The sequence below is a fragment of the Pinus tabuliformis genome, chromosome X (genome assembly GCF_031772625.1).
Source record: "Pinus tabuliformis cultivar Carrire ecotype Pingquan chromosome X, CPIR1, whole genome shotgun sequence".
Taxonomy (NCBI): domain Eukaryota; kingdom Viridiplantae; phylum Streptophyta; class Pinopsida; order Pinales; family Pinaceae; genus Pinus; species Pinus tabuliformis.
In genome coordinates this window covers 1,682,089,725-1,682,161,813 of record NC_142308.1, presented here as the reverse complement: position 1 = coordinate 1,682,161,813, position 72,089 = coordinate 1,682,089,725, and the positions used below count along the sequence as shown (strand labels likewise).

Sequence of the window (72,089 nt, the reverse complement as noted above, 5' to 3'; positions counted from 1 at the left end):
ACCCTATTTCTCACTTGTGTTGTAGTTGTCAATGTCAAGCACATCTGAGATCCGTCATCCTGAATGGGAAACAAAATACACTTGTCGCTCCCAATCACGTTCGCATTTTTGTCGAAGTGGAAATTTATAGTTGGAAGGTTGACCTAGCTAGAGCCAGACAGGTCGTAGCAAGTTCCCAGGAGCGAATCTGTGTCCAGGTCTGCGCTTGGAAGATGCTAGGTCTTGCTCTGGAATGAAGTATTCAAGGCATCATATGCGTCTGGGTCAAGCCGAGTTATGAAAGTTCCAAAGGCGACAAATGTGCCTCATCCTCCAAGAGAAGCATGCGAACTCGAGAGCCTCTCACCTCCAACGCTTATGCCATTCAATTCCATGAAATAGAAGCTAGCATAATTCGAATTTGAGGTGAGAGGGGTGAAAGTGGCAGTGGCAACAATAGAACTCTAGCCAACGTTGAGTGACCCTGTTGTTGTGGAGGATAGGAAATCCAGAAGACAGTATGAGAATTGGCTGCTATATTTGCTTTTTGTGAAGAAATGAAAGGCAAAGGCAATTTGCCCCAATCCTAAAAGCTCAATCAAGCCTTTAAAGCCCCCTATATTGGAATGCCCGCATTCAAAGGCGAAGCCTTGGAAAGAATAAGAACCTAGAGTGAAGGTCTCCTGGCTAAAATATCCCTGGGTTCTTGATCCATCCCTATAGTTGACTTCATAAGCACAACCCCAACACTGTAGGGTTCCAATTGCCTTTTGAGGTGGTCATTTCAATACAAGCAGCTAATGAAATGGTAAATGTTTATAAGAAGATGTCTGTTGAAGATTGAATATGGGATCTACCTACGAATAACAGTGTGAACAAGGCTTGCATTATATCCATGTCACATTGTTGCTCGTGTAAATTACCAGCAACAAATTCTTAGCTTGTGTCCCAAACCCTGCTATTACAACGTAGTTTATTGGAATAAGAACCCAAAGTGTAGGTCTCCTGGCTAAAATCTCCATGGGTTCTTAATCCATCCCTATAGCTGACTTCATAAACATAGCCCCAACACCGTAGGGTTTTTCTTACCTTTTAAAGTGGTCAATTTAGTATAGGTAGCCGATTTAAAGGGTAAATGTTTATAAGAAGATGATTGTTAAGGATCAAATATGGGATCTACATGCGAATAACAGTCTGAACAAGGCCAACATTGTATCCATGTCACATTGCTGCCTGTGTAATTTACTAGCAACAAATTCTTAGCTTATGTACCAAACCCCGTTGTTACAACATAGTTTATTGTATCGACTCTTCTTCCAGGTTGAGGAGGAATATTTCTTACTAGAGAATAAGTGTCGTTGTTTCTGGACCTTATTGTAATCAAACAATCATTATCTCATTCGAAATTTTGATAGGCCAAGTCTATCCATGAGCTCAAGTTGATGGGTCTAAGAGGTGAGCAAACCCCATGAATATGATCCAGTCTTATCTTCACTCCTTGATTTAGCACTCCCTAACCTGCACACGCAAATTTTGATTGATTTTTTTGGTAGAGCACAAAAATATTACAAATATAAAGCATTCTAAGTTTTGGTTTGACCAAGCAAGAAAAAATTCAAGTAGCCATGTGATCCAATTCTTATTAATATAAACCAAACATAAAAATCTTAACATGAAAGTAACTGGGTGGTTGGATTTGTATTTCCATAACGTTCAACAAACAATAAATATATGGAAATGATATCAAGTGACTCAACAGTTCATCCAAAATGTTAGTATCACTAAACATAAAGATAAGTGGTAGTGTCTAAAAACATCCTTGTTAGGATCTCAATTGTCAAAACCATGAATTCTCATCCCGCCCATCAAAACCAAGAGTTCTCATAAACCTAAAACTTGAAAACTGATCCAGTGAAATTTACTAGAATCACCCTAACACAAAAAATATTGAAAATGCATTTCCTCTCTGTAACCTGCAAACAAAGATGAACACTTGGAAAATTCCCGGGAATTTCTTCATTTGAAGTTTGAGGATGAGATAATGTGGTAATCCTAGTGGTCTGGGGTTGTTGAATTACACATGAGCCAAATAACGACCACTATTAAACATAAAATTAGAGAATGTGTTATTTGGATATCTATTGAGATGAACTGAGTAGATAGGAAAGGAAGTTGGGATGAGATGACGTGCAAGTATTAAGTTACTAAGACACCTCAACCAAAGGAATTCACCCCCACCAAAAAAAAAAATCTAGAATCATTTGGAAAATCCCTACATATGAATTGGGATAATATGGTGATTCTCATGATATTGAGTTGCTTAACTGCCTATGAGCTAGCAAAAGCATATCAATGGCTTATCTTTAAACAAAAAATGAGAGAGCTACATTGTTTGGATATCCATCCTGGCGAACTCAGTAAGTATAAATTCGCCTACTTCTATATTGTCGACATTCATTCGATCAACTTCCCTACATATCATGTTGGGTATTTGGGAAATCCTTATGTGTCTTTCCATTAGAAGTTTTCAACTATGATAGGGTGGTAATTCTCATGGGGTTTTTGAGCTACACATGCACCCTCATTGAAGCAGAACAAAATGAAATGAAGTTAGTCATAGAAATCAAAGTAGATATGAAAGTAAGCTAGTCATGGATGAGGTCAAATGCAAGTTCTAGGTGATTTATGCATCTTTCCCAAAGAATTATCTAAGTACTATGAAAAATTAAAACAAAAAAAGTTTATGTCACCTATGAATGAAGGTAGGCATTTGGAAAACCCCTGTGACTCTTTCCATTTGAAGTTTTCAACCGAGATAGTTTTGTAATTCTCATGATCTAGGGTTGCTGCACTGTACATTTGTCAACATTGAAGCATTAAAACGACAACCACCCTTATACAAAAGACCACAAAATATGTTGTTCAATTACCCATTGAGATAGAGTGAAGGGTTATGAAAGGAGGATAGAATAACAACGACTATTAATTACGTTGTTAGGCATTTCCTCTGCAAGGTTCAGGTGGGAAAAACTAGTTCACCCAACCAATCTGAGAGCTTCATTTTCTTCGTTCAAGCTTATTACAGTCTGGCATGTGGAACCCATTTTAGGAAATTTCTCAAGTTGAGTTTTCACTGAGGACTCGTTTCATGAATGGATTCAACACGAATCATGAGTCTTGGGCGGTCTCTGTAATCCATCGCCGTGTTGCTCTGGCTAGCCATTGATGGGAATCTGGGCAGATCTTGTCTTCATCTCTTTCAAGCAACTCACCAAGTGTTAATTGATAGTGCTTATGGAGGAATCTCCCCACCAGGATTCGCCAACAATGTCATAAAAAAAGTTGCTTATGTTGCTATTGTGTTCATGGGCAAGTTTTCCAGAGTCTTGGGCAAGAACAAGTCTCATGTTGAGTTTGGATGTGACTTTGTGTAGACCTGGAAAATGATGCTTTCATATTGCAGATTTCATTTCTAATGTATGTGTTCATACTCAAGAATAATTGTTTAAGGAAGACCTTTTTCCAAACCAATTGGATGTAAGTTTCACTAATAGAATGAAACTCTCTCTCATGAAATTGATAAAAACTAGCTAATAACATTTCCCATGGCCTTCAAAGAACTTTGCACCCAAATATGCATGGACATGTTTGTACTTTTCCAAGAATTGGAATGGTTGGCAACTCCAAAAATGTAGGATGAAAGTCTTCAATTTAGGGCTTTGTGATGTTGTATGGTGCATTTCCCAAAACGACAATCTAACTTCAAGGATCTTACCTCTTTAGGTTGAGACCCCCACCTAAGGCATGTTTCCAATGGTGAGGATATAGGTTGCAGGTTCAAATCTGATTGAGTCCCTTCGCACCTGACTAGAATTAATGACCATGATGACATTCATTGAACAACAACCTCCTTGTGGGGGTGCACAGACCCCAACCCCACCCACTTTCTTGGTAAATGTACAGATGATGTAACAGGGTTTGAACCCTAATGGGTGTTATAGTTGTGTCGTACTTTCAATGACTCAACTCACCTCGTGTGGCCAAAATTGTACTTTGTTATTAAAGTAGTAGGTTGCCTACATTTTGAAGATGTGTGACTATTTATTTTTCCATTCCCATTGTTTTGGAACATTTATGTTAGTGCTACTTTCTTCTTAAATTTAACCACCTGATACATTCTGCAAAAGAGATTTAGAAACTCAACTTCTGCTTGTATTTTATTGTTCATATATTTCATTTCGTTATTACCTTCTACATTCCCTACTCCCCTTTCTGGGTTCCTTTGCACCTCTCGATACACTTGTTAATTATTTACCTATGCCCAAATCTTCTTCAACAATACACCACCTATGCCCAAGTCTTCTTCAGGTGTGGGGATAAAATTATTTAAAATAGATTATCTCTCTCTCTCTCTCTCTCTCTCTCTCTCTCTATATATATATATATATATATATATATATATATATATATGTATGTATGTATGTATATATATGCCACAATATGAATGGATTGAATTCACACCACCAACTTCCGTGCATATCTAAATCGCATGATTAAACCTTGTTTAAATTAATATTTTACAAAGCTCCATTAAAAATTTACCGTGCCATTTGTTAATTGACACCTATGAGGATTAACCATAATGGAAGACTACAAAATGTAACACGCACCTTACACATACACTTGGCATAGTGGTGGAAAGGTGTATTTCCGAATCAGTTTCAAACCATAGGTAAAGTGTGTCCAATTCTAAATAACAGGTGTCGGTAATTTAAAAACTAACTTGGGAAGATAAAGGGTGTTTTCTCTTAACAACATGTTTAACACTTCTTTAAACTTCTTTGTAAAATAACCTACTATACATTTAGTTAGAAAGGAGAAATTTTCCTTAATCTCTTTCTTATTAAGCTAGAAAACATATGTTATCATTTAATCTTTAATTTTTTCCCACCAATTTACTTTGTGAATGTAACTATATTCACATTCTTTTAGGATGAAAATTTATAGTGCCAATTAATTTGTATTTTTTTTTAAGAAGGATTATTCCCAGCATGCATGACTTTTTTTTGGCATTCACTCATTTTAAGGATTTTCCTCATTTCAATTGACATTTAATAATTTCTTTTGTGTTGACTTATATTTTTCATTGTACCAACTATTACAAGCCATCTTATTGTATATTTTTGTACCTATCTTGAAAGCATTCTTTCTTTATCCACACATAGATAAAGTTCACTATTTTCATTATTTACACATAGGTAGATTTCACTATTTTCTCATAATTTACTTTACAATAAAATGATTTGTAGCATATAAATTATGTAATTATAAGATTACTTCGAATATAATATAAAATATAATTAGATATTGAGATAAACTAATGATAAACTAATTACTTCTCTTATGTTTTAAATTTTGAGATAGAGTTTATTTCAAAAATATATTCAATCTAAGTAGTAGGGTTAGTAAGGTTAATTTGTATAGTAATAAAATTAAAGATCAAAAATATTTAAATACAAAAGAATTAGGTTAAAATATATTACTTAGTTTAAGAAGTAAAGTTTTGGTTTGGAAAACAGTGGAAATTCTTATATAATTTTGATAAAATCTCTTAATTTTTTAAGAAATTTAGGTTACCATTGTGAAGTTTTAGAATTTTGGATACTTTCTAATTTTTGATAAACAACTTAAAATATATTTTATAACCAACTATTTAAATGTAAAATTTAAGCTTCAGAATTTTAGGTACCTTTGGGATTTTTGATAGACAACCAAAAATATACTCTATAACCAACTATTTAAATGTAAAATTCTCTTCTTCCTTTTTTTTCCGAAGAAAAAGCGAACTTTTTATTGAAGAAATAAAAAGTTAAATTGCATATGCTTCAGCATCTCTGTTTGGACTGTAAGACTGCTTTTGCTGTCCAACAAAAACGTCCTACCTTTGTGATGACCCCGGAGAATGTAAATATTGGAATTTTACTGTGGTAAAAGACAGGATTTGGAAGACTGTTTTAAAAACTTTAATAGTATTTTTCTTTATTTGTGAATTAAAATATATATTAAAAAAAATATACTTCTTGAAATGCTGGCAACTTTTGAAAGGAAGTTGGAAAAGGAAATCAGTTGTGAAAACTGCACTAAAACTACCTTCCCTAACTGGAAAGGCTTCCAGGGAAAAAGGGAAGGGAGAGGCAAAATTCTGGGCGGTAAGGATAGGCAGAAAGAAAAAAAAGAAAAAGAAATTGGTTAAGTCTGGTAAGGACCAGATAACTAGGCACAAGTTGCATGCATCTTGTTGAGGGTTGTGGGCCTGCAAGATAGCTCGGGGGGAGATCCCAGTCCTGGCGACGGATCTCATGGTTGGGTGGTCAAGAGTAAACAAAGGATACAGGTGAACTTCTGTAGCGCATCCAAAAAATCAGGCGGACCAGGTAAGTAGAAGCTTCTGGTGAAACTATTCTCAATAGTGAATATATTTCCATGATATTATTGTCAACTGAAAATTACAGTAGCCAAAAATACAGTAGAATAACAGTGAAGTTATTTGAAAATATACATTTCTTCTTATCGTTATTATGCATGCTGTGATGCTATCTGCTTAAAAACAAATATTACAGAGGTGCCAATAAATGACTGTTAAGAAGGGCCTAATTCTGTTACAGTTCTTGGTACTTCAAAAACAAAACAGAGATCAATCATCACTGTATAGAATACTAAAGAGTTAATTTACACATATAAAGAAAACAAATAAGCAAGTTTCGATGAAGATGAGACTGTTAACTATAGCAAAGGGTAAGGTAGCGGGTCCCGAGCCGGGATTACCCAAAATTGGTAGAAAAACTCATCGGGACTGATAACCTTAACGGCCACAGAGTGGATGTTCATTAAAAAGAGATCGGGAGACCATACGAAATTCTTACCATGTATGGGAGTATACACGAAAAAAGCAAACTGTAGAGCGGATATATAACATAAACAAAAAATACATACCGCTAGACAGAGGTAACTGGTAGACAGCGAAGGGATGAGCAATCCTAAGGGGGAGGTTCGAAAAAACAATGAACCAGACCCTAACTGTATCATTATATAATTAAACATCGAAGTTGCAAACTGTATGTTACCACCATAATCACAGTAGCAAAATGCGACAGCAGTATGGAAATCTACCATTCGAAATCAACTGAACATCTATTTTCCATGATAAACATAACCATTTCATCATAACTATTACATCTCAATAGTAAGGAACCCTAGCAGTTCGAAGAAGAACATTAAGTCGAAAACAGAACAGAAATGCCTACGTTTTTAAAGACAATGGCAGTTCCGCCGTAATATAGAGCTATGAGAATATAAACGACTGTAATGATATTATATACACATAAATTACTTGCAGAAAGTCGAGTTCACAAAGTTCCGGAGCCAAGGCTCTCAAGAGCGAAGATTAATCTGCTATTAAACTTTCCTGAAGAACCCAAGAAATAAATTTACATATACAGAGTTAAGTAATCATTTCCAAGGAGCTGCGAATCCGAAATAAACAATAACATTCATTGGAAAAAACAGAGAGGTCCCATAATCCTCGACCCGGTCCAAGCTAGTAGTCTTTACTACTCTAATTCTTAAATGATTACAATTAGATAAATGGTATATGAAACGCAGAAAGGAAATTGAGATAACTTAAACTACTGGGGACTGCCATGGGCACCTCCCGTTTGAAAAAGAACTGACTACTTCCTCACAACCCAAACAGGGCAAGTCGAGACAACAAAGCCTGAGAGTATGAAAACCACGAGTAGCCTCGGAGGCAAACCCCAAGGACCCTGTCCTGGGTACTTCTGTCAAATTATGGAAATCTGAAAGAAAGCAAAAGAAAAACAAGTATTTATAAATCCCGTAGCAGCAACAGTCAAAAGGGGAAACCCCAAATACCCACACCCAGGAATCAACCGAGCATGGATGCCTACCTGATATGCGGCGAGGTAGGCCAGGTTGCCGAGGACCTATCGTTCTGCATATCGGAAAATTCCATGACTGTAGCGTCCACCTTCACACAACAAAGAAATACGAAAACCATTAACACATACAAATTCATCGGTGTGACCTGTAGGAGAAGAGTATTCATAATAGAAATAACCGTGAAATTGACTGTGAGAGAATGCCATTACCTGCATAGGTAAATCCCGGGGAACAGTTGAATAACTCCTGTACAGCGGATGGAGCCTCGGTGGAAGAGTGAATGGGAGAATCCCCTGTGCGCAGAGAGACAAGCCAAACCTGGGAGCAGCGCCAGGTCCAAATGAGCCGAACGAAGACTCAAAACAACTTAATATGAACCCCAAAACCCTCCGGCAAACCTCCACCCTCGGATCCAGATCTGTTGATCCGCACCGTTGAATTGGAGCGGGAACCAAAGGCGCAGGGAATGAGGTTATGGGGCCTTACCCGATCACATGGCCGAGCAGAAAAGGCAGATAATGTAGGCCAGTTGTACTGAAGAGTAATAAAACAACTGTCCTTAAAATTTAATGCAGATCAACAACTCAACGCCGGATTATGACTCCGGTCACCATGCAAACATCCAGCGCATTTATCCGGTTGCCAAGAAACACATCCAATGCATACAAACAAAAAATAAATAAAGACATTTGATTAGACTTACGATGATCCGAATATCCCCTAACGATATTTGATGATCCGAGTAGGCTGTATGATGTGGCAGTGTGTATGTGGATTAAAGGGGATATGGTAAAGTTTATGAAGGTAAAGATTAATAAAAAAAAATTTAATGTCTATGGTAAGATTGTGACAAATTGGTATCGGAGCCAAGGAACAATACTGTGACCTCTGGGACAACATGTAAAGAAGTTTAAACAAAAATTGGAGGAAGAATAAACAAGCATTGTACAGCTAACCATCTTATTATATTTGTAAGAAAGACAACTAATATTGCTAACTCCTCTTCTGGTTCCATTTCTTAGGTTGAGACAAAAGAAAACAACAGCAAGACAATAGACAATAGACAGTAACAGTGATTATGCAGAGAGCTGGCAGCGCTCTCCACAGATCGATAACAGGTCAGGAACCTGCAATAAATCCTAGGGATAACCCAGAGCTGTGGGTACAGCTTGGCGAGGAGACACGTAGCACGAACCTTGCAATATTAGAGACGGTACAGGAACTGAAGAATGAGATGGAACGATTACAAGAGGATAATGCACGACTGACGGTGGAGAAAGAAAGAATTTTAAAGAGTTTGTCTGACAGGCAGAACCCACCACTAGCTAATCCCAGCGCGGAACAATAGAGGATGTCAGATGAACGAAACTATCAAACAGAGTCTGAAAAATCAGAAGAGGGGGAGGACCATTCTGACAATGCATTCGAACAGCAGACTTCAAAACATCAAAGGGTGGAACTACATGGAGAATTTCGAAAAATTAAACCCCCACACTTTGATGGGGAACAGGAGCAAGCGGCTGAAGCATGGCTAATTAACATGAACAAATATTTTCAGCTGTATGAATATGACCACAACCTAAAGGCACGACTGACCATCTTTCAGTTACAAGGAAAAGCAACCCTGTGGTGGGAAGAAGTTAAGATCGTCAAGGGGGTAAGCGAACGGACCATAACGTGGGAGAAATTTTAGAAGTACTTCAAAGAAAGATATCTGACCGAGCGCTTCTATGATAAAAAGGCAAGGGAATTCCATGATTTGCGGTTGGGACAACAGACTATGGACGAGTTTATCAACCGTTTCACCTCCCTACTTCGCTATGTGCCCTATATTAAAGAAGAAAAAGCCAAGGTGCAAAGATTTGTCAGTAGTTTACCCCTATACATACGAGAAAGGATTGAGTTTGACAATCCTAGGACGATGGATGAAGCTATCCGCAAAGCCAGAATCTGCTACCAGCAGAATAAACAGAAAGGAGACGCTCCAAACAAAAGATGGAATGAAAAAAGGGGTAATAAAACAGTTGGGAACAGTAAAGGAAGTCGCAGCAGTGGAGGTAAGGGAATTAGTAAGGGGCAGAACAGCAGAACTGTACAAAGAGGTTCATTCAGGTCCAAGCCAATCAGTGAATCCAGAGTGAGCGAACAGTCTGTCAGGCTGGAGGGCGAAGGAATAGCCAGACCCCCAGTTCAATGCTGGGGTTGTGGAGGACCACACTACGTCAAAAATTGCCCGCAGTGGAAGGGAACTGATCAGATATCCCAGATCCATGAGGCATCGACCGTTGGCGATGTGGGACGTAGCGTGCCAAGGATTAACGCAGCCCTGGACGATCGTCAGGCAGAATACCAGCCGACCATGGTGGAGTTTGAAGGTAAAATTTCAGATCTTTCTATAGCTGTTCTAATTGATCCAGGAGCTACTTTAAGTTATATTAGCCCAAAGATAGTAGAACATTGTAAGCTACAACTTGAAAATTTCAAGAATCCATGGCTGGTACAATTAGCTACGGGGGCCAAGAGACGAGTGTTGGCAAAAATTAATAACTGCCCTTTAACAATAGCGGGACAACCAGTAGTGGCAGATTTGAATGTGCTCCCTCTTGGTTCATATGATGTTCTGATTGGGATGGATTGGCTAGAAAATCACTGGTCACTAGTGAACTGCAAGACGAAAACCATTTATTACAAAGATGGCTTTGGAGAGAAGCAGGAAATGCAAGGGATTAAGCGCCCAGTGCAGGTTCGGCCGATCACTGCATCCCAGCTAGCTAAATGTATTAGAAAAAGATGTCAAATTTATGCCATTCAGGCAGGCTATGCAAATTCAAAGGATAAAACAGCCACGCTGGATAACATTCCCGTAATACAAGAATTTGTGGATGTATTTCCAGAGGAGATACCCGGGCTGCCACCTAAAAGGGATATAGACTTTACCATCGAATTGACACCAGGGGCAACACCAGTATCGCAGGCACCTTATAGAATGAGCGTACCTGAGTTAACAAAATTAAAAATGCAACTACAAGAGCTGCTAGACAAAAATTATATTCGCCCGAGTGTATCTCCGTGGGGAGCCCCAGTGTTATTTGTTAAGAAAAAAGACGGAACTCTTCGAATGTGTATAGATTATCGTCAGCTGAGCAAGCTCACAATCAAAAATAAATATCCTTTACCTTGGATCGATGAACTTTTCGATCAAGTGAAGGGTGCAACAGTGTTCTCTAAGATCGATTTGCGATCAGGTTACCACCAGATTAGGATTAAGGAGGAAGACATCGCTAAAATAGCTTTCAGAACATGCTATGGGCACTACGAGTTTGTAGTGCTACCTTTCGGGTTGACCAATGCCCCCGCCACTTTTATGTGTTTAATGAACGACGTGTTTCATCAATTTTTGGATAAATTCGTGCTGATATTCATCGATGATATTCTGATATACTCTCGTTCTAGGGAGGAGCACGAGGAGCATCTCAGGTTAGTACTACAAACCCTCCGAGAACTCCAGCTGTATGCTAAGATCAGCAAGTGTGATTTCTTCAAAGAGGAAATACAGTATTTAGGTCATATAATCACAAAAGAGGGGATTGCAGTGGACCCTGAAAAGATAAGGACCATAATGGAATGGCCCGTACCAAAGGATGTGGCAGATATCAGGTCCTTTATGGGATTAGCCGATTATTATAGAAGATTCGTGGAAGGTTTTTCATGGGTAGCATACCCTATCACCTCCTTACAGAAAAAAGGAAGGGCATTCAAATGGACTTCAGAGTGTCAACGAAGCTTTGAGCAACTTAAGCATTTTCTCACCACAACACCCATCTTGACTATAGCTGATCCTAATAAGGATTACGTGGTATGTACTGATGCAAGTAAGGAGGGTGTGGGCAGTGTGTTGATGCAAGAAGGAAGAGTGATCGCTTACGAATCAAGAAAGCTAAAGGAGCATGAGCAGAAATATTCTGCTTACGATTTAGAATTAGCAGCCGTCATACACGCACTGAAAATGTGGCGGCATTATCTCATGGGGAGAAAATTTCTGTTATTAACAGACCACCACAGTTTGACAAATTACTTCAGCCAGCCTACCTTAAATACGAGGCAACCTTGCTGGGCATATTTTTTTTAAGCGGATTTGATTTTGATATTAAGCATTTGAAAGGGAAGGAAAACCGCGTAGCCGACGCGTTAAGTCGGAAGGTGCAATGTTTGTATGAAATTTCGTCCAGTAAATGGAAGAATCCCTTGAAAGAGATGATAAAAACAGCAGCAGATCAAGATGCTGAATACCAGCAAATAAAACAGCAGGTACAACAATTTTCCAGCGAAAAGAATCAGCTTGGATATGAATTAGATGATGCTGGAATGCTGCATTTTAAAAATAGGTTGTATGTACCTAGTAAAAACAGTCTTAAAAATATGATTTTGGATGAGTTTCACATCAGCCACTATGCAGGACATCCACGGTACCAAAAAAATGATCACCGCACTTCGAAGAGAATACCATTGGCCAAGAATGAAAAAGAATGTAGTTGAATATTTAGCGCGGTGTTTGGAGTGTCAACAGATCAAAGCAGAGCATCTGCACCCAGCGGGGTTATTACAACCTTTACCCATTCCGGAATGGAAATGGGAAACTATTTCTATGGATTTCATAACAGGGCTGCCTCGGACAAAGAAGAACAATGATTCTATTATGGTAGTGGTAGACAAACTGAGTAAGGCAGCACACTTTATACCCGTGCAATCCACCTACAGGGTTGTGCAAATTGCCCACATTTTTATGCAGAATGTGTTTAAACTGCATGGACTTCCGAAGACAATAATATCTGACCGTGATGTAAAATTCACGTCAACCTTTTGGAGGGCATTGTTTACAGAACTGGGAACACAGCTGAATTTCAGCACAGCTTATCATCCCCAGACCGATGGTCAAACAGAGCAAGTGAACCAGGTGGTGGAGGACATGTTAAGAGCATGCGTAATGCAGAAACCAACACAGTGGGAGGAATATTTACATTTGGTTGAATTCGCATATAATAACGGGTATCACACGTCAATACAAATGAGCCCCTTTGAGGTCTTGTACGGGCGGAAATGCCGTACACCCTCAAGCTGGGGTGGACCTGAGGACAAATTAAGATTGGGGCCAGAAATGCTCAAAGAAATGGAGGATATGGTGAAAAGGGTACGTACTAATTTAAAGGCTGCTCAGGACAGACAAAAGAGCTTTGCTGATCGGAAAAGAAGGTTCAAAGAATACCAGGTCGGTGACGGTGTTTATGTGAGGATCCAAGCCAGAAAGAGTACCTTGCAATGGAGCGATTGTGCCAAGCTTGCACCCCATTATTTTGGACCTTTCCAGGTCTTGGCAAGATTTGGGCCGGTAGCTTACCAACTCGCCCTGCAAAGCCACATTAGAATCCACAATGTCTTCCATGTTTCTATACTAAAAAAAATACATTTACGACCCTAAACATGTGAACAAATGGCAGGACATACGAGTAAGGATTAAATCCGGTTGATCTAATTAAAAATTTATTTTAGAAATAAAATGACTGGAAATGTTGTTGATTGCAGGTCGAACCGGAAGGCGAGGTTCTGATCGAGCCGCTGAGCATCCTCGACTGGAGAGAAGTACAGCTGCAGAAGCGAACTATTACCCAAGTTAAAGTGCAGTGGCAGCACTATGGGCCTGATGAGGCCACTTGGGAAGATGAAGAGCTCATAAAAAGGGCTTACCCAAATTTTTTTGTGAAAATCAGACATCGAGACGATGTCCAATCTCAGGAGGGGGAGATGTGATGACCCCAGAGAATGTAAATATTGGAATTTTACTGTGGTAAAAGACAGGATTTGGAAGACTGTTTTAAAAACTTTAATAGTATTTTTCTTTATTTGTGAATTAAAATATATATTAAAAAAAATATACTTCTTGAAATGCTGGCAACTTTTGAAAGGAAGTTGGAAAAGGAAATCAGTTGTGAAAACTGCACTAAAACTACCTTCCCTAACTGGAAAGGCTTCCAGGAAAAAAGGGAAGGGAGAGGCAAAATTCTGGGCGGTAAGGACAGACAGAAAGAAAAAAAGAAAAAGAAAAAAGAAATTGGTTAAGTCTGGTAAGGACCAGATAACCAGGCACAAGTTGCATGCATCTTGTTGAGGGCTGTGGGCCTGCAAGATAGCTCGGGGGGAGATCCCAGTCCTGGCGACGGATCTCATGGTTGGGTGGTCAAGAGTAAACAAAGGATACAGGTGAACTTCTGTAGCGCATCCACAAACCCAGGCGGACCAGGTAAGTAGAAGCTTCTGGTGAAACTATTCTCAATAGTGAATATATTTCCATGATATTATTTGTCAACTGAAAAATTACAGTAGCCAAAAATACAGTAGAATAACAGTGAAGTTATTTGAGAATATACAATTCTTCTTATCGTTATTATGCATGTTGTGATGCTATCTGCTTAAAAACAAATATTACAGAGGTGCCAGTAAATGACTGTTAAGAAGGGCCTAATTCTGTTACAGTTCTTGGTACTTCAAAAAAAAAACAGAGATCAATCATCACTGTATAGAATACTAGTGAGTTAATTTACACATATAAAGAAAACAAATAAGCAAGTTTCGATGAAGATGAGTCTGTTAACTATAGCAGAGGGTAAGGTAGCGGGTCCCGAGCCGGGATTACCCAGAACTGGTAGAAAAACTCATCGGGACTGATAACCTTAACGGCCACAGAGTGGATGTTCATTAAAAAGAGATCGGGAGACCATACAAAATTCTTACCATGTATGGGAGTATACACGAAAAAAGAAAACTGTAGAGCGGATATATAACATAAACAAAAAATACATACCGCTAGACAGAGGTAACTGGTAGACAGTGAAGGGATGAGCAATCCTAAGGGGGAGGTTCGAAAAAGCAATGAACCAGACCCTAACTGTATCATTATATAATTAAACATCGAAGTTGCAAAATGTATGTTACCACCATAATCTCAGTAGAAAAATGCGACAACAGTATGGAAATCTACCATTCGAAATCAACTGAACATCTATTTTCCATGATAAACACAACCATTTCATCATAACTATTACATCTCAATAGTAAGGAACCCTAGCAGTTCGAAGAAGAAAATTAAGTCGAAAACAGAATAGAAATGCCTACGTTTTTTAAGACAATGGCAGTTCCGCCGTAATATAGAGCTATGAGAATATAAACGACTGTAATGATATTATATACACATAAATTACTTGCAGAAAGTTGAGTTCACAAAGTTCCGGAGCCAAGGCTCTCAAGAGCGAAGATTAATCTGCGATTAAACTTTCCCGAGGAACCCAAGAAATAAATTTACATATACAGAGTTAAGTAATCATTTTCAAGGAGCTGCGAATCCGAAATAAACAATAACATTCATTGGAAAAAACAGAGAGGTCCCATAATCCTCGACCCGGCCCAAGCTAGTAGTCTTTACTACTCTAATTCTTAAATGATTACAATTAGATAAATGGTATATGAAACGCAGAAAGGAAATTGAGATAACTTAAACTAATGGGGAACTCCATGGGCACCTCCTGTTTGAAAAAGAATTGACTACTTCCTCACAACCCAAACAGGGCAAGTCGAGACAACAAAGCCTGAGAGTATGAAAACCATGAGTAGCCTCGGAGGCAAACCCCAAGGACCCTGTCCTGGGTACTTCTGTCAAATTATGGAAATCTGAAAGCAAGCAAAGAAAAACGAGTATGTATAAATCCCGTAGCAGCAACAGTCAAAAAGGGAAACCCCAAATACCCGCACCCAGGAATCAATCGAGCATGGATGCCTACCTGATATGCGGCGAGGTAGGCCAGGTTGCCGAGGACCTGTCGTTCTGCATATCGGAGAATTCCATGACTGTAGCGTCCACCTTCACACAACAAAGAAATACGAAAACCATTAACACATACAAATTCATCGGTGTGACCTGTAGGGAAAGAGTATTCATAATAGAAATAACCGTGAAATTGACTGTGAGAGAATGCCATTACCTGCATAGGTAAATCCCGGGGAACAGTTGAATAACTCCTGTACAGTGGATGGAGCCTCGGTGGAAGAGTGAACGGGAGAATCCCCTGTGCGCAGAGAGACAAGCCAAACCTGGGAGCGGCGCCAGGTCCAAATGAGCCGAACGAAGATTCAAAAAAACTTAATATGAACCCCAAAACCCTCCGGCAAACCTCCACCCTCAGATCCAGATCTGTTGATCCACACCGTTGAATTGGAGCGGGAACCAAAGGCACGGGGAATGAGGGTACGGGGCCCTGCCCGATCACATGGCCGAGCAGAAAAGGCAGATAATGTAGGCCAGTTGTACTGAAGAGTAATAAAACAATTTTCCTTAAAATTTAATGCAGATCAACAAATCAATGCCGGATTATGACTTTGGTCACCATGCAAACATCCAGCACATTTATCCGGTTGCCAAGAAACACATCCAATGCATACAAACAAAAAATAAATAAAGACATTTGATTAGACTTACGATGATCCGAATATCCCCTAACGATATTTGATGATCCGAGTAGGCTGTATGATGTGGCAGTGTGTATGCGGATTAAAGGGGATATGGTAAAGTTTATGAAGGTAAAGATTAATATTTTTTTTTTTTAATTTCTATGGTAGGATCATGACAACCTTCAACAAAAAACCAGCTGTTCTTTGAATGAATTGATGTACACTGTTTTTTCCTCCTAATCTGTTCAGCCATAAACCGTGACATCCCTTTCAAAAGGGGCAACAAAACCATCATAAAAGACGGGTCTCCTCGATGAGGAAAACAAACCTTACAAAAAGTGGATAATATGTACTCAGTTTGACTGTTTTACACTTTGTAATGCCAAAAAGAAAACACTAATAAGAGTCTATGAAAGTAAAATTCTCTTTTTTTATGAATAATGTTATGAACATATATTATAACTTTTGTGACTGAATTATGGTGGATGTATGATGCTTCAAAGTGCCATTCTAAAATTTTGTGATAATTAAAAAAATACAAAATTCTCCATATCATGATCAACAATTATTGGCAATAATATCAAATTCTAATTACACAAAATTAATATATCAAGAAAAATTAAAATTTTTTTTTAATAATAAAAATGATTGATTATTAATATTTTTTTATAAATCAATAAAAAAATTGAAGTCCAAAAAATATATATTCGTCTATCATTTTCAAATAGTTAGCTCCGCCAAAATCTCATAAACAAATTTAAAATTTTATTCAAGCTCCATAACATCCATTTCAACGTCAACTCCCATCATGTTAGATAATATTACATACAACATACTGCATAACCAATGATTAAACTTCAAATCCATCCCTTTTAGGTAGTATTACAAACAAATATTGCGTATGGCTGAGACTATTTTGGAATTAGCCGTTAGGTAGTATTACAAACAAATATTGCATATCGCTGAGACTATTTTGGAATAAGCCGTTTGAGGATGAGATGTATTGAATTTTGGCCTATAGTTTATTTTAAAATGATTAATTGTGGATTATATGTTTTAAATTTTGAGATAGAGTTTATGTTTATATGTTTTAAATTTTGAGATAGAGTTTTTTTTTATTTAATTATTTTGTAATAAGTTTATGATCTGTTTCAAACTATTGGTGATCTGTTCAAAATAACGGTTGTCTTTGGTTTCATTAAATTGTACATCTATTTCACTCTTTCGTGTTGTTAATAATAACTCCAAAGAACAGGTGCCTTTATAACTCCAAAAAACATGTGTCCATTAATTTCACAATTGCAGCAATCGTTCCATTAATCCGCAATGGAAGTAATAACTCCAAAAAACAAGTGTCCATCAATTTCACCATTCGTGCTCTTAATAATAACTCCATGACTCCATCTCTGATTGTAACATGGAGGAATAATAGAATAACTCTCCACTCCATGCCCGATTGTAACCTTGAGCAATAATAAAATAATACCGCCACTCCATCTTGAGCGTTTCAAATTGTCATTAAAAAATTATTGTACTTATTATTCATTACCATTCCATCTATTATAATCAAAGGCTTAATCAAAGGCTTCGTGGATGTATGCATTTCATTGTTAGCACTTGGGTTGTTGAAATTGCTGAAGGATTACTCTAAAGATTTGAAGGGCTTTTCTCGGCTTCTATTTGCTAAAAAAGGTGAAAAATCTTTCATAGCCTTCCTTTTCTCTACCTCATATTTTTTCAGTTTCCCTCAAGATGCATTGGAGAAACGCTTTCTTAGTGATTTTGTTGTTGGAATTGTTGAAGGATTACTGGAAGGATTGGTCCAAATATTACTGGAACTATTTGAAGGGGCTTCTCTCTCTGCTTCTATCTCCTAAGAAAGGTGCACAATTTCTTACCTAGATTTGTTTTCAATGGCCACTGTTAACTAGATTTGTCATTACTCTAATGTGGAATGGCTTTGTTCATTATTGTTGAAGTCTTGTCGAACAGTCCATACAAAAAATAAATAAATAAATAAATAATATATATATATATATATATATATATATATATATATAGATTTATGACATCCATGGTTCATATTTAAAAAGAAAACCTAACCCTAAACTTTTGCCATGATTGTATGCACAGAGGATGTCAGGCCATGATTCCTGAACAACCTCAAATTTAAGTTGATCTCCCCTTGCGTTGTATATTATACACATATTAAATCAGAAATTTGGCATAGCTTCAAACTCTTTTGAAATGATGTAAATATTAGGCCTATAAAATTTCAGAAGTAAGCGAAATTCTGCACTTTATCAATCTTGGAGGTTTACCTCTTTAAAAATTGTCTGTCCATCCTTATGGCAATTTTTTTAATATCCAAGTTTAAATTATAATGATCATCACAGGAACTTATACAAATGTGGTTTTTGTGGGCCATTCTTGTCAACACTCCATGTGTGCCTTCATGTCTATGCTTGTTGTGTGCTGAGCTAAGATTTTAAATTTTGAAATATTTTAAAAGTTTGAAAGTTAACTCAATGATGTCAAAGACAAGAATAGAAGAACAGAGGAAATAATTTCATGCATAGTCTCTTTCTTTATTGAATGAATTAATTGATTAGGTCTCAAAAACTTTGTGTCGCTTTCACAGGCGTTTTGTGATGGGGCCAGACCACGTGGTCCCGCCGCTGACGCGCTGATGTGTAACGACTGTAGCGAATATAATATTATTGTGTCTCTGTTGGATATTTGTGTGGGTTGATTTGCAATCGGCACCGTATGGATTTCGTTTTATGAGGGTTTGTACCCTGATAACCTGCCCTTTGAACACCTGTCCCTCCTCGGGATCCCACTAATCCGTTCAGGGTTTGGGGTTTTTACCCTTTCGCGCTTGTCTCATTCTTGTTATTTTGCTTGGTCTTTCGCTCTGCAAGCTCTGTACCTCGGCGGTTTGTTTGCTCTGGATGCGGATACCTGCAACTTGTTTGCTTGGTTCGTCGGTTATGACTCCTGGTTATTCCCTCGGCTTCAGTCGTTGATGTCTGGTCCGATATGACTCTTTTTCTCCGGCGGTTTATGAATAACTTGGTAAGTTTGAATGGCACTATCTCTCGGCCTGCATTTCGAACTCCACTGTGATTTGAGTTTTCGTTTTTCCTTAGAGGGTTCCCATCTCTGTGTGCATTGTTTGTATCCTGTGAGTGATTTCCACTTTCCTCTGTTGAAAACTTCCGCCCCTGTGGCTGTTGTTTGCTTCCAGAGAGGGTTTAGGCTACACGGTGGTTGTATAATGTTTGCTGTTTGTTTCAATACTGGTTCAGCTGCTCTTCATGGTCCTTGGCAGTTTGATGGCGGCGTCCACAGTTGGAAACTCTGCGTGCTCATGCGGTAAGTTTTTGGGTTCTATGCCGGAATTTTTGTACCCTTCTTTACCTGTATCTGATGTAGTGGCTCCTTTGTGAGCAGGGTCTTCTCGGGGTCGGCTGGAAGCTATGGTTCTCCGAACAGGTAGGGCGCCATTGCCTTCTGTTCACTTGCCCCTTTCAAACTTTCTTTAATTCAATTAATATTGTTGCTTGGTCTAACCATTCTTTGCATGCCCTCGCAGGTGTGTCTGTTCGTGGGTTCCGGTGTTTGAGCTTTCGGCGGTTCAGCAAACACGGGTAGTTTTCTATGATGTTTGGCAGCTTGTTTTAGGGATGTTTCGACTTTACTTGTTGAACCTGGTTACTGGTCTTAGACTGCTCTCTATCTGTATTTGACTCCTCTTTAGCCGCTGGCACAATGTGGGTTATAATTCTGAGTCTTGCGAAAAGTCGGTTTCTTGTTTTATTGTAGAGGTTTATGTCTCTTGTCTGTGGTTTTAGTTCGGGCCTCTATTTCGGGCAGTATGTAAAGAAAAAGACTTCTACTGAAATGTTTTGTTCGACCGACTGTGCAATGTATTCATATGAATTTGATTTTTGATGAATAGCTAAGTCTCGGTTGTTTTACTCACATACCTGTTATGAGTTGTATGGACTTTTGTTGTTGCTTGTCGTTCAACTGGTTTCCTTTTCCGCTTCTGGGCTCGGGCCCTGTAGCAATACGTTCAGCAGTCTTGTATAATGAGATACTCACGCAATTACACAGTTTCTGAGGACACGTTAGGAAGATATAAGTGCACAGAATGTTTTCTTATTATTAACTTGAATCTTTTCATACAAAGTCGAACCCCTGTAATGGTTTGTTTCACCCATTTTATAACACTGTATACAAACAGTTTTGTAACTGCTGTTAGTTGTGTTGTTGGTTATATCAGTTATTTCATATACGGGCTTTTTCCATAACTAGTTAGTACATTCTGTTTTACATACATTTACAACTGTAATATAGCTGTTTGGAAAACAAAGAATTCTGCCTAATCACTACTGTTCCTAATTAAAATTAAAAATCATAACAATATTTTTTTTTGGCAATTTAAAGAGTAAAGTAAATAAAAAAAAAACAAAGACAGATCTACTGTCCATCCAACGACTGTGTCTTCTGTCCTTTTCAGAAACCAATTCAACCTTTTTATTTTTCGTCCTCGCCCTGTTAACCAGATGCTCCTGCATCATTTTGTGTCCCGATGTTTGGGTTCTTCTCATCATGTCTCCCTGTTTCAATATGACCTCACAAACACCATATACATTTTCAAGGCATGAGTAATTATTTGATGAAATACAACAGTTCGGCATTATCAAAGCCAAAGAACCGCCTGCTTTTCATTTGATAACCTAGCCGAACTGAAAATAATTTAACCTTGGTAGAAGGGATGGTTAGGTTACCCTCAGTAGAAGCAATGAATCAGCGGGCCATGACGATAATGAGGACGCGTTCAACTCCAGCGTGTATATTGATGGCATGATATTTAGAGGTGGAAAAATGTCCTTGAAAAATCTATGGATTTCGACGAGCTGTAAGGTCTTTAAAAAATCTATATGCACTGCAACTGTAACATTATGCCCTCATTCCCCAGATGCGGGTGACCATTAATACGCTTGCGATGAGAAGACGGGATGACGGCGGACGGGCTGGCCACCTGGCTCTCGGAAATCTTCCCAAGCATAGAATTAATACTCCTCAGAGCATATTGCAGACGACATTAATTGCCCTCTACAGCCGAGGCAGAACCATACCCTGTTTAACCATGAAGCCCCCTCATAAACATGGCATTCTTCCCCTGATCCATTGTGCCCGTCCTCTGCAGGTAGCTGTGCATATTGAAAAAACCAGAACAGGGCGACGCTACTGGTTTGTTTCCAGCGTTGTTTCGGGTAAGGTCCATTACCACTCCCAAACGATTCTCTGCAATTCTGCACTTGCTCTCCAGCATTTGGATTCCTCTGTGCCCAATTACCCTATCAATCCCCCCTCCGCTTAACTTGACGCTCTCTCTGCTCTTCATTCCACCATGGTTCGCCATCGTTTGCTCAGCAGAAGGGGCGGCTCGCGGCGTGGTAGCTCTCGGCCTCACGCCAGGCAACGAAGTATCTAAGACTCTCCATCTTCCTCGACGGAAAATCCCAACTATCCAAATACAAGAAGTGGTCGTGGCAAAGCAGGCCTTCACTGCCCAGGCAGCAGTGCGGAGGCTATGCGCTCTGCTCCCTTCCCTTTACCCTTGCATCATACCCCCCACACAATGCAATTCCAATTCAGAAGCTCTCTCAATAGACCGATCATCGTTGCCACTATTTCCATCTCCTTTTCTAAGGAAGCAGAGCAGAGCATCCCGATGACCTTCTCCATGGACGAGATGCACAGCACTGGACCGAGTCAAAACAGAGAAAAGGAAGAAGCGCAAGGAGGTCATGGTGGTCGGAACAAACGGAATGGGAAGGCCGTCGCTAGCAGCCTGCATGAGGAATTGGAACCATAGAATGATACACAAGCTGTGGAAAGTCACATGATGGACGCGTCAGACCCGCAGCTAGACGCAGGTAGCAGAGAAGGCGAGCAACAGGCAGTGGGCCAAACTGAGTCTGACAACCCAGATGACTGGGCTTGCCCGATAGTGGAGGAACCTGCCACGGAGGATTTCACTACTCGTGTCACGAATGCCAGGTGGCACTTCACTTAGCTCTTGGTTTTTTCTTCCTCTTTTTGTCCACGTTGGCGATCCTATGCGGATGTACTGCTGGTTTTCTGGGTGGTCTGATGTTCTTGGATGGAGTAGCTGGGTTTACAATGCTAGTTTATTGGTTCTCTTCAGAAAAATGTGGATAATTTTTAGTGTTGTCTTCTTTTTTGCATCTCCCTCTCTATCAGACTGGTTTCCCCTCTGTTGGGGCAGTCTCAGATCTAGTTAAATGGTGGCAAGCTGAGTTAGGCTGTGTTCCTTCACGGCCAGAACACCTTTGTAAATACCTTTTTATTTTCTTTTAATAGATTACTCTTACTTTGAAAAAAAAAACATTATACCCTCATTATGCCCTCGATTATGCCCTCGATCTATTGTTTGGCCACAAAGAAAGTGAGACCTAAAACTTTAATTAAGTAAAACCTATGATGATAACTAGAATTTCTATTAATAATATTTTTCAGGTCCCATTTGGAGGCATGAGAATATACGGTTGCCACTTGCCCACAACCAACAATTAACATAATATTTTGGAATTGGAGTCAATTTAATCGAACGAAGAAAATTGATCAAGTTGTTTTCTGGTCATTTCAAATTTATTCTAACATCATTCATCATATCTTTCTCATCTTTTCCAAGGATTTTTATTTACAATTTATGAAGTGTATTGTTGAAATTTGTTAGTAAATTTATGAAAGTAAAATGTGTAGTTTTATGATTTTGATAAGTTAATAAATTATTAAAATAAATATACTAAAAATATTTTTAAATTAAAGGTTTTTGATAAAAAAAAAATTTATTAAGTATTTGATTTATATAATTAAACTAATTTCAAATTTAATAGTTAAACTAATATGATACCAGGTTTTTGATAAAAAAAATAATTTATTAAGTATTTGATTTATATAAATTAAACTAATTTCAAACTTAATAGTTAAACTAATGTAATATCAATTATTTTTTTTTAAAGAGAGTGATTTACTATCAAATATTTTTAAATTTATTCAATTTTGTTTTCCAAGTCAAAAAAAATATCTAATTATTGATTTTTTAATTTTTTTTTAAATTATCATTTTTTTCTTTTTAATAAATCTTTTACTATTACAATTTTAAATAATAAAAATACGAGTTTTTTTTTTCAAAATTTTAAATATCTTAAAAAATATCTTATACAAATTTAAATATTTTATAAAAAAAATATTTAAATTAGTTTAATTTATCATATATATTGGTTTTTTAATAAGAAAGACATGAACACTTAATTAAAATCATTGTATCTCTTTAATATTATGAAAGATAATAATACATCAAATAAAAAATATATAAAATCAAATAAAAATGAGTAACTAAATCAAAATGTGAATGAAATCACGTAATTCATTTAAATAAATAAATAACTTCAAATTTCTCACCATTTGTTCATCTCTCTCAAAATAAAAAAATAAAATAAAATATATGCTAATTAAAAATTCATTACATCTAAGAAAGGACAAAAAAATCATCTTTGTATACTAATTTTAATGAAATTAATTAAGCTTTGTAATAATGGTTAAAAAAGTATTTATTAAATGAGAAATTGTTTAAATTCTAAATAATTAATAAATATTTATATCAAAATTATTTATTAAATCAGAAATTGTTTATTCACATACCTAAATTAGTATAAATTACTCCTAAACCTGAAAACTAAAACATAAAATTAGTCAATTACTCATAAGCTAAATAACTCATAGTTAATGATAATTAGTCATAAATCTAAGTTAGTTATAATTCATGATTTAATTTGACAATGATCTTAATGTTTATACTAATGAAATCAGATAAGTTTTGCAATAATGATTAAAACTATATTTATTAAATGAGAAATTGTTTAAATCACAAATAATTAATAAATATTCAAGTCATAACTATTTATTAGAATCACTAGAAATTACTCATAAACCTAAAAACTGAAACATAGAATTAGCCAATTACTCATAAAACTAGTACTCATAAACCTAAAAATTGAAACCTAGAATTAGCCAATTACTCATAAAACTATTGCTCATAAACCTAAAAACTGAAACATAGAATTAACTAATTACTCATAAACCTAAATAAACCATAGTTACTTATAACTAATCATAATTATTCATTAATCTAAATTACTCATAATTAACCTAAATTAATTGTTCACTATAAATTAACTATGTGGCACTATAAATTAACTTTGGCACCCAAACAAGTGGAATATGTTGTTCTATTAACTGTTCATTGTAAAGAATGTCACACCTTTTTTCTACTTGTTTAAAAGCCTTGTAAAATATAGGAAATTTTGTTGGATTCAAAAAAAGGGTGTGACCTATAATTATGAATATTTACATGTGTATTGATGAATAAAAATTTCATTGACTAATGAACAAATATGGGTTTTAAATGTAATTGGTTGTCATTAATATTGTAGGAATTTGGATGATGTATATGTGTAATATGGGTAATGTAATTGGTTGTTATTAATATTATAAGAATTTGTATAATGTATATGTATTTAGCTCAAATGTATTAATTTCAATAATTAATTATATTTAATATGTTATTGAGAATTGTTTAAACATTATTTTTTTTTGAAAGAAATAGATTAATATAATTATATAAGAGAATAATGAAAAAACTCTTCACATTATATTACATAAATATTACAATATGTTAGAAAAATAAGATATGGATTTTATAAAATTATATTATAAAAAGTTATATTAAATCTCTTATGTAACTTTTTTTTCCTTTTTTTTTTTTCCATAAATTATAATTAAAAAAAAAAAACATTGTATAATAAAAATATGTATAAGAATAGATTAATTCAATAAAACAAATCTTTTCAATTTTTTTTTAGAGAAACTTTAAACACTTTTTTTTTAATTCTTTCATAAATTATAATTACAAAAAAAACATTTAAAAATATGTATAAGAATAGATTAATACAATAAAACAAATCTTTTCAATTTAATTTTAAAGAAACTTTAAACACCTTACTTAATATATGTTTAAATTCATGTGTTTTTAGATTTTCTATTGTTTATAATTTGGCCAAAATTGTTTGGATTTACAATTTAATTTGATTCAACAAAAAAAATTAAAAATTAAAAGTAAATTTGAGTAAATATTGTTTGGAATCACAAGTAAGTTTGGCAAAGATTGTTCGGAATTACAAGTAAATTTGTTTGGAATTACAAGTAAATTTGAGTAAACAATAAAATTAAGATTGAGTCAACAAAAAATGTAGTTAGTTCCAACCAAAAATTCCTTAACATCTACTTGTTAGACAACCCATTAAAAATATTTATAAACACATAAAATAAAAATAATGATTGAGTTTTATGATTAAGATCAAGTTATATATCGGTATTTTTTTTAAAACAATGGAGACATATAGAATTAATTGTTTTAGAAACACATTTTCTGAATGGTTAAGAACATTTAAATTATAATTATTATGATTAGTGTATGATTAAAAATTACATTATTAAATAAGAAATACTATTTTAATAAATATTAAGAAATTCAAATAATTAAAAAAAGTTATAAATATATAAAACTATGTTGAAAAATATCACAAACATAAAACATATTACATTTTTATTATTTAAATTTCCTAATATTTATTAATTTAACCTCCATATACCACATAATCATAATCATGTAGATATTAATGTAGTCCATTAGAATGCTTAAGTTGTGATATTAATGCAGTCCATTACAAGGATTATCTTATCATATTAACAATCTATTGTTTTATTAATAAATAAGTAAAATGATTTTAGAAATTTAGTAATATAATTTTAATTTGATATTTTTGGATTCATTATGATTGAGTCAAGTTTTTTTTTTGGGTCAAATTCCAACCAGAAATTATTTAGGTGATTCACATTACATACATAATTAAAACATATAACTAAAATAAATTCACTACTATACAAAACAGGTAAGCATGTGATCTTGAATCTAGAAAAAAAACCAAGTTGTTCACCAACTATTTTTTATTAGTTCAAATTTCACTCTTACACAACCATTAACATTTTTTATCCTTAACAAAATGGAAAATTGTGTATGGTAAATTATGTATTTATGTTACTTTTAATTTTATTCAACATTAAATTGTTTTGTTGATATCAAATGCGTTTTTTTTGTTATTATGTGATTTCATTGTTTCATCATGGATCCAACTATTTGGAGTTGTCTTCCATTTGAAATTCTTGAACTTGTCTTCCTGTGGCTCCCTTTATCTGTTGTTATAAAGTTTAGCACTGTTTGTAAAAATGGAAGAATGCTTTGCAAAACCCTTCTTTCTTTTTACGTTGCAATAATGTCTCTACGAACGAATTTGGATTTCTCGTTCCTTTCCTCAATAGTGAAGACAATTGTTTTGCTACTCAATACCTTAATCAGAATGGCCACATATCTCAATTTCATTTGGGATTCATAGATTCAAGATACAGAGTAGAGTGTATTGTTGGACCAATGGTGGTTTTATCCTTACCAACAGAATGCTCCCAAACACACAACTGTTTTGTAATGAATCCATTTATAAAGGCATTTAAAAACATAGGGCCAATATGAATTAGAGACTCAGGATTATTTTCATTATTGGAAAATGTAAGCAGCAGAAAATATGTCTGGGTTGTTCTAAAACATATCTATGATAGAATGCAGTCTAAATTTTATGTTTGTAGTAGTCTTGATAGGGTATGGCAAAGGGTTGTTGTTCCATTTGGTGGCACTTCACCCCCTAAGAATGTAGTGTTTTATAAAAGTAAATTTTTTTGGCTGTATCTCGACAAGGAGTATGAAGATTATCCTTGGTACAGGTATACAATCTACTGGTTTGACGTAATAAAAAATGAGTGGGGTTTTTCATTTGTTCCAATCAGTGACATATGTTATATGTCGTTAGCAATATACATGAATCAGTTGATATGCCTTGTCAATGATGGCTCCACTTTTGTATGGTCAATTGAAGAATTAGATAATTTCCAATTTGGTCAACCGTGTGTTGAACGAAGAATTAACTACTTTGAAGATGATTGGGGTTTCAAATGGAAGTTGTTGGAAGAAATTTCTGCAAATATAAATAACAAATGTCTTGGTTATCTTCCGTTCTGAACAGTCCATGGTTTGGTTCTTATGTGCAACTGTAGTGAAGTTCCTTTCCTATTATATGACATGATAACTCACATCTGTTTTGCAATAAATATTGATAATTCAACTAATGAGCAGATGTCTCGGTTTTGGTACCCAACATTGGAGGATTACAATGATTTGATTGAGTATGGAGATGTTTTTTCAATTGCTCCCCATATGGATTCTATTGATTAGATTCCACCATTGGATATGGCTATGGATTCTTAGGATATTAGTATTCTTAGGAGTTCTTATAAATATTTCCATTTCATATACTCTATATGGTTGTGGAAAATATTTCCATTTTTCTCTCTATACATACTATGGGTCTTTATGGTAATACTTTAAAATTATGTTTGTATCGATCTTTGTGATGTAAAATATTTAATATTGTTTCCCCTAAAGTTTTCTTATTTACATGTAAATGTTTCTCGATGTTATGCATTTTTCTTTGTTTGTATAATTATAATTTCTATGAGTTATGTTATACATATTATTTGTATTGGTTTTTGTCATTGATTCTCAAACAATGTTATATGTTTATGTTCATTTTAATATTTATATTTATATTTTGATAGTATATAGTTCCAAATTTTTAGATATACTTCCAATTCATATAATTCTTAGAGTATTGTGTCCCAATAGTATGGGTTTCATTTTGATTATAATATGATATATGGAAATTTAGACTTTTTTGTTTAAGCCATTTGGAAGAATTCATTTCTGTTTTTTGCCATTTTGAAATATTTTGTTTTTGTTTTTAGCCATTTGGAAAAAGCCTTATACATTTTGATAAGTTTATATGGTTGGAAAAAAATAACATATACACTTTTTATGTTTTTTACAATTTCCAAAAAAAAACTTGTGCCTTTTTCATTCTTTTTTGTTTGTTTATATTAGATATTTGTTATGTTCCATGTTTATGATTCCATAATGAATATTTTATTATTCATTGTAGACATGTCATCTGAAGGCACAAGCAAGCGTACAAGAAAAAGAAATTTGTCACCAAAATCACGTGAGAGGTCTAATGAAAGTCGTCGTTTACGGTATCAACAAAATAAGGATGCCATAAATGAGCATAGGAGAGCTACATATAATAGAAAAATGAGTGAATCCACTCTTGAAAATGATTTTATAATTCCTCGTAAGTATCGTACTATGGATGATATAATGGAAAGAACATTTCCTATTGATAGTTCATTATCAGGATATGCTCCTCGTCATCATAATCTTGTTGTTTGATGCTCTTATAAAAATGTTCATAACATTGGGGAAACATCTTGCAATCGAGAAGAATGCCATATCAATATTGTGGATGCAAATGTCCACCCTAACCCTTTTGTGTGTCCAATTGCATGTTTATATGGCCAAAGGTTGCAAAACATCCATAGTGGAGGTAATGATGACAACTTGTGTGATGATTTGGATGATAGTTTACTTGGCCATTTGTTTGATAGTTTGGATCCAGTTGCTCGAAACATTAGATCTTCAAATCCCGCTTCTCAAAGTAGTGTGGCCCCAACAAGAGAATCAATCATCCTTGATAGCATTTCACATGGAACAATGGAGGTAACACAATTATATTTTTATTTTCGCTACAATGGTGGTTTTTCTATTACATTCCTATATTTACAATGTTTTGTTTACTAAAATTATGTTATTTTATTCTCTTCGAATAAGATACAACTTGTTTTAATAGAGGTCTAGAAATTAACTCCCAAAGTGTTCCATCTACTAATTTGAGAAGTGAAGATCAAGCATGTCATAATCTTCGTGTTCATTCTCCTCGACGATCAAATTTCCACACTAATGTAAATTTTCAATGTTTTTTATTTTCTTTTCATTTTTTAAATTTCTAGTTGCTTGGACATTGAATTTTATGGCGTTTTTTATTTTATTTGAACAGGACACAAGTCATTTCAATAGACGCATACAAATTAACTTTGTAGATGTTCCATCTACTGATGTTAGAAGTGAATAGGAACCATCTCATAGCGTTCATCCACATTGCCAAACAAATGTAAATGTTGAGTGCATTTGATATTTTTCTCATTTTTTCATTTATAGTTGCATGGAAATTGTATTTTTTAACCTTTCATGGAGAAACCATGATCTCATCTCATTAGGTTGAAGAATTGGAATCCAATAAATCAAATTGTAAAACTAATATAGATGTTCAATGTATTTGATTTATTTTCAGTTTTTTAATCTTTCTTTATTGGACATTTAGTTTTATAACGTATTTAATTTTTTTGAAATAGGAAACAAATCATTTGAATAGAGGCATACAAACTACATCCAAAAATGTTCCATCCACTGATCTTAGAATCCAAGAGCAACCATCTCATAACCCTCATCCACATGAAGACACAAATGTAAATTTTGAATGCATTTGATTCTTTTTCATTTTCTTCATTTATAATTAGTTGGAAATTAAAATTTAAAGTATTTTATGACAAAGAGACCTTTACATCCTCTCAGGTTCGCGAAATGCACACCATTTTCCAAGAATCATATCCCAGAATCCATGTTGTGAGACATTCTGAAGGACCTATTTGCTGACGATGTAAGAGTGAAAGAGGAGCCCAACCTTTTTGTCGATATAATAACATGGATCCTGGTGAGCAACCTCATATTTTAAGAGTTCTTACTCAAGTTTAAGAAATGTTAATAGCACGTGTGAAGCCTATTTTGCAAGTGACACATACTCGAGGTGGGCAATATAAGTATAGTGGTCATACAATTAGCTTTCCTCGAGATATTTCTACAATTGTACAAAGCCTTCCTTGACATGTTGAAGATATTGACTTTATAATTATGAGGAAACATGGCGCTTAGTCTAAATATTATGAATATTATGTCAAAAGTTATTGTGTGATGGCTGCATTGATTTTCAAAATCCAACATGATCAATATTATCGAGATGTTGTAATTGATTATGATTCAATGAATGCTCTTCCCGAAAGATCAACAGATGTCTCCTCTAGGCTTAAATTTGTTGATTGTGATATTGAAGAATCTCAGATCAATGAAACTAATAATGAAGGGTTTCCTACTGAGCATTTTCCTTCTCATCCTTCTTCTTTTGTTGCTCGCCTACCAAACAAATGAAGAGAAGTGGAAGAAATTAGAGCATTTCTTAATAATGTTGATTCTTCACATGTTCAAGACATGGATTGGCCGAGTATTGGAACCTCTCCAGTTAATGAATACAATATAGAGTGGTTATTAGATATGGCATTCCCAACATTGTTCCCCACTGGTGATGCTGACTAGTTGCAACCACGTACTTGTAGTGTTGAAATTCATGAGTATGCATTACATCTTCTTAGGTACTATGATAAGAGATTTGGAAGCCATCCTCGCTTTCGATATTACCTATTAAACATGATAATGCGGCATCGGAGCCAAGCAATTGCTGCAGTTTTTGCAAAGAAACATTTACATGATAACTCACCTACAACAATTGAGGAGTTGCATCACCATCTATCTGATTTACTAGATAATAAGATGGTTGAGCATATTATGTAGTTTGGTTCTTCTTTGAGAGGTAGAAGGCCATACTGGAATAAGTGTCGATCTGAATTGACGGACGTGATTACTCAGTTAGGATGTCCATCTTTATTTTTTACTTTAAGTGCAACTGACACAAAGTGGCCAGAGTTGCATAACCTCATGCCCATACATTCACATTCTCATTCTTCAAATGAGCATCGTATGAAAATTGAGAATGTTATCCAGTACCCTCATATTGTTGTGACATTTATGCACCACAAATTCAATATTTTTCGAGAGGAAGTTATCCAAAAATATCTTAAAGCGAAAGACTTTTGGTGCAATTTTGTGTTCAATTTTTTTTTATACTTTTTCAACTTTTATTATGATTCTATTTATATTGTTTGTAGTAACTATATCTTCATTTTTTTCAGATATGAGTGGCAACATAGAGGTTCAACACATATCCATGGTTTCCTATGGTTAGAAGGTGCTCTTGACATGGAAATACTTGATTGGTCAAATAGTTCTGATGTACAACTTGCGAAGATATTCTTTGACAAATATGTAATTGCATGGAATCTGCGTGACATACATCATCGCAACATAATGGTTCCACGAAGCCTCAATGATGATCCTTGCCTATTGAATACTGGTCAGATTTTTTGTTCTAATCCTCATAATTATTACGAAGAATTGTTAAACCGTGTCCAAAGGCACACAAAGTGTAATGTAGATTCTTGTTTGTGCAAAAAGGGCACTATTCTAACATGTCGGTACAATGCTCCATGGGATCTTTGTGATGAATCAAGATTGTTCATAGATGATCAAGGAAGAAAAAAATATGATCCAGCAAGAAATGATGACAGGCTTAATTTACATAACATTGACCTTCTAACAATGTGGCGTGCAAATTTTGATTGCCAACCAGTGCTTTCTCGCTATGCTATGTTGAAATACATTGCTAAGTATGCATCAAAAGCAGAAAAAGGTCTGAAAGTTATCATCATATGTTAACTATAATTTCAAATTCTATTGGCTCTGAGGATCATGCTTTATGTGCATATAGAAAGTTTCTTGCAGAAATGATTGTTGACCGTGACATTAGAGCACAAGAAACATGCCATATGTTGCTTAAGCTACCTCTTGTTGTTTGTAGTCGGAAATTTGTTTCCTTAAATGTTGGAAGAAACGTTTTTAGGAAAATATCAAGGGATGGCTTCCAATGTTCATATAAGAATACTTTTGTTCAACATTATCAGAAGAGACCTTTTTTCCTTGAACATATATCTTTGATAGAAATAGCAAAATCTTGGACATTTGATAACAAGCATAAACAAGATCCATGGAAGCCTAGAGATTTTCATGCTATTGTTCAGGTTTGGCCATGGTTTTATTCTATTCCTGGTGAGGCTTCAGAGGAATTTGAAACCTTTTGCTGGATAGAATTTCTATTGTACAAGCCATTTCGTGACATTCCTGTAGAAATTGGCATTTCAACTGAAATTATTATTAAAAATTGGACGAATTTTCGATATCGAGCATGGCATGTTGATCCACATCCATCAATTATAGACAATATTGAAGAATAAGAAGATGGTGATTTTTCTAACCAAGAAATGAATCTTGAAGATGATTTTCAAGAATGGCAGATTTTCTCTCGCTTGGTTCCACCAAATGATGTGAATGTTTATGATCTTCACACCCTTGGTCGAAGGGACTTTGATATATCCTTTGACTGGGAAAGTACAACTATTTATGATGATGTTGCAGAAGAAGCTATTAATTTTATAAGGAATGAAAAATCAATGGGTGATATTGTTGACCTTTCAAACAAAACATTTGCATCTCTAGATTATTTGTCGAAAAAACAACAACTTGCTTTTGAAATTGTCTTAAAGCACTTTGCTGAATGTGATATTCATGAAGCTCTTCTTATGATTATTCAGGGCACTGCAGGCACTGGGAAGTCTTTCCTTATCCATTGTATTTTTGAAGCTCTTTCTAATTCGTCAAGTAATGGAAGAAGCCCTTTGCTTCTTCTTGCCCCAACAAGAATAGCTGCTTTTAATATACATGCAAAAACAATACACTCAGCTCTAAAAATTCCAATTAAAGATATGCAGCCACTACATGGGCAGACAGTTGTAGTATTCTAAGAAGAAATGCGACATGTTAGATATATATTGATTGATGAAATGAGCTTTCTAGGATCAAGGTTGTTTATGCAAATAGATGCTCGATTACGAGAAGCATTTCCAGAGAAAAAGAATTTTCCTTTTGGTGGCAGATCCATCATCCTTGTGGGTGACCTTGGCCAACTACCTCTTGTGAGAGATAAGCCTTTGTATGCAGGTAATACAACAGGGAAAGTCTTGTGGAACAAATTCAACATTGTTGTCACTCTTGACACAATATTTCGCCAAAAAGGGAATAATGAGAAACAATCTTATTTTCTTAGAGTCCTCAATAACATAAGAAATGTAGAACCTATTCTTGAAGATTGGGAGTTTCTTATGTCACAGGCTGATATGAGGCTTCATCCTAGAGAAAGAGATTTATTTAATGCAACAGTTCACATGTTTCCAACAAATAATTTGGTCTCCTTCCATAATAGGCATATGTTAAAATCATTAAATTCTCCAATTGCACTATGTGTTGCTGAGCAATCAAGGCGTTCATAAATTAGTGGTGTTGATGATGACCAATTGGACCGTGAAGTTTTGTTGTGTCGTGGTTAGCGTGTTATGTTGACATGTAATTTATCGGTTGAAGATGGCTTGGTGAATGGTTCACTTGGTTATGTTAAGGATATATTATATCCGCCTACCTCTAAGCCACCTCAACTTCCAATGTTCACAGCTATTGTTTTTGATAAGTATGTTGGTGTTCCATTTGATGCAAGCAATCCAAAAATTGTCCCTATCACCCCAGTGATAAGAGGAAATCGAAAACAAATTCATTTGAAGATGGCATGGGCTCTTACAATCCACAAATCACAAGGATTGACTTTAGAACAAGCATCAGTTGATATCAGGAATAAAGAGCAACAAGGCCTTACCTTCACAGCCATATCAAGAGTGAAATCAATAGATGGTTTACACATTGCACCACCTTTTTCTTTTCAACGTTATGCCAAGATGAAAGATAGCGCATATGTTACAATTAGGAAGAAGGAAGAGGAGCGATTGAAGTCCATATCACTATGAAATACAACTAATAACATTGTGACCTTCTTTATAGTATGTTTTTTGAATTGCTTTTATTATCCTCTTGATTTACTTTTAATATAATAATCATTTTCATATATTTATTAGATTAATAAATTCATCATATTCATAGTAATATTTGAGAAAGTTGTTTACATCGTTTTTCATGTTGTTCATTTTACTTATTTAAATTTTTAAGTGCCTATTGCTCTTTTCTTTGCAACAAACCATTCAAACATAAACAATTAGTTATATGAACCAATCATTCCAAATCATTTCTATAACTGGTTCATATTGATATTAATATTGTGGATTCATATTACATCATGAAATGAAAAAATGGAGGTTTTGAATATTGGCCACGGTTTTATTCTATTTCTATAGTTTTTTCTATTGTATTTTGAAATGAGGCTTATATTTGTAGAAATTTTTATATCATTTGGTTCATGTAACACTAGATTGTTTTTTTTCATGTAACACTATAACATTAATTTTTTTAACATAAATAAAAATGGGGTGTTATGTTTTATGTATATACATATATATGTGTATGCTTATTTATTTGTGCATGTCTTTATTGATTTTGCTTTTGTTTTTGTGTCTTTCAAATGCAGATATGGACAATAATGATGTCATCTATTATTCCAAAACAATACACGATATTGTTGGAGCTATAAGCTTTCTTTCCTATCTTCAGAACAAGTTTGATAGAAAACATGGGTTCCATCCTGCATTTATTGATGATCATATTCGTGAGCTAGATCAAACAAAAACACATGTAAAATACTTGAAACATGTGCACCAGAGGGAGTCTGGGAGGAGAACAAGAAGGAATTGGTTGGAAAGTGTTAAGTATCGTGAACATTATCTTGTTGATTTGAATTGGTGTTGCTTTTGTCATTGCTCTGGTTGTGTTTTGGAAGAGGCCACTCCATACATGACTTTTGAAACATTGTTTGAACTTCAATTTTGTAGTGGAATTATTTGATGTTAAGAAAACAAAAATTATATGTTAAGACTCAATGTTCTTTCTGTGGTTGCAATGTTGGCTAAATTGATTATTTTAAACACTAATGTTGTTTTTATGTACAATTGTATATCTCTAGTCTTAAAATGTCATATTATGTTGTTCTTCTTTAAATCCAATGTGTGCAATTTAGATGTGTTTTTTTCATTTATGTTGCTTTGCTCCAATGTCAGTGTTACTATATTATATCTTTCTCTTGCATTTTTCATTGTTTTGGTATTTTTTGTGGATCCCTTCACTTTGTTCACGTCTTTCATAAATGAAAATATTGTTTACATTTATAATATTATTGTTGGGATTTCATGTTCTAGGTGTTTATATCAATTCTTGAGATTTATACTATTAGCAGATTCATATATCGATATCAATGTATTTATGGGTTAAATTATATTTATTGTTTATAATGTAGTGATATAAATGTGTTATTATTAATGTAATGATGATTTATCATGTTTTAATTCTTTATGGTTTGCAATGTGGTTCTTATATTAGTTTTGGTTTATGTTTTTTATTTTTATTTTTGTGTTATAGCATTATTTATGTTTATAATATTGATGTCATGGATTTAGGGCTTAGGTTCAGTTTACTATTTCCTTGGGTTTATAATATTAAATGATTAGGTTTAGTTGTTTTTGAAGTTTGCAACAATAATAATTCCTTCAATTTATCATTTATTCCCTTTGTTTTATTAATCCCCAATATTAAGGTTTAAATAATAGTCTGAAGGTTTAATATTAATTCCTTACATTTACAATGTTTATCCCTTCAATTTATTAACATGCTATTTTCATAATATTAACAATCCCTAGGGTTTATTGATCCATTAGGTTTATAATATTCATAGTCATGTGGGTTGATCAATCCATTGGGTTTAAAAAATTAATTCCTATTAATCCCTTCTGTTTTTAATATTGATCCCTTGCCATTTTTTATCCCTTTGGTTTCTAATATTTTTCCCTTGGGTTTATTAATTCCCAATGGTTTATAATATCAAATTATTGGGTTTCTTCATTCTTCAACTTTTTAATATTAATAATTCCTTGGGTTCATAATCGCTTGAGGTTTTAGTGTTAATCCCTTGGGTTTATTATTCCTTTGGGTTTGTTATATCAATCCCTTGGGTTTATTATTCCATTGGGTTTATATTATTAGTCCCTTTTGTTTAATAATATTCCCTTAGGTTCATAATCCCTTGGTATTTTAGTATTAATCCCTTGGGTTTATAATATCAATCGCTTGGGTTTATTATTCTCGAGTCAAACATGGTTTATTATAATGTCGACCATGGTCGAACATGGAATTGTGATAAGGATTGTCTCAATATGAAAATCAATGATGGTCGATCATGTTTATTTTAATGTTTATAATATTTGTCTTAGGGTTTATATACATTGGGTTTATAATATTAGTCCCTTGGATTTAATATTATTCCCTTGGGTTCATAATCCCTTGGGGTTTTAGTATTAATCCCTTCGTTTTATTATTCCTTTGGGTTTCTCATATTAATCCCTTGGGTTTATTATTGCCTTAGGTTTATAATATCGATCATGGTAAACCATTATCAATCATAGCCAACCATGGTCAACCATGCTTCAATGTCACATTGTGACAAGGATTGTCTCAACGTGAAAATAAATAATAATCCCTTTATTATTCCTTTGGGTTTATTATATCAATCCCTTGGGTTTATTATTCCCTTGGGTTTATATTATTAGTCCTCTTTGTTTAATAATATCCCCTTTGGTTCATAATCCTTGGGGTTTTAGTATTAATCCCTTGGGTTTATAATATCAATCGCTTGGGTTTATTATTCCTGAGTCAAACATGGTTTATTATGATGTCGACCATGGTCCAACATGGAATTGTGATAAGGATTGTCTCAATATGAAAATCAATGATGGTCCATCATGTTTATTTCAATGTTTATAATATTTGTCTTAGGGTTTATATACGTTGGGTTTATAATATTAGTCCCTTGGGTTTAATATTATTCCCTTGGGTTTAATATTATTCCCTTGGGTTCATAATCCCTTGGGGTTTTAGTATTAATCCCTTCGTTTTATTATTCCTTTGGGTTTCTCATATTAATCCCTTGGGTTTATTATTCCCTTAGGTTTATAATATCGATCATGGTAAACCATTGTCAATCATAGCCAACCATGGTCAACCATGCTTGAATGTCACATTGTGACAAGGATTGTCTCACCATGAAAATAAATGATGTTTATTTTAGTGTTTGTAATATTTATATTTGGGTTTACGAATGTTGGGTTTATAATATTAGTCCCTTGGGTTTAATATTATTCCCTTGGGTTCATAATCCCTTGGGGTTTTAGTATTAATCCCTTGGGTTTATTATTCATTTGGGTTTATAATATCAATCCCTTGGGTTTATTATTACCTCATGTTTATAATATCAATCATGGTCAACCATGTTTGAATGTCACATTGTCACAAGGATTGTCTCACCATGAATAAATCATGTTTATTTTAGTCTTTGTAATATTTATATTTGGGTTTACAAATGTTGGGTTTATACTATTAGTCCCTCGGGCTTAATATTATTCCCTTGGGTTCATAATCCCTTGGGGTTTTAGTATTAATCCTTTGGGCTTAATATTATTCCCTTGAGTTCATAATCCCTTGGGGATTAGTATTAATCACTTGGGTTTATTATTCATTTGGGTTTATAATGTAAATAAGTTGGGTTTACTATTCCCTTAGGTTTATAATATCAACCCTGGTCAAACATTGCCAATCATAGCCAACCATGGTCAACCATGTTTGAATGTTGCATTGTGACAAGGATTGTCTCACCATCAAAATAAACCATGTTTATTTTGGTGTTTATAGTACTTATATTTGGGTTTATAATATTAGTCCAATGGGTTTAATATTATTCCCTTCGGTTCATAATCCCTTGGGGTTTTAGTATTAATCCCTGAGTTTTATTATTCCTTTGGGTTTATAATATCAACCCCTTGGGTTTATTATTCCCTTAGGTTTATAATATCAATCATGGTCAACCATAGTTGAATCTCGCATTGTGACAAGGATTGTCTCACCATCAAAATAAATCATGTTTATTTTAGTGTTTGTAGTATTTATATTTGGGTTTACCAAATTTGGGTTTATAATATTAGTCCCATGGTTGAATGTCACATTTTGACAAAGATTGTCTCACCATGAAAATAAACCATGTTTATTTTAGTGTTTGTAATATTTATATTTGGGTTTACCATATTAGTCCCATGGTTGAATGTCCCATTTTGAAAAATATTGTCTCACCATGAAAATAAATCATGTTTATTTTGGTCTTTGTAATATTTACATTTGGGTTTATGATTGTTGGGTCTATAATATTAGGCCCTTGGGTTTAATATTATTCCCTTGGGTTCATAATCCCTTGGGTTTTTAGCATTAATCCCTTGGGTTTATTATTCATTTGTGTTTTAATATCAATCCCTTGGATTTATTATTCCAACAAGGTTTATAATATCAATCATGGTCAACCGTGGTTGAATGTTACATTGTGACAATGATTGTCTCACCATGAAAATAAATCATGTTTATTTTAGACTTTGTAATATTTATATTTGGTTTTACGAATGTTGGGTTTATAATATTAGTCTTTTGGGTTTAATATTATTCCCTTAGGTTCATAATCCCTTGGGTTTTAGTATTAATCCCTTGGGTTTATTATTCATTATGGGTTTATAATATCAATCCCTCGGGTTTATTATTCCCTTTGGTTTATAATATCAATCATTGTAAGCCATTGTCAATCGTAGCGGAACATGGTCAACCATGGTTGAATGTCGCATTGTGACAAGAATTGTCTCACCATCAAAATAAACCATTCACATTTTACTATTTATAGTATTTATATTTGGGTTTACCAATGTTGAGTTTATAATATTAGTCCCATTGTTGAATGTCACATTTTGAAAAATATTGTCTCCCCATGAAAATATTACATGTTTATTTTAGTGTTTGTAATATTTATATTTGGGTTTACGAATATTGGGTTTATAATATTAGTCCCTTGGGCTTAATATTATTCCCTTGGGTTCATAATCCCTTGGGGTTTTAGTATTAATCACTTGGATTTATTATTCATTTGGTTTTATAATATCAAAACTTTGGGTTTTTTATTCCCTTAGGTTTATAATATAAATCGTAGCCAAACATGGTGAACCATGTTTGAATGTTTCACATTGTGACAAGGATTGTCTCACCATCAAAATAAACTATGTTTATGTTAGTGTTTGCAGTATTGATATTTGCCTTTACCAATGTCCAGTTTATAATATTAGTCCCATGGGTTTAATATTATTCCCTTGGGTTTTAGTATTAATCCCTTGGGTTTATTATTCATTTGGGTAACTTATAATATCAATCCCTTGGGTTTATTATTCCCTTTGGTTTATAATATCAATAATCGTAAACCATTGTCAATCATAGCCAAACATGGTCAACCATGGTTGAGTGTCACATTGTGACAAGAATTGTCTCACCGTCAAAATAAACCATTCACATTTTAGTGTTTGTAGTATTTATATTTGGGTTTACCAATGTTGGGTTTATAATATTAGTCTCATGGTTGAATGTCACATTTTGACAAAGATTGTCTCCCCATGAAAATAAAACATGTTTATTTTAGTGTTTGTAATATTTATATTTGGATTTACGAATATTGGATTTATAATATGTTGTGGTCACCAACAACCCCCCTCTTTGTTTGATGTTTAGCCATAAACATCAAGCAAAGGGGGGACCCTGAACAAAAATCCAAAAAATATTTTGTTAAAATTTTTGTATTTTTCTCCCTAAGGCTTAAATCGCATCGCAAGGAAAGAGCGACGCGAAGTTCATCGCGTCGCATGCATTCCAAGCGCTCTTAAAAAGAAGATCTTCAAGAAACGCCGATCGCCGATATGCGACATCGCACATCGCAAACGTTGCACTAAGAAGCATAAACCATTGAATGAAATCAGCGATCTGCGATCTGCGATGTCAGCGATCTGCGATATCAGTGAACCGCGACCAGCGATCAGCGATATGAAAAGACTCATCGCAAGAATTCTCCGACATACACGATAGACCCAAGATTAAGCGCGCGCCTTAAAGGAAATTAATCACCGCATGCTTGAGTATCCAGAAATGATTGCATCGCATTTTCCGAAGAGTCAAGTCATGATGAATGTCAGGATTATGCATTCATTAGAATTTAATGCTTTCATGTCAATCTTTTCATTTCCCTTCTTCTTTGCGTAGACTGCAAGACACGCAACTGATATAAATCTATATGCAGGAAACATCTAAGGAAAAGGGGAAAGCGCCAATCAGATAACAGAGAAAAGATGCCTCCGCAAATGGATGCCGCATGCAGCAGGACCGCGGATTCCAGACTATCAGCCAACCGGCACTGATGAAATTAGACTATCCAAGACGAAGAGTCAAAGGCGCACAAAAGCAGCGTGTTTGCAAAAGATCCTGAAGCTCAGACTTGGTAAAGCAGAGAAAGAAGCGCAAGAGAAGGAGGATGCTCCAGAAAAGCCTGGAACAAAGAACGGAAGAAATTCTCGACACAGGGAATTGTCCATACAGCACGACTCCTAAATCACTCAGTCATTCGAATGACCAGAAACCAAAATAGCAACAGCAAAATCAGTTCGAGAAGAACCTGGGTTGTGCTAAGTATATACGCAGCGAATACACCCAGCTAGAGAAAGATTTTCGAAAATATCTTCTGGTCTGTCAGAAGGAGGTGCCAGCTCTTGTTATCTCCACTTTTATCTACCGAGCGAAAGAAGAAGGCAGCCAGCCGACTCTTCCCAGACAAACGTTGCACTGTTTACAGCACTAAGGAGAATATACAGAAACGGTCAGAAATTAGATTTAAGTTTTAGAAATAAATTTGCTTTTAGTAAAGGGCGGTGATTTGAAGCCGTTTCCCTAAATTCGTGTAATTAAGATTAATTAGTTAGTAGTATTTAACCCTTCTCATGGCATTTGGAGAAGGGTCCGGAAATCTGTCAAAAAACTTGTCCTTAGAACATGCACTTCTGCACCCTCGGAGGGGGTTTTTGATGAATGGATGGATCGAGATTTATTTATGTTTTCATTTTAATGTCTATTACTGATGTTGCACTTCTGTACTCTTAGCAGATATTAGAACAAGTAGAAATAAATCATTATTGCTTGAAGTTTATTAGTGAAGTCAGTCATAAATGGTACTTTTATCTCTTGACTAAATTCTGCTAGTATTCCTAAAGTGATATGCAGCTGAGTTTTTTATATGTTACTGTATGAATGTGTGTATTACCATTTGGCACTTCTGTACGGTGGAGTCATTTATTTATGCTTGACATATGAATAACTAATTATGCGATATGCTGTTCACAACTGTTCTGCCTAACTTCTTATGCAGAGTGGTTTATCTTTATTGATTTATATTCTGATAATAGCTGAATGATCTTTATTACCAACTGTTGTTTGAAATCTTTCTAGATCGCATAACAAAAGAAAACACCCCGGGTTAGCGTAGATTAGATGTATTGTTTTTCTTCATTAGATTATATTAGTATAGAGTTAGTTTAGTAGTTAGAATTAAGACTAGCTTAGAAAAACCTTTAAATCAATACCATCAAACTCTACACACACACGCACACCCTTCACATTGGGAAACTGGTCCCATTACCCCCAGTCGGACCCGCTACTCCAAACGGGCAAGGAGCCGCCAACCAGGTTCCGGACCAGGTGGGTATCCCCCTTGTTGTCGACCCGATTTCGGGGCCCTCAACATTTCTGGCGCTAGAAGGAGGGCCTGAGCTATGAATGGCGCATAATTCAAAATCCAAATACCATTCTGAGAGCAAATCACCCTCACCAACTCCCCCGACTTCTCCGGTACGATTAAACTCGGAACTAGAGGTCACTCGGGCATCCACCGCTGCTACACACCCTAATACATCAGACCAACTTATCATTGATCCCCCTGAAATTCAAACTTTGATCCATAAACTCCAGGGATTCTCTATTTTTACTCAGAGGTCTGATAAATCTAAAGGCAGCGTGACTTCGCAGTACAATCCTGCTCATCCCCTGACCAGATTGAAGAGTGAAAGGTTTGGCATCCAGCCAACTGAAATTCCTCTCCCCACTAGGAAAAGAGCAAGGAAAGCACTTCCAGAGTCTGACAGAGAGACTCTTTCGTCCACTTCATCCATTTCAACTCCCTCTCCGCGAAGTCAACCACCCACATCTTCACCTCAAATCACCCATCCATCTTCTACAACCCTTCCTCCGCAATCATCGAAGATCATAATATCTCCATCTTCTCAACATCAGAGATCACCTTCTGCACTTTTGTTAACTGGCAACTTAGAGATGGCCCAGTCTCCATGGAACAATCCTGGGGCGGTTTTAATGCCTCCACCCCTAAGTCCAATACCCGCCCATCCTGAGAAATGGCTACCGAAGTTCAATCCAGAAACAGGAATGCTAGCTGAAGAACATATCAATAATTTAATGCTTTCTGTTAATCTCAATGGAGTTACCAACGAAGATGCCGTGGTCCGACTTTTTCCCTATACAATGCAAGGGACAACCAGGTCACGGTATTTTTCGCTGCCCTCCGGATCTATCACGAGCTGGGACATTTTTCAAAATCAATTTCTTACCAAATTCGGTGATGATAGATCGACAGCGACACTGATCAACGATTTATCCAATCTTAAAGCTGAGGCTAGGGAACCCATTAAAGATTTTAACTTACGGTTCAACAAGATCCTCAACAAAATCCCCGCTGCTTCCCAACCCAGCGAGGAAGTGAGATGTGAATGGTACATCACGGCCTTACCTTCAAACTTGGCCATCTTCGTAGATAGGGCAAGCAAGACAACCTTAGTTGAAAATTTGACTGAGGCGTTAGCAGTTGAAAAACGCGTAGTAACCCTAGAAAAGAGATCTGCAATCGAAGAATGTAAATCTAAGAAAATCTCTTTCAAAGAAGACACCAAGAAGAAGCAAACGAAAGATCCTTTCGATATGGAAGGATTACAAAAGGTGTTAAAGGCCATGTCTAATGAGATGATTGACATAAGAAAACAAGTAGCAGAATCGTCCCCAAGAAAGCCTTTTAGGAATTTTAAAAGAAATCCTCCCATGGAGACGAAGCCACCCAATGTGGTCTCAAACGTTGAATCTGAAGAAGAAGAAGAAGAAGAGAGCACCATCGAAACATAGACCGACGATGAAGAAGTGGTGGAACTGCAAGGAATGTGGGATTTCATCCTCCCACAAGAAGAAGATCAAGAAGCATTTCCGGTTAGCACACGAAGCAAAAACCAACTTGATCCTCCCCAAACTACCCCCAAACAGAAGGTCGCAAGCCCTGGAGCAAAAGAAAAGGTCGCAACAAAGAAAACAACTGCTAAAGCGACCCAATTTAGCCCAGTCCAATCAGATCAAACGCCTCCATCAAGAACACTGATAGTGTCGGATGAAATGGAGTATAACATCATCGATGACATGAAAAAGACTAGGGCTAATATCACTCTGTACGAGTTGAGCAAATTGAAACACCAACATAAAATCATGATGAAAGAGTTACATGCCGTACCTACTACACCTTTACCTACAGCTGTAGCTTCCCACCATATAGGAAGACCTCCGGTCAACACGATCAATAAAATCGATCCGAATGACATCGCTTTGATTGGAGGAAGATCTAGATCTCATACTCCTCCTTTCCTCCTCACTTATGAAATCTTTAATAGAAACGTGCACAACTGCTTGGTTGATTCTGGTGCCTCAGCCAATATTTTAACCAGGTCAATATGTGCCAAACTGAATGTTCAACCGCAAAAATCCGCAGTGCGCATAGTTCAACTTGATCGATCGCAAGTCGAAGTGATAGGTGAACTTAACCAAGTGACCATAAGATTGTCGTCTAACCCCAAGGTATGCCAGGTTATCGACATTCTAGTGGCTGATATCCCTGAATTTTATGGTTTGATTCTTAGCAGGGACTGGTCCGAGAAACTCCACGGATACTTTTCAACTGACTGGTCGCACATGTGGTTACCCTCCAACGGGAAACCAAATCAAATAAAGGTTGAACGAGAGTTGCACCAAAAATACATAGTGACGGATTTGGAAGGAGAGAATGAAGCCATAGCATACAACAACAACATCATAGGCAACTACTCGGTAGATTCTTTCCTCGGAAATTTCAATGCTCACATATCACCTTATTTGGAAAATTCAGTTTTGTCCCAAGTAGAAAACTTTTCCCAGACTGATGATTCAAAATGTGTTAGTTTTTTAGATAACCTTGTAAATACATCTTTATTTTGGAAATTATATTTTGATGGCTCTAAGTCCAACGAGGGAGCAGGAGTAGGATGCGTTCTAATTAGCCCAGACGGAAATAAGACTATGCTTACATGCAGACTCGAGTTCGATTACACGAACAACACAGCAGAATACGAGGCCTTGGTGCAAGGCTTATACAAAGGAATCGGATTGAACGTCAAGTATCTTCAGGTCTTTGGAGATTCCGAGATCGTCGTCAAACAGGTACGTAACACCATACATTGCCTGTCAAGTCATTTGAAGCACTATCAATCTTTAGTACAAGATCTCACTGCACATTTCATAGCATTCAATATTTCGTCAGTCCCGAGACTCCAAAATGCAAGCGCAGACCTGTTAGCTAACGTAGCCTCCAGACTCATTCCCTCCGAAGACTTTAGTCCAGATAGATTCTCGATAGAGTTAATTTTTAAACCGTCCATCCCTGACAACATCACCAACTGGAGGGTATTCAACGACGACCCAGACATCGTAAGTTTCCTCACCTCTGAAGGATCCTACTCAAACCAGATAATTGACGAAGACTGTCATGATCACCAAATACAACAAAATAGCACTGATAATGCTATACCCAAATCGGTGGTCAAACTAGAAGACTTATATGACTTAAAAAGTCGGTTCAAAAGGTCAGCTAATGCCAAGCTCTACAGTTCAACTCTGAACAACGAATCAGTGAACCTAGGAACCAATGAGAAGCCGCAAAACGTTAATCTAGGCCAAGGTCTAACCCCCGAAGAAAAATCAGCATATATCCGTCTTCTACGACAGTACAAAAACGTTTTTGCCTGGAATTACGACGAGCTGAAAACTTACAACACTTCTATCATTCAGCACACTATCCCTATGATTGACAACGAGAAACCTGTCCAACAGAAGCTCAGAAAAATCCACCCCAACTTGGAAAATCAGATAAAAACTGAGCTGAATAAGTTGTTGAGAGCCTGAATAATCTTCCCGGTCAGACATTCCAAATGGGTATCCAATATGGTACCTGTTAGGAAGAAAAACGGAGATATTAGAATCTGCATCGACTTCCGGAATCTCAACAAAGCCTGTCAGAAAGACAATTTTCCCCTCCCATCGATGGAGCAAATATTACAGGCAGTAGCAGGCTCAGAGTTGATGTCTTTCCTGGACGGATTTTCAGGATATAATCAAGTGCTAGTACACCCGGATGATCAGTTAAAAACCACCTTCCGAACCAAATGGGGTACCTACGCGTATCGGAAGATGCCATTCGGTCTGATCAACGCCGACGCTACTTTTCAGAGAGCCATGGACATTGCATTTAAAGGTTTAGTCAATAAATCGGTAGTGATTTACTTGGATGATATAACTGTGTACTCCAAGAACCGAAGCGACCATCTCAAAAATTTGAAGCAAATATTTCAAAGATGTTTAAGGTATGGGATCTCGCTTAACCCTAAGAAATCTTTTTTCGCGTTGAGTGAAGGGAAATTGCTAGGATTCATAGTGTCCAAATCTGGCATTCACATTGAACCTGACAGAATCAAAGAAATTTCCGAGATACCCATGCCCCATAACAAAAAGACCATGCAATCTTTCCTAGGACAGATCAATTTTGTGAAAAGGTTTGTCCCATATTTTTCACGTATTATTTCTCCTTTACAAAAAATGATAAAAAAGAATTCAAACTTTAAATGGGGTCTAGACGAGCACGAAGCGTTTAACTTAATCAAACAAGCCATCATCAACACTCCATCTTTAGCAACCCCAAATTTTTTAGAACCTTTTGTCTTATACACGTTTGCCTCAGAGAATTCTTATGCTGCAATTTTGACTCAAGCAAATCAAGAAAAGGTAGAAGCTCCAATCGCATTTTTTAGCTCAAACTTACAAGGTGCTGAACTCAATTATTCGGACATAGAGAAATAGGCATACGCCGTTTTCAAAGCGATCAAATATTTCAGACCTTTCTTGCTAAAGGCCCATACCAAGGTCATAGTACCGTTTCCAGCGGTAAGAAACCTCCTCATACAGAAGGATGTGGGCGAAAAGAGAGCGACTTGGATCACCGCCTTACAAGAATATGACCTGGAGATCAAGCCGACACACATCGTAAGAGGTCAAGGCTTCTGTAAGATGTTAGCTGGAGCATCGCAAATCCCTGAAAACTCGTCTGAAGAGGTACACGCGTATGAGGTAAGCCTAAACGACGCAGAATCATTATATGCTGACACCATTTATTTCCTTAAGAACGGGTATGCTCCATTTCACTTGGATCACACCAAGCAGAGAGCCCTGAGATTGAAAGCTAAACAATACCAGCTCGTAAATGATGTCCTGTTTAAAAGAAATTATGATTCTGTGCTTCTTAGATGTCTTGAGAAAACTGAAGCCGAAAAGGTTTTGCAGGAACTCCACGATGGACCAGTAGGTGGACACTATGCTGGAGAAGCCACCGCACATAAAATCTTACGTGCGGGATATTACTGGCCCACGCTGTTCAAAGACTCGTACAATCACGTAAGGAAATGCCAGGTCTGCCAGACTGCTGCAGGAAAACAAAAGAAGTCATCCATGCCACTGCAGCCAGTTAACATCGAACAGCCGTTCAGTCAATCAGGCCTGGACATAATAGGTGAGATCGTTCCTCACTCCTCTAAACAGCATAGGTATATCCTCACGGCAACTGACTATTTCACTAAATGGGTAGAGGCGGTTCCTCTCAAGACAACTAATTCTGAAAACATTATTGAATTCATAGATCAGTTTATCATCACTAGGTTTGGATTGCCAACGGCCTTAATATTTGATAATGCTTCATATTTTTCTGGAAATACCATGACTGAGTTCGCGCTCAAAAGAGGGTTCAAACTGAAGTATTCTGCCAACTACTATCCGCAAGGTAATGGGTTGGCTGAATCGACAAACAAGAACCTAATCAGGATTATTAAAAAGACAGTCGACCAAAACCAAAAGAATTGGCACAAAGCGCTGGTAAATGCCTTATGGGCAGACAGAATTACAAAGAAAGCCTCTATCGGCACTTCTCCCTTTAATTTAGTTTACGGGAGAGAAGCAGTTCTTCCTACTCACTTAGTCATTCCCTCCTTGTCCTTAGTGCAATACATTGATGAAGTATCTACTTCCTCCTTACAACTAAGACAAATGGAAATAATCAAGCTAGAAGAACAACGAGAACAGGCTAAGAAAACCCATGCTCACCACCAAGCGCTAATAAAATCCTCTTTTGACTCGAACATAATGACCAGAAAAAACTTTCAGATGGGAGATTTAGTTTTGAAGTGGGATAAGGCTCATGAAGAAAAGGGAAAACATACAAAATTCCAGAAGCTATGGCTTGGTCCTTTTCAGATTGTAGAGGTCATAGGCCCATCGACTTTTGTGTTGCAGGACTTAACAGGCAGGAAAGATTCTCTGCCTGTGAATGGACAAATTCTCAAAATGTATTTCCCATAGAAGGTCACTCTTCTATTTTTGTAGGATAATTTTAGTTTTATTTTAGTTTTTCATTTCTTATAAATAAGGTTGGTTGTGAATGATCATAAATAGTATTCATGAAGGAACATACCATTTCTCTATCAGATTTTGATTTCACTTGTATAAATAGCAAAACTTTTCGAAAAATCTGGCTTTTATTATTAACAGATAAAGTTAACTTTAGCCTGAATATGATGTTAGTTTCAACCTCAAAAAAATCTGGGATGAAAGTAACTTTTGGCAAAAAATTGTTTTACGCCAACGCAATGAAAGGTATCATCAATAATAAAATAAGTATTCTCTGCAAAACTGTTGTTTTTAAACTCTATTATTGTCGTCCAGATCTTTCTTAAGGAAAAACAATGACTTCCTCCCTGCTAAGGAAAATCGCAGCATCCAGAGAAACAATCCAAGAAAACACTATATCTCAAAGAATAAGAGGTCTCATCACGAGCCGGCTTATCATGATCACAGATATATAACTTGCTGACTTTGCCAATACTGTCTATCAAAACAGGGCAACGACTCAAGATTGTTGCAATCAAAAGACAAGGGGTCTCATCACGAGCCAGCTTGTTCAGCAAAAGTGTAAATCAAGTGAATGACTGTGTCATAATTTGGCCACCAAACCAAGACATTGTTCTTTAGAGAATAAAAAAAAAAAAAAAAAAAAAAAAAAGGGTCGAAAGGATTTTTCTCTGGAATGTTGTAAATGACCTCAAGCAGGAAAAAGGATCATTGCTGGATAACATGGTAACCCTGTCGAGGCTATGGACGCTTGCGGGCAGCAGAGGCTCTACCTACGACAAATGAGCATATTTTACAAAGCCAGTACGCAGAGAAGACCTTATTTTATCTTTGAAAAGACCGAGTAATGTCTGGTGTAAATACAAGAAATGACCCAGAGGAAGCAAACAATCGGAATGAAATAAAAGTTGTGACGAAACATCATTGACAGGATAAGGGGTAATACTCTATCTGTCCATAACAAAATTTAGATATACGAAAATTTTTCTGTTTTGGAAGTGAAAGTGTAATAGAACAAGCAGAGATAACTGGTTCTTCACAGTGAATCGCCATTGTTGTGGTCACCAACAACCCCCCCTCTTTGTTTGATGTTTAGCCATAAACATCAAGCAAAGGGGGGACCCTGAACAAAAATCCAAAAAATATTTTGTTAAAATTTTTGTATTTTTCTCCCTAAGGCTTAAATCGCATCGCAAGGAAAGAGCGACGCGAAGTTCATCGCGTCGCATGCATTCCAAGTGCTCTTAAAAAGAAGATCTTCAAGAAACGCTGATCGCCGATATGCGACATCGCACATCGCAAACGTCGCACTAAGAAGCATAAACCATTGAATGAAATCAGCGATCTGCGATCTGCGATGTCAGCGATCTGCGATATCAGTGAACCGCGACCAGCGATCAGCGATATGAAAAGACTCATCGCAAGAATTCTCCGACATACACGATAGACCCAAGATTAAGCGCGCGCCTTAAAGGAAATTAATCACCGCATGCTTGAGTATCCAGAAATGATTGCATCGCATTTTCCGAAGAGTCAAGTCATGATGAATGTCAGGATTATGCATTTATTAGAATTTAATGCTTTCATGTCAATCTTTTCATTTCCCTTCTTCTTTGCATAGACTGCAAGACACGCAACTGATATAAATCTATATGCAGGAAACATCTAAGGAAAAGGGGAAAGCGCCAATCAGATAACAGAGAAAAGATGCCTCCGCAAATGGATGCCGCATGCAGCAGGACCGCGGATTCCAGACTATCAGCCAACCGGCACTGATGAAATTAGACTATCCAAGACGAAGAGTCAAAGGCGCACAAAAGCAGCGTGTTTGCAAAAGATCCTGAAGCTCAGACTTGGTAAAGCAGAGAAAGAAGCGCAAGAGAAGGAGGACGCTCCAGAAAAGCCTGGAACAAAGAACGGAAGAAATTCTCAACACAGGGAATTGTCCATACAGCACGACTCCTAAATCACTATCATTCGCACGACCAGAAACCAAAATAGCAACAGCAAAATCAGTTCGAGAAGAACCTGGGTTGTGCTAAGTATATACGCAGCGAATACACCCAGCTAGAGAAAGATTTTCGAAAATATCTTCTGGTCTGTCAGAAGGAGGTGCCAGCTCTTGTTATTTCCACTTTTATCTGCCGAGCGAAAGAAGAAGGCAGCCAGCCGACTCTTCCCAGGCAAACGTTGCACTGTTTATAGCACTAAGGATAATATACAGAAACGGTCAGAAATTAGATTTAAGTTTTAGAAATAAATTTGCTTTTAGTAAAGGGCGGTGATTTGAAGCCGTTTCCCTAAATTCGTGTAATTAAGATTAATTAGTTAGTAGTATTTAACCCTTCTCATGGCATTTGGAGAAGGGTCCGGAAATCTGTCAAAAAACTTGTCCTCAGAACATGCACTTCTGCACCCTCGGAGGGGGTTTTTGATGAATGGATGGATCGAGATTTATTTATGTTTGCATTTTAATGTCTGTTACTGATGTTGCACTTCTGTACTCTTAGTAGATATTAGAACAAGTAGAAATAAATCATTATTGCTTGAAGTTTATTAGTGAAGTCAGTCATAAATTGTACTTTTATCCCTTGACTAAATTCTGCTAGTATTCCTAAAGTGATATGCAGCTGAGTTCTTTATATGTTACTGTATGAATGTGTGTATTACCATTTGGCACTTCTGTACGGTGGAGTCATTTATTTATGCTTGACATATGAATAACTAATTATACGATATGTTGTTCACAACTTTTCTGCCTAACTTCTTATGCAGAGTGGTTTATCTTTATTGATTTATATTCTGATAATAGCTGAATGATCTTTATTACCAGCTGTTGTTTGAAATCTTTCTAGATCGCATAACGAAAGAAAACACCCCGGGTTAGCGTAGATTAGATGTATTGTTTTTCTTCATTAGATTATATTAGTATAGAGTTAGTTTAGCAGTTAGAATTAAGACTAGCTTAGAAAAACCTTTAAATCAATACCATCAAACTCTACACACACACGCACACCCTTCACATTGGGAAACTGGTCCCATTACCCCCAGTCGGACCCGCTACTCCAAGCAGGTAAGGAGCCGCCAACCAGGTTCCGGACCGGGTGGGTATCCCCCTTGTTGTCGACCCGATTTCGGGGCCCTCAACATAATATTAGTCCCTTGGGCTTAATATTATTCCCTTGGGTTCATAATCCCTTGGGGTTTTAGCATTAATCACTTGGATTTATTATTCATTTGGGTTTATAATATCAAAAATTTGGGTTTTTTATTGCCTTAGGTTTATAATATAAATCGTAGCCAATCATGGTGAACCATGTTTGAATGTCGCATTATGACAAGGATTGTCTCACCATCAAAATAAACTATGTTTATTTTAGTGTTTGTAGTATTGATATTTACCTTTACCAATGTCCAGTTTATAATATTAGTCCCATGGGTTTAATATTAATCCCTTGGGTTTTAGTATTAATCCCTTGGGTTTATTATTCATTTGGATTTATAATATCAATCACTTGGGTTTATTATTCCCTTTGGTTTATAATATCAATAATGGTAAACCATTGTCAATCATAGCCAAACATTGTCAACCATGGTTGAATGTCGCATTGTGACAAGAATTGTCTCACCGTCAAAATACACCATGTTTATTTTAGTATTTGTAGTATTTATATTAGGGTTTACCAATGTTGAGTTTATAATATTAGTCCCTTGGTTGAATGTCTTATTTTGACAAAGATTGACTCACCATGAAAATAAACCATGTTTCTTTTTTTGTTTGTAATATTTATATTTGGGTTTACAAATGTTGGGTTTATAATATTAGTCCCTTGGGCTTAATATTATTCCCTTGTGTTCATAATCCCTTAGGGTTTTAGTATTAATCCCTTGGGTTTATTATTCATTTGGGTTTATAATATCAAAACTTTGGGTTTTTTATTCCCTTAGGTTTATGATATAAATCATAGTCAAACATGGTCAACCATGTTTGAATGTTGCATTGTGACAAGGATTATCTCATGATTAAAATAAACTATGTTTATTTTAGTGTTTGTAGTATTGATATTTGGGTTTACCAATGTTGGGTTTATAATATTAGTCCCATGGGTTTAATATTATTCCCTTCGGTTCATAATCCCTTGGGGTTTTAGTATTAATCCCTTCATTTTATTATTCCTTTGGGCTTAGAATATCAATCATGGTCAACCTTTGTCAATCATAACAAACCATGGTCAACCATGTTTGAATGTTGCATTATGACAACGATTGTCTCACCATCAAAATAAAACATGTTTATTTTAGTGTTTGTAGTTTTTATATTTGGGTTTAACAATGTTGGGTTTATAATATTAGTCCCACAGGTTTAATATTATTCCCTTGGGGTTTTCGTATTAATCCCTTAGTTTTATTATTCCTTGGGGTTTATAATATCAATCCTTTGGGTGTATTATTCCCTTAGGTTTATAATATCAATCATGGTCAACCATTTTCAATCATAGACAACCATGGTCAACTATGGTTGAATGTCACATTGTGACAAGGATTCTCTCACCATGAAAATAAACCATATTTATTTTAGTCTCTCACCATTAAAATAAACTATGTTTATTTTAGTGTTTGTAGTATTGATATTTGGGTTTACCAATGTTGGGTTTATAATATTGGTCCCATGGGTTTAATATTATTCCCTTTGGTTCATAATCCCTTGGGGTTTTAGTATTAATCCCTTCGTTTTATTATTCCTTTAAGTTTAGAATACCAATCATGGTCAACCATTGTCAATCATAGCAAACCATGGTCAACCATGTTTGAATGTCGCATTGTGACAATGATTGTCTCACCGTCAAAATAAAACATGTTTATTTTAATGTTTGTAGTGTTTATATTTGGGTTTAACAATGTTGGGTTTATAATATTAGTCCCACGGGTTTAATATTATTCCCTTGGGTTCATAATTCCCCGGGATTTTCATATTAATCCCTTAGTTTTATTATTCCTTGGGGTTTATAATATCAATCCCTTGGGTTTATTATTCCCTTAGGTTTATAATATCGATCATGGTCAACCATTGTCAACCATAGACAACCCTGGTCAACCATGGTTGAATGTCACATTGTGACAAGAATTCTCTCACCATGAAAATAAACCATGTTTATTTTAGCCTTTCTAATATTTATATTAGGGTTTACCAATGTTGGGTTTATAATGTTAGTCCCTTAGGTTTAATATTATTTCCTTGGGTTCATAATCCCTTGGGATTTTAGTATTAATCCCTTGGGTAATAATAAACAAAAGGTACTAATATTATAAACCCAATGTATACAAACCCTAAAATAAATATTAAAAATACTAAAGCCTAATAATAATAATAATAAGATTTTATATTATTATAATAATATTAATACAATAATCATAAATATATAAATATATAAGAATATAGTTGTTATTATTTATATAGTTATTAATTATCATAAATAATTGGACCTCTTTAATGTTATTATTATAATATAATAATAATAATTATATTATTATTATTATAATAATTATTATATTTGTATATTATTATAATAATATAACAATAATATAATATTATTATAATATTATAATCACTTATTATTATTATTATTATATAATAATAATAATTATATTATTATATTATTTTAATAATATAATGATAATATAATATTATTATGAGTGATTTTTATTATTAATTAATATATAGTAGGTGTTTATATTATTATTATATATATATATATATATATATATAATCTGGTTGTTAATATTTATATAGTTATTAATAATCCTAAATAGTTGGTGTTAAAAAAACCCATAATAATTATTAATGTAGTTGATATAAGCCTATCGTTTTATATCAACCACATTGGAAAATGTGATTGTATATATGTTTCATATATGCTTATTCGCTTTTATCAATCACATTGGTAAATGTGGTTGTGCTAGTATAGTGATTAGCAGAGAAAGGTGTGTTTGCTGTTGGTCTGATCCATCTTGCCTTCATTGTTACTCCGCTACTGCTTATTGGGTTTCCCTTTTATTGAATTGCTCCTCTATGTTTGCATCCTTTGGTTTATTGTTTGTGAGTAGAAAGCGTACACACACAATCAATGGCGTCCAGCGCAGAGAGTGGAAGGGTTACTGTGATGATGTTGCCGTCTCTGGGTGAGGGTCATCTCATCCCCTTTATGCACCTCGCCTTCAAATTGGCTGCCAAGCGCCAATACCTTTTACGGGCACGAGGCATAGTTTATGGAGCATTTTCATAAGGTTAACGACACTCTCATGACAATTGGTCCCCTGCTCCCTCCTGAGGCGTTTAAGGACCGACCCTGCAGGATTCCCCCAGCGCTCCAGACGGGGTTCAATACAGAATTGGAGGAGATGTGCTTGGAGTGGCTTGATGTGCACGCTGAGGCGTTGTTCTTTACATTTCTTTAGGCACTGAGAATTCCATATCCATTGCTCAGATGGAGGAGTTGCCTATGGGTTTGGAGGTGAGTGGGGTGAAGTTCTTGTGGCTTCTACGGAGGCTGTCGGACGCCGGCTCGAAGGTGTTGTCGTCCGTCCTCGACTTTCTCCTCGAGGGATTCAACAGTCGCATGGTGGAGAAGAAGCAGGGGATTTTTATTATGGGGTGGGCGCCACAGTTGAGCATCTTGGCACATCCTTCCACCGGTAGCTTTCTGTCCCACTGTGGCTGGAACGCAGTAATGGAGATGACGACGATGGGTGTTCCCATGATCGTGTGACCTCTCTATGCCGAGCAACACTTCAACTCAAAGTTTGTGGTGGATGAGATCCAGATAACACTGGAGGTGCCCCAAAGAATTGAAAAAAAGTAGGTGGTCGCGAGAGATGATGTGGAAAGAATCGTTAAAGTGTTAGTTGGGGAAGAAGAGGGCCAAAAATTAAGAAAAAAGGTAACTCAATTGAAAGCGGCTACGGAAGAGGCGGTGGTTGAAGGAGGATCCTCCCACAAGAATTTCAAACTCTCTGCACCGGCCGGGAGAGTTCGAAGAAATGTAACATCTATTACTTCATTTGAAAAAGCTCCATTCTCACACTTTTGGGGCGATACTCCCTAATTAAGTCATGAAAAAATGATGCCATCTCATAAATCTGCCTGATTTTTTCGGGGATTTGGAAATTGGAAAATTCCAAATTCAATATTTTTAGCCACCTTAACAACCTAAACCATCTCATAAATCTGCCTGTTTTTTTCGGGGATTTGGAAATTGGAAAATTCCAAATTTAATATTTTTAGCCACCTTAACAACCTAAAAGTGACATGTATCTGGTTACATTACATATATGTTTTATATTTCTCAAAATCAAAGGCTTAGAGGTAAGTCCCTTATCAATCAAACAAACAAAGAGTATTTAGCTTGGTCTTGACTATATATATATATAATTATTTTTAACAAAGGGTATCTAGAGGGTATTTAGCTTGGTCTTGACTATATATATATTTTTAACAAAAGGTATCTAGGTTTTTTTTTCCAAAGGAAAAAAACGAAACTTTTTATTAAGTTTATAAAAAGTTTACATTGCATATGCTGAAGCATCACTGTTCATGCTGAGTTCTGTCAAGTATGGATTACAAAATATTTTTGCCTTATGCCTGAAAACTGTTCCATTTTGGAGTTGTAGCTATCCCTGATTTTAACTGTCCTGTGTTTCTTTTGTGCCCAAAAACATGCACAGAAAACTATGAAGCGGTCATGCAGTAAAAAACTAACAAACCAATTCTCCTCATGATTGAGGAAAACAACCCGTTACTGAAAAGTTTAAGAAAAGCCGCATTGTCGTTGCTGATTGTTTTGAGATTTTATATATACACAAAATTTTGTTGATAATCCGAGAAACAAAAAATCCCTGCCAGAGATATCAGAACGGTTGCATGTAAGGAGGCTGGTCTGATCTGCTGATTTGGCCTTGTTCGTCTTCTTCTATTTGCCAGCTGCCCAGATCCTGTTGAAGACCATCTTTAGATAGCTTATCCGCCAAGTCATTTCTTTCCCTGTAAATGTGACATATGGTAAAACTATTAAACATTGTTTTCAGTCTTTGTACCTCTCCCAGAATTTGTTTTAAAAATTGATTACTGCATGTACTTTGACCGTTTACCCATCTGATCACATTTTGGGAATCCCCAAAGATTTGAATAGAGAGGGTGTGCCTTTGAATGAGCCAGCATAAGAGAAGTTTGAGGGCAAGTAATTCTGCATAGTTATTGGAGCCAGTTCCTAGCCCCACGGAAGCTTTTAGGGAGTGAGATGGGGTTTCATGGATGACGAGACCTGCTCCTGCTTTGTTGTTTTGGGATGCACCATCGAAGAAAGCCCAAGGGATTCCTTCTGAGATCTGAATTTCAGGAACAATTCTTTGGGATGAGGATTCCTTTGGTTCTGGAATGCTAGAAAAGATGGCAGCGCCCTGAGCTGCTATGATTGCTACCGGGATCTCTTTGTCCTGAAAGATACTCTTGTTTCTAGCTATCCATATCCCCCAGCTGATGATTAGGGGGAGATTGCGAAAATTTCCATCCGGATGCTCATTCCACCACTTCTGTCAGGCTTCTTGGATATTGTTGCCTTCCCAGACGAGCTGTTTGTTCAAGAGTGTTCCAGTCTCACCCCATATCTTTAGGGATTCTGGGCATTTAAGAAAAAGGTGGTTTATGGATTCTTCTTCTGCTTTGCATAAGGTGCATCTCCCAGGCCCGTGCAAGAATCTGGTCTGCAATATATCTCGGGTTGGGATTTTGCTCCTTAAAATACACCAGAAAAAGATTTTAGATTTTGGAGGGCTCTTAAGTTTCCAGAGTTGTTTTGACCACCACTCCGGGTCTCCCCAACCTTTCCTTGTCATAAGGAAAGAATACCCATTCTTAGGGGCATATGACCCAGAGTCTGCGTGCGCCCAGATTAGCTCATCTTGCCGATCGGATAGCCTTACATTGGACCTGAAGAGTTCCTGGGTGAAAGTATTCCAATCGTTCCACCATCTATGTTCCAGATCCAAATCTTCTCCATTCTTCCAGGCTTCCCCCAAATGGATGAGAAACTTGGTTTCTCCACTTGGCTGAGGAATCGGAGGCCTTTCCTTTCCAACTGCTGAATCAGGTCAGGGGGAAGGGCATAGTTGCCATTGCAGCCAACCCAAGGATCCTTCCCAATCTTTACCTTTTCACCATTCCCGATCTTCCAAGCTAGTCCTTGCTCGATCACCTTAAAAGATTCCAAGGTGGCTTTCCAGATAGCAGAAACATTCTTTTGAGTCTTGATTGGGTTCCTGATCCACTCTTCCAGGGGGGTTGGATCAATATATTTTCTTTTTACCATTCTTGTCCAAAGGTTTTCCATCTTTATGAGACGCCAACCTGATTTGGCAGCCAAAGAAAGTCTGAAGTCTGGGAGGCTTTTGATCCCCCAACCACCCCATTCCTTTGGTCTCGCCACTTTCTCCCATGCAACCCAAGGGAGAACCGAGGTTTCTTTGTTCCCGGCCCACAGGAATCTGCTACATATTCTCCTAATTTTCTCCAGGACTCCTTTTGGGACCCAAGTTAGCGCTGCCCAGTAGACTGGGATGGCAAGAAGCACAGACTTTATTAGGGTCAGTCGCCCTGCTCTGGAGAGCCATTTGAAACTCCAGTGACTAATTCTTGCTTCAATCTTTGCAATTAGCCAAGACCAATCCTCCTTCCTATAATCATTTGGCTTCAGCCAGAACCCCAGGTACTTGAAAGGGGAGCCCATGCTGCACATTTCATATGGAAAATATGAACTGAACTGTTCCTTATCAAGTCTGTTTAGGCCCTCTTCGATGATTTGAGATTTCCTGGGATTGATCTGCATTCCGGTAGCTTTTAGAAAAAGCTCAAAGATAATTTTTAACTCCTTGAGTTCATTAAGGGATCCATTAGTAAAAATCAGAATATCATCTACAAAAAGTAGATGAGTTATGAACAAGTTTACTGCTGCCTCAATACCATTTATCTTACCTTCCCTTTTGCTTTTATGAATCAGCTGGCTGAGACCTTCAGCCACTAGGAGAAATAGCAGAGGGGACAGTGGGCAGCCTTGCCTCAGCCCTCTCTGTCCTTTGAAAAAAGAGGTAGCAGCTCCATTGATGAGGATAGCATAGCTGACATCTGTTATACACCCCATGATCCATCTGATGAAATCCACTTTGAAGCCGAGGTGCGTTAATAGCATGCGAATGTATGTCCAGTTTATCCTATCATATGCTTTTGAGAGGTCAATTTTAATCACCCCTCCCTTCTTGTTTTTCAACTTAACACTGTGAAGGACCTCCTGTGCCACACCTATTGCCTCATGGATTTGTCTTCCGTTCAAGAACCCGAATTGTTCAGGAGAGATATGCCTTGATAAAATTGGTTTGATCCTGAGAGCTATAACCTTTGCGATTATCTTGTAGATGCTGTTACATAAGGAGATAGGTCTGAAATCCTCAAAAGATTCTGGAGCTTCCTTTTTAGGAATGAGGGCGATGAAGGTTGCATTGAAAGGACTGTAGACTTCTCCCTTCAATCTTGACTCCTCCACCACTTCTGTGATTTCTGCTCCTATCTGCTCAAAAAAGTGTAGGAATAGCTCTATTGACCAACCATCCGGGCCAGGACTTTTCTCTTTTGCCATAGACTTTATTACACTTTCCACCTCCTCCTTGGTGACCGGGACCATTAAATGGTCCGCTTCTTCCTCCTCCACATATCTATGGAAACACTGAGCTGTTTGGATGACTTCTGCTATGGTGATCTCACCGGGGTCTTTGAAAAGAGATTGGAAATGATTCACCCCAAGGGATGAGAGAGCCTCGAAAGTCTTAGCTTCCCTTCCATCTTCAGATTTTAGACTCCATATAGTATTGGCGCTCTTCCTCCCTTTGGCATAATTATGAAAGAAGCTAGTGTTTTCATCCCCTGCTTTGAGCCATATAGCTCTGCTCTTGAGTCTCCATTCTTCCTCCTTTGCCAGCAAGATTTGATTCTTGAGCTTCTCCAGGCCTACAATTTTCTCCTTAGACTCTTGAGTTGCATAGCTGTCCGCCTCTATGCTTTCAAGCCTTTGGAGTTCCTCATTTATCCTGTTTAGATCCTCATTCTGTTTCAGATTCCTGTCCTTTTCCCATAAGATTGTTGCCTTTTTCAATCTTTTGAGGTTTTCCATAAATAAGAAACCTTTATTCTCCTGGGATCCTCTGACGGGGTGAATCCAAATTTCATTAAACAGCTTGTTGTAGGATTCCTCTTGGAGCCAGGAGGCATTAAATTTGAAAGGAGCAGGAGGTTTTGTGGGACCTTTGGAGAGCTCAATATAGATCGGAAAATGATCTGAGGGCCCCCCTTCTTCTACCCATTGCCTGAATAAAGGAATTGCAGCAGCCAGGTCCTCATTGATTAAGAATCGGTCTAGTCGTTTTGCCACCCTTGCTTCTCCAATTCTTTTATTCCGCCAAGTAGGTTTCAGCTTGATAAGATTTTCTTCGATTAGATTGTTTGAGGCTAAGAGGTTCCTGAAGAAATCAGATTGTGGATCCTCTCTTGCATTTGGTCCCCAGGTCTCTGCTCTGCCTAAAGAGAAATTCAGGTCTCCTCCCATCACCAAGAATTTGTTCTTCACGAGCGAGCTCTCCATCAATCCATTCCAGAAGGGAATCCTTCCTTGGCATGGTCCATATATATTAATTATGGTAAAAGGGAAATCAAAATCCGAAGATTGACACTCAATCCCCATCACCTGTTTCATTCCCCATTGATTCCGGATCTTGATTCTGCCTTCCCTGATCCCCACTGCCAAGCCACCAGAGTGACCATCAGCATCCAAAGCTGTGAATTCCCATCCTGGGAGGAGGCCTTTGAGAATTGATACTTGTAGGAATTTACAGGGTAAGTTCCTCAGAAAGAATACCAAGAGGACACCGCTCACAACCAGATCTCAAATCAATACACCAGTATTTTTGACGTGGTTAAAACCCTCAGAGTGCAAGGAGGGAAACAGTCCACGGCCTGTCCCAACGTGGGTACAGACAATTTATTAATCAAAGAATGAAAATTTACATAAGCTTCTCTCATGCACGGATTACCCGAACAATGACCCTCCATGCGCTTTAAATAGAACTCATGGACCAATCGGGTGTCAAGCCACGGATCAAGTGTCGGTAATACCGAGGTGAGAGTGAACCGTCGGATCACTACATATCGTGACCGTCGGATTGTAAGTTACAAAATGTACAACGGTAAAGAAACACACTTTACCTAACTCTAACCTAACTCTATACTAGACCAAGTTGAACTTAACTATATCCTATGTGTCGGAATATCCTAACACCCCCCTTAAGAACAACTTGGGATAGGATTGAAGGATTTACAAATATGACACAATAGGAGAAGGAAGGAGGCACTAGAGCCTATCCCCCCTTAGTGACAACTTCCTGAACTCCAAGCATATATCGAAGTTTAGTGAACTTCGCCTCTGTGAGAGCCTTTGTGAAGATGTCTGCAACCTGATCATCTGTTGGACAATATTGCACTTCAAGAACATGGTCATGAATGAGCTTTCTGATGAAGTGCATGTGTAGTTCAATGTGTTTGCTGCGCTGATGCTGGACTGGATCTTTGCATAGCTGAATGGCACTTTGATTATCACACCAAAGTGTGGTTGGATGCTGCTGCTCAAAGCCAAACTCTGATAGGATCTGACGAAGCCACAAGGCTTCCTTACTAGCTTCCACGGCACCACGATACTCTGCTTCTGCTGATGAAAGAGAAATGGCAGCCTGTTTCTTACAAGCCCATGTAATAGGTCCTGAACCAAGAGTGAAGACATAACCGACAGTAGACTTCCGATCATCAAGGTCACCAGCCCAATCAGAATCAGTGAAACCAACTAACAGAGGAGCTGCTTTGGCACTGTAATGAATCCCAAACTGTACTGTACCTCGAACATAACGAAGTATTCTTTTAGCTGCTTTCCAATGACTTTCACGGGGGTTTTTCATAAAACGAGCAACAAGGCCAACAGCAAAGGAAAGATCAGGACGAGTATGGGTTAAATACAAGAGTTTTCCGACAAGTTGACGGTATAAGGTAGCATCAACTTCAGGAGAAGTACAAGAGACTGAAAGTTTGACTCCAGACTGAAAGGGAGAAGTGGCTGGCTTACAGTCTTCCATGTGAAAATGACGAAGAATATCACAAGCATACTTGGACTGGGAAAGGAAAATACCCTCTTGGGATTGCAAGACTTGAAGACCGAGAAAATAGTGTAAGTGTCCTAAGTCTGTCATTTCAAATTTCTTTTTAAGGCTGGACTTCACATGGTTTATAAGGTTGGGATCACTACCAGTAAGAATAAGATCATCAACATAAAGAACAAGGATGATGAGAGAGTTGCCCACTTTCTTGGTGTAGACAGTATTGTCAGAATGACACCTAGAAAAGCCAGATTCTAAAAGAAAGCTATCCATTTTGGCATACCAAGCTCGAGGAGCTTGCTTGAGGCCATAAAGGGATTTCTTAAGTCGACAAACGAGGCTGGAGTCTGTTTGTATGAAGCCAATGGGTTGTTCCATATAGATTTCTTCCTGCAAGTCACCATGCAAGAAGGCAGATTTAACATCCATTTGATGGACTTCCCATTTTAAAGAGGCAGCAAGGGAAAGAACAAGGCGGATAGAGTTCATTTTGGCAACTGGAGAGAAGGTTTCAGTGTAGTCAATGCCTTCAACCTGTGAAAAGCCCTTAGCAACTAGACGAGCTTTATGTTTATCAACTTTCCCATCTGGTCCATACTTGGTTCTGTAAACCCATTTGCATCTAACAAGTTTGCGTCCCTTTGGTAGAGGAACAAGATCCCATGTATCATTTGTCATCAATGAATGATATTCTTCATTCATAGCTGTTTCCCAATGTGGATGGCCTGAAGCTTCTGCAAAAGTGTCAGGATCATGATTTACTGGAGCTTGAGCCAGTAAAGAAGAGGCTCTTTCAAACTGAGAACGTGTACGTCGCTGATCTGTAGGATCACCGGCAAGATCACCTGCTGCATCCCGAGTAGCACGGACCCATCTTGGAAGTTGAGGATCCTGAGAAGGTGGGGAAGGATTATCATCCTCGCTTTCATCATCAGAAGAAGAAATGTTTTCAAAGATAGAAGAGATAGGAAGAGGTGGCACATCCGCCGGACTAGGCTCGCAGGCCGATTTATTTTCATCAAATTTTACATCTCTTCTAATGATAACATTTTTGGACTTAAATGGAATAAGTCTATAGCCTTTTACATCTTCAGAATATCCAACAAAAGTACATTTCTCACTCTTAGGTTCTAAGGCTTTATGCTTTTCATCTGGAATATGGGCCCATGCTTCACTTCCAAACACACGAAAGTGACTTACATCTGGTTTAATGGAACTCCAAGCTTCTTCTGGAGTGATATTCTCTAGAACCTTAGTAGGAGTGCGATTGATTATATAATTTGCACAATTAATTGCTTCGGCCCAAAAACTAAGACTGAGTCCTTTAGATTGCAGCATACAATTAGCCATTTCCTTTAAGGTGCGATTTTTCCTTTCAGCTACACCATTTTGTTGTGGAGTGTATGGAACAGTATGTTGCATTTGAATTCCATTTTCGGTGCAAAAGTTGATGAATGCATTTTTAACATATTCTCCACCATTATCAGTTCTTAGCTTAAGAATTTGATGTCCAGATTGTTTTTCAACGAATGCTTTGAAGGCCAAAAAGGTGGTAAATACTTCGCTCTTGAGTTTTAAGAAGTATACCCAAGTGCGTCTGGAGAAATCATCAATGAAAGTTAAGAAGTACTTGCAGCCAGAGAATGAAGCAACAGGAAGAGGACCACATAAATCACTGTGCACAAGCTGTAAAGGGGCTGAGGCGTGCCAAGAGGCACGTTTGTCAAAACTGTCCCGATGATGTTTTCCGAGTACACATCCGGAACAAACACCATCTTTGCAAGATACCATAGGAAGACCTGTCACCATGTTTTCTTTACATAGATGCTGAAGGGAGCGATAGTTTAAGTGACCAAACCGCTCATGCCAAAGTTTGCTCACTTCATCATTATGAGCAACAAATACTGAGGGAAGATGGGATGACCCAAAGTTGTGAAACTTATACAACCTTTTGGAATCATCAGCAAGACCAGTAGCTAGAATCTGTTTAGGATCTTTTAGATCCTTGATTACAACATCATGAGGTGAAAATTCAACAATTTTACCTTCACCTGAATGAGTTATCTGATAGACAGATAGAAGGTTGCAGGATAAGTTTGGAACACATAATACATCATTGAACTGACCATTGTCTAGATGAACAGTTCCAGTCCCTACAACATTAAGAGATCTATCATCACCAACATATATATTTTTGGTGTTACAATCATTTAAAGAAGAAAACATGGCTTGGTTTTTGGCCATGTGACAAGAGGCTCCAGAATCAATGAGCCACTCATGAGAATGAGAAGAAGAAGAAGATACATTTAATGCATAACCAGACTGAGATGATTGACGATGACATGCAGAAAATGCCGTTCCGGAAGTTGAAGTTGAAGTAGGCTCCAGATGGATGTTATGTTTCTTCATTGCGGCTTCCAAGGCTTCCATCTTCTTAAAGCATTTAGATTCTAAGTGGCCATCTCGATTACAAAAGTTACAATGTCTGTCAGTCTTCTTCCATTTGTTTTTATTGGTCTTGTCATATTGCTGAAATGATCTTTCATCTTGAGGCTGAGTTGGTTTAGGACCATTCCTTTGAGGATAAGACTTCTTAGGATTCTTTGAATTTGGTTGCTGCTGGGCGGCTAACGCTTTCGAGGAAGAGTTTCCAAGATTAAGAAGACCAAGGTGTAAGAGTTTTTCTTGTTCTCTTATTAAGGAATCACAAAAGGAGTCAAAGGAAGGGGGCTTGTAGTCTTTGCCTTGACAAATGAAAGCTTCCCTGGTAGAATGGAAAGTGGAAACAAATACAGAGTAGGCTGGTCCCAACTTAGTAAGGATGGAATAAATAAGGTTACCATCTTCTTTCTTAACTTTAACACTTTCCAAGAGATATCTAAGGGTCTTGAATTTGGACAAGAAATCTTCAATGCAAGAAAAATTATTAGGATCCAAAGTAAGCAACTCATTCTCAAGTTGATGGGCTCTAATTTCATTTTTAATCCCAAAAACTTTAGCAAGTTTTTCTAATGCTTCATGAGGAGTTTCAATTTCTGCAATGTGGAATCTAAGATCAGGAGAAACAGACATTCCTATCAAACCACGTGCTTGATCTTGTCGATTTTCCCATTTTTCGGCCTTGTCTTCATCTTTGGGTTTCTTCTCTTGGTCTGTGGCTATTCTGAAGAGACCTTTACTTCTAAGTAAATCTCCCATGTAGGCTACCCATTGGAAGTAGTTAGTGCTGTCAAGAATGACTTGGCATGGACTTTCCATTTTTTGAAAAACAACTGAAGCTGAAGATGCTGAAAGTAAGTGGTCCAATGGATAGATCTCGAAAAAATAGGCGGTTTTAAAAAAAACGGCTCTGAAAAAGGCTTCCGGATGAAGAAGTTATGGCTTTTTGAAAAAAAATTGTTGACGTTGCCGGCAAAGTGCGCGAATGTGCGGGAATGAAAAAATCCGCCCCCACAAAATGGAGACTTGAACCCAAGACCTCTACTCTCTTAAAAGGTTTTTGAACCAATTGATCTATACAAAATATTTGAGAGAGAGAGAGAGAGAGAGAGAGGGGGGGGGGGCCTCGATTTGCGTGCTTGCCTTGGGAAGACTCTTTTCCCCTACAAAACACAAAACCCAACACAAATATCCAAAGAAAAACGAACCTTACGGCTCGAAGTTAGCTTTAGCCAAAAAACTAGAAATTTTTAAAAAAAAATCTCAAAGTTAGCTTTTAGCCGAAAAACTAAATATTTTTCTCAATGTTTCTGATTTTCCGAGATCACACTAAGGTGCAGGGAAAAGAGCATACGCATGAGAAAAATCCTTTCTTTCTGTTTCTGATTTGCCCAGATCGCACAGAGTCGCAGGGCAAAGAGCATACGCAGAAATGAAAGGTATAGATCCGGGAAAAAAAAAGGCTAAATAAACCGAAACCGAAATAAGCAGAGAGAAAATGACAGTAAACTGCAAAAAAAACACTGTATACCTCCCGATCTGAAAAATGACGCAGCTAGGGCTACCGGAAACCTTTTCGCGTGAAACGAAAGGGGTTCCTCACTGAAACAGATGCTCTGAACGCAACAGAGCAGTCCTCTCGGCCCGAAAGCAGTCAGAAACAGCAGATCTAGGAAACGACAGCCGCATGCAGTTCTACCGGCTTCAGATTTGGATCACCAACGGACGCGGCCCTCAAATAGCTCCGATACCATGTAGGAATTTACAGGGTAAGTTCCTCAGAAAGAATACCAAGAGGACACCGCTCACAACCAGATCTCAAATCAATACACCAGTATTTTTGACGTGGTTAAAACCCTCAGAGTGCAAGGAGGGAAACAGTCCACGGCCTGTCCCAACGTGGGTACAGACAATTTATTAATCAAAGAATGAAAATTTACATAAGCTTCTCTCATGCACGGATTACCCGAACAATGACCCTCCATGCGCTTTAAATAGAACTCATGGACCAATCGGGTGTCAAGCCACGGATCAAGTGTCGGTAATTCCGAGGTGAGAGTGAACCGTCGGATCACTACATATCGTGACCGTCGGATTGTAAGTTACAAAATGTACAACGGTAAAGAAACACACTTTACCTAACTCTAACCTAACTCTATACTAGACCAAGTTGAACTTAACTATATCCTATGTGTCGGAATATCCTAACAATACTATGTCCTCCCCTTTTCCCAGGGTCTCCTAGAGAATAATTACATCCGCCTTGGAGTTCAATACTAACTCCCTGAGGGCCAGTTTTTTGGGTTTACTGGCTAAACCCCTACAGTTCCAAGAGGAAATGATCATTTTAACACAGAGCCGGGGCTTTGCACTGCTCTAAGTGCCCCTGTGATGGAAAGCTGCTTCCCGTCTGCCACATCATAAATAGCCTGAGCTTTGGCCGCTGAGAGTTTAGACTTCCTACCCCTTTTTTTCCCGGGCTGGGACTGAGAAGGGGATGGGTCAATGCCCCCCACAGAAGGATAAGAACCAGGTTTTGGGACCAAAGAGCGAAGGTTATAGGGGCAATGGGGAAGCTGGGCCTGGGGGGAGGGATCATGGCAACACCCATCACTATTCAAATCCAAGGAAGGAATAGCAGCCGACAAATTTTCAATACAGGTTTCAATACAATTTTCCAAATTGCTATCAATCGGGTTTACATTTTTAGCAGTAGTTTCGGGGAGGAGAGGATTATTGGGCAGATCCGCATTTATATGATTATCCAAACATTCACCTTTATTTTCAATAAGAGTAGAGGGGGATGGATTCAAAAGCATACCCTTTTGATCCTCGACAGTGCTTGGAGTTGTGCTTGGAGGCTCCTCGACCGCGGGCTTCGCTGCGTCCTCTGGTAGCGCTCCATCTTTTGACAAGTCCTTCGAAGGTTCCAGAATGTCAGCTTCCAGTGCGTGGCTCCCCTGTCGCAGATCTATGTCCATTAATTCCTCCTCCTGAGTTACAGAGGCCTCTTTATTGTTTTGATGCTGAGAACGCTGATAAATCATTTCCGTCCTCTCCCTCGTTCGCTGGAACCTCCTCCGCCGTCTTCCCAATGGGCATTCCTTGGCCAGATGCCCATATTCGTGGCATCGGTGACAACGGAATGGCAAATACTCATAGTCCAAGATTTGTTCGAAAACATAGTCCTTATATTGAAGAATGATTTTCTCTGGCAGACCTCCGCTAGGATTAAGGCTTACCAGGATCCGCGCCATGGCTCTGTTGTTTGTTTCCAGAAAAGACATGTCCGTCTCTAAGTAAGTCCCCAATCTATTCCCGAGCGCCTTAAACACTGATTCGACCCAGAGGAATGATGGCAGGCCTGGAACCCTTACCCATACCGGAAAGACATCCACTTTTTCATGTGCTGGATCGAACATAGGGCTCCAATTTTTGAACAGCACTGGAATGTGCCCAAGAGACCAGTTCCTCTGCAAAACCCAATCTGCCGCCTCTTTGGATTCGAACCGGACCGAGAACCAACCTTTTGGGAGAGTCAGGACCCAAAAATCTCTGATTAGATCCGTTTGCCAGTTCTGCTTCCCCCAGGATTTGATGAATTCAGAAGAAAAAATCTTCCCTCTTACTCTGCCGACCAGAGTACTTTCAGCAACCACCAACACTTCTTCAATTTTGACATCCATCCCCAAGACCAGGTTTCCTTCAACCCCTTGAGATTTGATCAATCTCTGTTTCTTCCTTTGCCCCTCTGAGGTTTTTGTAACTCTGGGTATGTCTCCTGGGCCTTCGTTCTCCTGCTGCTCATGATAAACGCTAGGTCCGGGGGATTGGGGAGTAAGGCTGGCCTCCAAGCGATGCTCCTTTGACGAATTTAGAAGAGAATTTAGGGAATCAAGACGAGTCTGGTTGGTTACCTGAGACCCCTGAAATGGCCGCCTATCATCCCCCTTTGGATCCTGGGGTTCTTCAGGACGCTGTTCCGGCCCTCCTCGCTCTTTTGCACTATTTCTGCCTGCAGCAATTGAAGCCCTTGTGATGGGGGCCGAACTTCTTGCAATTCCAACCGGGCTGTGCCCTAGCTTCGATCCTAAGGTGACGATGTCTTCCAAACCGCCTGAGAGGACTGGTTCTACAAACCCTAGAGGCCCTTTACTTCCGCCAGGAGGATAGATCGAGATTGTCTGCGGGATCTTCTGACTCGAGGGTTGGTTCGAATGTTGAAGCTTACCTCCCTGGAAACCCTTTACCGTTTCACACTGATCCTTAGGCGGTAAGATGGGTGAAAAGTTCTGTTTCTCCGGCTCCGAACAGAACGGACGTGTGGTTAGGGTTTCCACCGTCCCGAAGTAGTGTTCAACATTCTGGGGAGTTGGGTCTTTCCCCCAAACGGAGAGAATATCTTCCATAGACGGGTCAAGATCGATACCCTCCTCCGCGATAACCATGGTTACTAGCTGGAGAACAGTCGCTGTCGGGATGTCGGGAGCTGAGAAAATCACGGACCGTAAAAAACTGTTCTGTTTTCCCCCTGCAGGTAAATACCTTCGAGCTTTGCCGCTGCCAAACCCTCCAGGTGTCTGTCCTTTGCTGAGAAAACCTCCACCTGCCGTTCTACCCTAACTACTACCGGGACGGGAGCGACTACCGAAAACCTACTCCCCGTCCATCGTTGCTGGGCCCTAACCTCGGCCCTACGGGCCTAGATCTGGCTCTGCGCCAGCTGCCAAGGCCTCCCTGTCACCGCGCTCCATCGTTTTCCTGCTCTCCCTCCTTTAGGTCCAAAGGTATCTAGGTTGATCTTGACTATATATATAAAATTAAATTCAAAAAATAAGATAATAATTTTATTTTTAATTATAATTTTTAAATAATATAATTCTTTATAATTAAATATTTTTTTATTTAGATTAAATTTGAAATACATTGCTGTGCCATAGCGTTATTGTTTCTTCTATTTGTAAGAGGCTAAAATGTTTTATTTTTGAATTTTGACCTTTCAAAAATATTTGTTTTATATTAAAATTCAAAAATATTTGTTTTATATTTTTTAAATTTATATTTAAATTTGAGAGGAATTTAATAGTTCTTTTGACAACTAACATATAATTATTAGTAAGCTTTTGAGATCTATGACCTGTTTCTCTTTCCATAAACTTGATCACAACCTGAGATTTAAACTTTAAATCTTTCAATTTTTATTTCCCACTAATTTAATCAGCAATTAAGTTACACTTGAAACCATATATATATATATTATTTAAATTAAATTTGAAAGACATCCCTCTGCTACGTTAATCGGTCATCCTCATCAATCGTTCAGCCACGTGGGGAACGTTTCTGTTCACCGCCACGTTGTGCGGCCACTGGTCCCATTTCTGCAGTTTGGTGGCATGCCAATTTCGCTCCATTCCATGCCCGTTGAATGGATCTTGTAATTACTTTTTCTCCCAATAAATTTAACTGACTTTTCAATCTGTTGTGTCAATGAAACATATTTTTAAGTTTAATTAGTTATTTTAAATTAAAATATCTTTATTAATTTTATAAAAGTGGTTATATTTATTTATTTAGTTAGGGTTCGATTGACTTTTCAATCAATTTTTTTATACAAATTTGGAGGTGGTAGTTTCCATAATTAGTAGTTTCTTTTAAGGATTATTTTAGGTCGAGACGGACGGACCTCTAATGTCCATACTCGAAATGAATGGTTTATAAGTTTTTTCTTTGGACCCTTTCAAGGAGGGAGGTGTGTGGTGGGGTGCTATTATGACTTATTAGTAATAAATCTTATTAAATATAAATTAATTTAGAAAAAGTACAAATACCAAAGCCTAGTTTAGCAGGTTGGACTCTCCTTGCTTTAGCCATCTAAAGAAATATACCATAAGAAAGAAAGTATATGAAAACTCAATGTATATTATACCATTCCAAGTATTATCTAAAAAGTACTCAATTTATGCTACTGGCAAGTCAAGTTACTCAATAAAAGAAAGGTTCCGTTCACTTCCTGCACGGGGATTCAATGTCAAACCCTTTATCGAAAAAGCTCCGACCTCAGATTCTATAATTATTTTACGAATCAGGTTGAAAAAGGCAGTTTTCATATTCACTAGCTAAATTTTGGAATGGTTTTTGTTCACTTTCTCACACACCTACTTTTTCTTTTTAAAACTGATTAATGGCCACTTTCACACCTTTTTGAAACCATCAGCTATGTATCATGTATCGTGTTTTTTTGGCCAGTCGGTTTTTATAGAAAAAAGATACTATAAAAAATTAAAGCGTTAACTAAATTATTTATATATAAATTGGCTTAATCTTTAAAAGCATAACAGAAATCAAGGAAGTGAATTAATTTGTCATTTATATATTATATTTCCTGAATATACTATATCATGGTTTTTCTCTCTGAAAAAAAATAATTGCGAGGAGGTTAATTTTAAACACGAAGAATAGATTGTAATTAATTTTTCTTGTAAGATACAAAATTATACTTTTAAAAAAGTCAAATTTCGTAACGACAAAATTTGATCAGATTCCCGATCTTGAATAGGCTTGATTTGTTTTTCAAAATTAAATAACATAGTTTAACCGTATAAATAATTAGATATATATAAATCTGTTGGGTATTTTTCAATGGGGAAAATACCAAAAACCAAGAAAATAAAACACAGAGGCAATGCTCTGTTTCACTTTACTCCAGGATCTTTTTGTGCAGAGGAAGACAAAAAAAAATTTCACTGAGGAACAGAGTATTTCACCATAAAATATTTCTATTCATTAAAACAAAAAAAACATTCACTCTGTCTTCATATGAGAATTTACACTGCTGGAAAAATTCCCATTAACATTTACTGCTGTAAAACCTCCATTCACATTTACTGGTGTAAAACAATTTTACATACTGCTGTAAAAGCAAAACTTACACAGGCTTACAAAATTCACTCCACCATTTTCTTTATGCACTGCTGTGCAAAACCACACATGGTTTTTGCTATTCCTCTGTTTTACAATGCCTCACAAAACATTACCAAATACATTTGTGCACTGCTGTGCATACATCCTCGTTCTTCTTTTCGCTGCTGCGAACACACCAATATTCTTTACCTCCCGTGTGCCATACAAAATAATACAGAGCACACTATATTTTTTTTTACTGCTCCATCGTTCCTCTTTCAAAATAGTCAAATGCACGAGCCCCTTTCATTTTTTTGAAAACAAAATAAAAAAAAACACAATTACTTTTACGTGCCGTAAAATATTTTTAACACCCATGCCTTTCTTTAAATGCACCACCATACCTCCGATACATATAAAAACATTAAAATTTAAATCACCTTACCTATTCTCTACGGTAACAATTAATTCATTAATTATTTTACCGCGGTCAACCAAAAATGAAATTCACTCCACGCAAAGTCATTAATGTATGTTCGTATGCAGGTTTGGGCAATCAACGGACGAAAAAGGTGGAGTAGATCGAACGGAGGAGGAGAATATCGGAAGGCCAACATACGCTGAACATTAACTCCCGAGATTCTTACGTTGCGTTACGTCAGGGCTGAACCACGTGTCGGCTTCAAATTATATCGGAGCTCCTTGCCGGATTATTCCTTCGTCGACAATCGCTCCGAGAAAATCCGGTGAACGGTTTATGGGTTGGTTCACGGTTTCTGATGTTCTGCGTTGAAATTAGATTTCAACAAAATCTTTAAAAATTAATATTAAAATAATTATTAAATTACATTATTAATATTATAATCAAAATTATACATTTTAAATATATTTATTTAATTATGCCGAGTCTTTTTCATTAATACGCAGCTGCAAGGTTGTTATGGCGGACGCTCTAACTCAGTGGCACATCTTTTCTTTCTCATCACGGCAATGATTAACAGATTATTGGATGATAAATTCTTGTGGATGGCGTGAAATAAAATTATATATATATATATATGAAAGTTTCTCCATATATTAATTCTTATCGGGGTTTCGCTTTTGTTGAATTGCCCGTCTATGTTTGGTTCCTCTGATTTATTGTTTGTGAGGAGAAAGCATACACACACAATCAATGGCGTCCAGCGCAGAGTAGAAGGGTTACTGTGATGATGCTGCC

At 37.0% G+C, this 72,089-nt stretch overlaps 1 pseudogene; it reads left to right on the top strand.

Annotated features, from left to right (window-relative positions):
• The first annotated feature begins 22,357 nt into the window (after positions 1-22,357).
• On the top strand, positions 22,358-55,395 carry LOC149146483 (anthocyanidin 3-O-glucosyltransferase 5-like; annotated as a pseudogene).
• Positions 55,396-72,089: the final 16,694 nt, after the last annotated feature.